This window comes from Podarcis filfolensis, assembly GCF_964270895.1.
Source record: "Podarcis filfolensis genome assembly, chromosome: 13".
Lineage (NCBI taxonomy): Eukaryota > Metazoa > Chordata > Lepidosauria > Squamata > Lacertidae > Podarcis > Podarcis filfolensis.
This window is the reverse complement of record NC_139615.1, coordinates 1,098,959-1,153,630: the sequence shown is the minus strand read 5'-3', so window position 1 is coordinate 1,153,630 and position 54,672 is coordinate 1,098,959. Positions and strand designations below refer to the sequence as shown.

Here is a 54,672-nt window from a genome sequence, read left to right as displayed (position 1 = left end):
CCTGGGATGGAGCCTGACAAGGAGGCACACAAGGTGTATGTATGTTATCTCAGGAGAGATAAAACAAAGTCCTTCTTCACGCAGCGCATAGTTAAACTGTGGAACTCCCTCCTGCAGGAGGAAGAAGGGATGGCTACCAACTTGGATGGCTTTAAAAGAGGACCGGGCAAATTCATGGAGGAGGAGCGAGCCGCTGATGGCTACTAGCCATGCCAGCTGTTCTCTGCCTCCACTGTCAGAGACAGAGTGCGCCTCTCTGAATACGACTTGTTGGGAATCACAAGTGGGGAGGGCGCTGCCGTTGTGCTGAGATTTTGCTTGTGGCCACTGTGAGAACAGGATGTTGGAATAGACGGTGTTTGATCCAGCAGGGATATTCTTATGTTTCCACAGTGGGAAAAACATGGGATCAGCTGAGGCGAGGGAGGGCCGTGCTCCCCGTCTGTCAGGACACGGCTTGTGCAACCTCCCTGAGGTGATGATTCCAGATACTGAGAGGCTCCCTCCCTGAATGAAAGGGAAAGGCAGGCTGCATTCCAAAGGGCTCCCTCGGCTCCCGATTCTGCTGACAGCGCACAGATGAAAGCAGCCCATCCTGCTACAGAAATGACGCATGCGTGCGAGCCTGCGAGGAAAACAACTTGGGAGGAGGCAACAGGTGAAAAACTCCACCTCGTAAACCCCACAGTGGCAAATCTCGCCACAACAATCCAGCCCTGCACATCACCAACCATGACTCACCAAGTTCCCTTTTAACTGCAAGAAGGGAGCCACAAGCACACTCACGCACGCAAAGGAAAAAGCCCACTGCTACACTCGGCAAGAGGGCAAGCAGGCCTCAGACAGGCACCCCCCCCAGGTGCCACCTGCAAAGGGGGGCATTTTAGGCAAACCCATCAGCTGCAGCAGGCGCAGCATGAAGGTTAAAAGGAAAGGAGGAAAGGAAAGTTACTTCTCCCATCGCTGTATCCCCAGAGCCACCTTGCAAGAAACGACAGTAAAATCTTCCTCTTTAAAAGGGTCATTTGGCAAAGCATTACAAAGAGCCTGCTGATCAGGTTATTGGTATTTATAAGCAGTTATGCCTGGTACTAAATGGGGCTTCGTAAGCAAGAGGCAGGTAGGTCCCTGCAGCAAGGAGCTTCCAATATCAATCATTTTCACTGCTGTGGGAGGCAACAGAGGAAGGAAAGGGAGAGGTGATCCCAGTCTCTCCTGTCCCCTCCAGTTTCTGAGCAAGGAACCCACAGAGAAAAGCATGAAGACCCCAACTGAGCTGTGGGGACCCCAAGGGCTCCGGAACACCAAAAGGCACACTTTTAAAAGAGGGCCTGAAATACAGCAAGGCAACAATTATCCAGAAACTCTCAGGACTCTTCCTGGTAACAGTGACACTGAATAACCAGGGCGATACTCTACCGGGGTAAAGCGAATTCAGCAAATTCAGGTGGCAAGAGTTATTACAGATGATGAATATTCATAGAGCAAGTTAGGTGGCGCAGGCTAGCTAACAACCACGGAACCAGCCCAGTCGAAGGTGGGGAGCTGCCTGCCAGTTTAAGGGTTAAACAAGCCTTTTAAAAACCAGCAGGAAGGAGATTGCAGGGCCCAGAAAGAAGGCTTTATAAACACAGAACCTTGAAAGGAAACGGTGGGGGGGGGGAGGTGGAGGGGGGGAGATCTGCCCATCCATTAGCACAATCCGGCTTTTTAAAGCACACCCTTGTGCCCCCCCCCGCCCTAAAATATGTGCGTGTTCCGATTGGGAGACAGAAAGCAACACAGGCAGGGAGAAGGCGGGTGTCTCTCTCCACCCCCTGCTTGGCTCACCCCACCATCCCTTTGCTGGGGGGCTGGCTCTCCCTAATCTCCCCCCCACGCCAAGCAGCTGATTTAGAGAGGGCAACCCCCACCCACAAAACACGACTGCAGCAACCAGGAGGGAAGAAGGAGGGCTGCGTCGTGGGGGCGGGGGGGGCGGCAGAAGGAGAGAGGAGGAAGAGGCGAGCCCGCCCGTCCCCTCCCCCCCCCCCGGTGCTGCAGGTTGCCAGAGGGGGGGGGATGACACGGCACGGCTCGCCCCTGCAGCAGAGGCGCGGGGGGGGGGGCGGGCGGGAGGCTCCTCGCCGACGCCTTCCGACCCAGGGGCACCTTCCTGGCGCCCCCCCGACCCCCAGACTCCACCGGGGGGGCGTCACAGCTGCAGCCCCCTCCTCACCCCTCCCAGCCCCACGGAAGAAATTTTTTTTTGGGGGGGGTTAGTCTGTGTCATTCCTGTTCCCTCCCCTCCCCTGACCTTTGACCCCCCTCCCTGCCCCCCCCCGCTCACCCTGAGGGCGGAGAGGTCGATGTCGTCGAGGCTGCGGGCGGGGGCCGGGTCGGCCATGGCGGGCGGCGGCTGCTCGTCCCCCCCCCTCAGTGCTGCTGCTGCCGCGGCCCCATCTTCTTCCTCCTCTTCTTCTTCCTCTTCCTCCCTGGCCGCCTCGCTCTTCTTCCCCCTCACAGAGCGAGCGACGGACGGACTGACAGGCGCCAGGAGGGAAAAGCAGCGCCGCACTGCGCAGGCGCCGGGGGCCGAGTGGGCGGAGGCTCTCCCGCTCCGCGCAGGCGCGGCGGCGGGGAGAGGCGGCTCCCGCGCAGGCGCCTGGAGGGCCCGGAAGAGGCGGGGAGCGGCGGAAGTCACGACGCGGAGAGGCCCCGGGCGGCGCAGGCGCGGAGGGGGTTCCGCCCCGCCCTCCCGAGCGTGCGCGGAAGGCGAAGGGTGGCGGAAGGGACGTGCAAGCGCGCACGGGAGGCGGGGACTGGCACGTAGTCGAATAGTGTAGTGCATGCTCGAGGGAAGTGTGGCGGAAGTCGGAGGGGCGACGCTAGTGCTCCGAGGCGCATGCTCCGTGGAGCGGCGCGGGGAGCCGCCTTTTCCCGCCTTTTTCGTGAGGTGAAAAAGCCCCACAGATTCGTCGTGTGAAGAAACTCAAGGGCCAAAAGCACCTCACGCGCCCGGACATTGTCCCTGTCGAGATCTCCATTTCCACAGAAAACACCTTCTAATGCTGCCTAAAACAATTAAAACGGCCGCTCTCGTTTTAATGCATCAATTGGATTACTTCGTGTAATCTTAACCCTCCTGCTTCACGGGCAGCTTCTTAGCGCTTCAGAAATAACCACAGCGCCATCGCAAACAACGCGGCCCAAAATAAAGATTGTATTTACTGTTATTTTACTTCGTAAAATGAATACGCCGCTTTGTTATTACTATTTATTAAATTGGATTGTTTTTTCAAAAACAAACCCGAAAGAGGTTTGCCAAAAGAAGAGGACAATAAAATCATTAATAAAAGCAAAAAATAAAGGTGCAGCAGCATTTTAGATATCTGGCCAGGCTTCTTTAAATTTTAAATAAAGATGGGCCCCTGTTACTGCTCTGAGGGAGACGGAGCAGATTCAGCGCCTGGACATATTTTTGTTTTAAATATCAGGCAGTTTGTCCATGCTTTTAAATCTAGAGTGCCAAACGAAGACCTGGGAGAGATCAGGGTTCAAATTCTCCCATGAAGGACCCATGAAGCTCCTCTCAGGTCTGAGAGCGGCAACAGGACATTGTTTTGTGTTGTTGTGTTGTTTGTTTAGAGGCAAAATTTGCTACGGATCCTCTCCCTCCTCAAATGTAGGCGATGCAAACGATCTGGATCAGCCCTGTCACCGGTCTTAGAGGGTTGCCATATTGTGAAGAGCAAAGACGGCGACGCGACGGCAGCCGTTCCAAGCAAATAAATGCAATTTGTCTCCAATTTCACCCCTGAAAATGAGGACCTGTCCTGGGAAAAGAGGACACATGGCCACCCTGCCACTGGACTATGGGGCAAAGAGCCCCCCATCTGCCTTCTTGTCAAAGGAACAGCCAGAGCCGTTTCCCCTCCTTCCCCCCAATATGATTTTTTATTCGATTTCCTTTTTTTTTTAACAAACTGACTTCCAGTTCAACAGTTCCACCTCCACCGTGTTTTCCTTCAAAGCTTTTCCTATATGCCAATTTCTCACCTTTACAGAGCGCAGTTGCTCCAGATTTGAAACGGGCCAAGATGTTGGCAGCCGTCTCCGGATCCCACTGGGAGAAATGGCGACAGAAAGTCTCAGGACTAATGGAATCTTTATTATTGCTTTAAAATGGAGTTTCTTCTTAAGGCACTGAGGAAGCAGCATTGTTCGTTTCTTGCTGCAACCGAGTAATGTTTCGCATGGTTCCTGCTGTTTCCGCTGCAGCGGCGGCCGAACCGGTTTCACACCCAACTTACGGCGCCGGATTTAAACGGAAAGTGGTTCCGAAACAAGGGAGGTTGAGAGAAACTATGGGGTGCAAAAAATGGTGGGGTGCTCCGTTCCAACCTCCTGGAAGCTTTTGGGTTTTTGGAAACTGAGACAGGACTTTCCTCGCTTAGGAATACAAAATTAGTGCCAGTGGAAGAGAAGCGTTTTGTGGCTTTAAACCAGGTTGGCGAAAGCCCTTAAACTAATTTGCAATGGCGGAAGTTACCCCAGAGGGTGGTGTCCCGTCACCCAGCTCTGGCCAAAGACAAGAGTCGTTCCTTGCTGAAGAATCCAGACAAGCCAGAGCTGCAAATGGGGGAGAGAGGCTCACGGGTCGCGCACAGAGTGCAAATGCTCTCTGCATGCCTCCTCCTGTTTTCCCCTCGGGGCTCCCCCCGCCTGCTGCGTCAAGTCCACACCTCCACGGGGATCATGCCCTCCTTGCTGTTGCGAGGGGGCAGGAGATACTCCTCGGCCAGGAACTCCAGAGGAAACTGGACCAGGTGGCCTTGCACCTTCTGAAGGTGGTCCCGGGCCAGGATGGGGCTCTCGGAGGCCAGGCTCTTCTTGCTGATGTGATCTTGCAGGTCCCTCCGGGACTTGACGGCGTCGGTGGGGAGGCAGGAGAAGACCTGGCGGAGAGGAGGAATTGCGGGGAGAAAGAGAACAAAATGCCCAACGTTAATACTACTACTAATAATAATAATATTTTTATTTATACCCCGCCCTTCCCAGTTCAGAAAACCGGGCTCGGGGCGGCTAACAACAAATTCAAAACACTTAATTGATGCAACAAAAACACAGCATAAAATACAGTATAAAACGTGAATAACAATTCAGAATTCAAAAATCAATTAAGGGGGAAATCCATCCAATAAACATTAGATGATCACCAGGGCTAGCTGGCTAAATGAGTCCTATTTGGGCCAGTGAGGAGACCAGGGGAGAATTAGCTGTGGGATCCCAGAGCGGGTGATCTTCATAAAAAGGGGAGGAAGGGGAATAAAAGATCAGGCAGAATAGCTCTGTCTTACAGGCCCTGCGGAAGGAGGTTAAATCCTGCAGGGCCCTGGTCTCCTGGGACAGAGCATTCCACCAGGTTGGAGCCATCACTGAGAAGGCCCTGGCCCTGGTGGAGGATAATCTGACTTCCTTAGGGCCCGGGACCTCTAAACTATGCTTATTCGTGGACCTTAAGGTCCTCTGCGGGGCAGACCAGGAGAGGCAGTAAATAAGAGGACCCTAAGCCATTAAGGCGCAGCCCCTGTTGTTCAAGGAGGTACAAACACCTGTTGGAGTTGGGGTGCTGTCCCCAAGCAAGATCCTGCTCCAAGCGAAAGCTATGGGGCAGCAATGGGGACCTAAGACCCTCCTTCCCAGGAGGATTTTAAGCAGAGGTCGGGTGGCTGCCTCTCCAGGGCGCTTCCGTCGCGATTCCCACACTGCCGGGGGCTGGACTGGACGGCCCCTGGGGGTCCGCTACACACCTTGTCGTAGATGCTGGTGTTGGACGAAGCTGTGGCTTGCCAGATGTCCCAGAAGAAGCGGTCGCTGAGCGGGTCTTGAATGTCCAGGTCAGAGGCCACCCCCAAAACGCACCTGCCGGCGGGGTAGGAAAAAGGGGTTTTGCCCAGGTCAGCGACACACAAAGTCGCTTTAGCCCCAGGCAGACTATTTGTTCTGGAGGGTTTAATTTAGAGAAGAGGTGACACGATAGCTGCCAATAAAGAGAGGTCAGGCAGGGAGAAACTGGAGAGAGGACAGTTTTGCTCCCTCTGTCAAAATAGCAGAAGTTGTGGGCAACTAAAGAGAGTGAATGTTGGGAGATGCAGAAAGATAAAGCCCTTCACACAGCCCCTCGTTGAACTATGGAACTCACCGCTGCAGGAGGCAGCAAAGGCCACTGACCAGGATGGCTTTCAAAGAAGATTGGGACCCTGAGTTCCTTCTCACCTGCACTGCTGTCCAGCCAAACTCCCGCAGTGGGGTGGGGGGGTCTCTAGGCCCCATGGCCCTGATCCCTGACTCGGTTCCTCCCTTACCCCTAGAAGACAACCCTGTGCTAAAGAGTATATGAAAAAACATTGTTCTGGAGTAAGCCTATCGGTATGTAATGAATGAAGCTTTGCAGGGTTAAAGAAAGAGAAAAATGGTGTAAAAACTATAAAGATAGAGGTAATCTACATTAGACACAACAACTTTGAAAGAGTAAAAAAAGGTCTTAGAACAAAGGAAGGAAGTCAATATGTGTCTATGTATGTAATGACTAGATTAGAATGATGATATGGTTTGATTTGTAGGTGTGTGTTTTCATTTTTTGTTTTTTCTCTCTTGTGTTTTTATTTTTTTCTTGTTTGCACTGTTTTATTTTGGATTCAATGTTTCTAATTTTTGTTGTAATTTTGCATTCAAAACAAAAAATTAAAAAAGAAGAAGACGAAGACAACCCTGCCGGCACCCACCTGAAGCAGTCGAGGCGCAGGCTCAGGGCAAACTTGCCCGCCTGGTACTCTTGCCCACCCATGACGGACGGCACCAGATCCGTGTCCTCGACCAGGACGGCCAGCTCACTGTCCCTCTTCCCCAGGAGACTCCGGTCGTTGATGTTGGCTGAGCCTTGGGGCAGGAGACAGCAAGGAAGCCATTAAGGGAAACTGGGGGGGGGGCAGCCCACGCTGGATGCTGCAAGTGGCTTCCTGCGGGGAGAGGCGTTCCCAGGGCCCCCTCCTCACCGATGATGACTCGCCGGTCATCCGCAATGAGCAGCTTGCTGTGGATGTAGACCAGCTCCGTCAGGAGTTTCTCCCGCAGCTCCCCGTGGGTCCTCAGCCCGCAGAAGGAGATGTAGCTCTTCCAGTCGTCCCCCACTTTTCGAGGAAAGGGGGAGAGAGGTGGGTGTTAGCGGGACAGCGTTGCGCCCGGCCTGTGGGGGCTTCCCTTTCCAGTTCCAGGGGGTAAACTCTGGAGCTTGCAAAGAGCGCGGAAACAGGGGTGCTTCAGAGCATGTGTAAAGCGCCTTTCCCCTTGGCACTGTGGAAGCTGATTCTTGAATTGCAGGGGGCAGAAGAAGGCTTATCTTGCCACCACCACCACCCCACTTACTGACTGCCTTGAGCCGGCTGACGATGGATGCCTCCCCGCGGCAGAGCGTCCTGGGAAAGAGGACAGGGGGAAATTAGACAGTGGAGTCACAGGGTGTGTCCCCCCCAATGCACCTCCTTCCCCACCACCCTGTTGCCCCCCCCCAGCTCTAGATATCAGCCCCAAGCACCCTGCTGAGAATGGGGGATGTGGACAGACCCTCCCAGCCTGTCTTGGGGACCCTCCTTGACACCTTGGGATAGGGTGGGGTGCAAAGCAAAAACCTTGTGAAACAACATCTTAGGGGAAATGGGGAATGGCAGAGGCGGGGGGGATAATCTACAGTGCAATCGCATCTTGCACAGGGGTTTGCTTCCAAGGATTCCGAAAATCCTGGGCACCCACATCCTTGGAGCTGCCCCATGGCTAGGGGGTGAGAGAGGTTTGTGGGGGACCAGAGAGGTTTGTGGGGGACCCAATACTCTCCCAACCTAGTGTTGAGCGGGCCTTGCCCCCAAGCAAGGTGGAGAGAGAGCAGGAAAGCGCTTTTCAAGTAGCCCTGCTGAAAAAAAAGAGTTCTTAAGCTCTCTTCCTTTCTTGGGGGGCAGTGTGCTGGGTCTGGGAAGCTCTGAAAGATCTGGTGGGGATCTGTGATGCTTGCACGAAATCTCATGGGAATCTGAGAAGATGGTGTGAGATCCCACAGGGATCTGGGAAGCCTGCACAAGATCTCGGGGGGATCTTGCTCCTTGAGGAAAACCGACAGCTTAAAGACGCTTTATGTGCCAGGCACCCCCAAAGGGATGTGGTGCCCAAAGTGCTTTTTCAAGCCCTCCGTCTTGCTCTGGTTTATACTTGCAGGATGCAAAAATGCGGTTGTCAAAAAAGCACAAAATGCAAAACTGGTAAATTAGCACATGAGCCTGCACCCCTCGCAGCCAGCCTCCCTGCCTTTGCCCCCAGCCCCATTGCTGTGTCCTGCACCTGCTCCCACCTCCCCAGCCCCACTTTCCAAACTCACCTGTAGGTAAAGTGCAGAATGGCCTGGATGGAGTTTCCTCCGCCCTGGGCGATGTCTCCCTCAAACCCAGGCAGCAGCGGGAGCAGGACAAAGACCCGGAAGGGCTTCTTCTCACTGCAAGTGCGGGAGAAACCCCACCCGTGGTTAGTGGCTGTGGCCCCCGGAAGCACTTCCTGGCCCCCGTAAAGGTAAAGGGACCCCTGACCATTAGGTCCAGTCGTGACCGACTCTGGGGTTGCGGCTCTCATCTCGCTTTATTGGCCGAGGGAGCCGGCGTACAGCTTCTGGGTCACGTGGCCAGCAGGACTAAGCCGCTTCTGACGAACCAGAGCAGGGCATGGAAACGCCGTTTACCTTCCTGCCGGAGCAGTACCTATTTATCTACTTGCACTTTGACGTGCTTTCGAACTGCTAGGTTGGCAGGAGCAGGGACCGAGCAACAGGAGCTCACCCTGTCGCGGGGATTCGAACCGCCAACCTTCTGATTGGCAAGTCCTAGGCTCTGCGGTTTAACCCACAGCGCCACCTGCGTCCCTCCTGGCCCCCGAGTCCCCCACAAAAAAACACTTTGCGCCTGGCACCGTGGGAATGCCTCTGGGATTGCTTGGTTTTTTTGTTTCCCCCATTTCAAAAATTATTTCCCCCCCCATACCAAAACCATTATTCCAGAAGTAAATATCAATTAGGTAAAAAGAGGAAGCCATCAACAACAGTCCTTTTACAGAAAACAATAAAACCAGCAATACTTTAGAACATGCAAAGGTTCAAGTACTGAATGCTGGTTAAAATTCACACTGGTTTTCTAAGCATCCAGGACAGGTTTGTTGAAGCAAGAATGTTTTTACATTCCGTATACAGCTGAAGGCTGACATCAATTGGCAGGGAGTGTAAGGGCTGTCACACTATAAGTGCAAATTATACCTGCTCCCACCATGAACAGCATTTCAGGATTCAGGTGGCATTGCAGGGGGTTGGAATAGATTACCCTGGGGGGGGGTCCCTTCCAACTCTACAGTTATCTATACAGTGGTACCTTGGTACTCAAACGCCTTGGTACTCAAATGCTGAAAACCCGGAAGTGTTTCAGTTTTCGAACGTTTTTCAGAAGCCGAACATCCAATGCGGGTGTTGGCTATTGTTTCTGAGGCGCATGCACCAATCAGAAGCTTCGCCTTGGTTTTCAAACATTTCGGAAGAAAAACTAACTTCCGGAATGGATTAAGTTTGGCGCTTTTGTTTTTGCTATTTATTTTGCGTTTTTGAGGCTTTTTCGGTTAATTTGTTTTTGTGACTGTGTGGAACCCAGTTCAGCTACTGATTGATTGACTGATTGTGTGACTGCGGAAATGGATAAAAGCCCCCCCCCCCCCAATCCAAACAATGACTATCATCAGTGCAGATATGAAGAAAAATTTATTTTAATTTTTATCATCTACAATGCTGTCTTATTTATTTTATAGTACAGTAAGTTGATTATTGCTTTCATTTCATGGGTCAATTGTCTTGTTAGATAGTAAAATTCATGTTAAATTGCTGTTTTAGGGGTTGTTTTTAAAAGTCTGGAACAGATTAATCCGTTTTGCATTGCTTTCTATGGGAATGCACGCCTTGGTTTTCGAATGGACTTCCGGAAAGGATTAAGTTTGAGAGCCAAGGTACCACTGTAATCAAAACAAAGGGCTCCAATAATTAGATCCACATTTCATTTTTCTTAATTCATTTAACCCTTCTCCAGCTGATCCTATTTTTCCTTTTTTTTAAAAAGCCAAGCAATGTTATAGCTAGTTGGAATGTTATAGCCATCAGATCTCTAGCCATTTATAAAAGGAATAATCAATGCACATGTTTTTTTGCCTGCCAGGCCAGCATTCGTGTTTTGATTTTATGGGAGCGCCCCTGAGCCGAGTTAGGGAAGGGAGCAACTTGAACCCGGAGGCCTGGAGTGTGCCATGCAGCCCTGGAAAGGGAAGAGTTGTGCCCCACTGAGCATGTGCAGAGTGCTTACCCCGCCCCCTGCTAATGAGCCATTGCAGCCAATCTCAATTTGGGCCAAAACAGGGACAGACCTGTGGGCAAGCAGCACTCGGTCAACAATGGCGTCTCCCACGGTGTTGATCACCGAACGCCCGTCTGCGCAGCTTATGAAGAACTGGTTCTGGAGCAGGAATAAAAGAGGGTGCATTGGTGAGGGAGGAGAGAGAGAGAGAGGTGTCTGTGCTGCAAAAGACATAAACAGAAACCCCCTGCCTTTCCCTCCCAAAACGGGGGCTCCTCTTAGCTGCCTGGGGACATGTGTTGCATTAAAAAAAAGCTGCACTCTGCCCTTCCTCAGAGACCCTCTTGCTCATCTGTTATGTACTGAAGTTCTCACCCTGGGCCAGCAGGGGGATACTGTAGATAGTTTTCACTCTGGTCCACATATGCAAATAAGGAATTGAAAGTGACGTTCAGTGATTGGATAGTTACAGAAAGTTGTTACTGTTGAGTTGTAGTGGAGCTCTATATAAGCAGGCTGGCTGAACCCTTCAGCCCAGTTCTGGTCTGGGCCGGTGAATAAACTGTCTGAAGAATAGCTGTGTCGTCTGATAGGTTCACCCACAACTTAACATCATCTGCACTCTACTCTATGGTTCCAATGTGGGTTGCCACCTTAAAAGCAGTTCAAAGCGAAGAGAGTTCCTGGGTTGCGTGCAGAATGAACTAGGCAAGGCGATGTGCATGTCAAAATCACATCTCAGCAAGCAATATGGTTCCTTCGCCCTGCAAAGCTCCGTCAAATATACGAAACAGCCCACATGGTGCAAAATATGTGAAAATTAGCAAATCTGCACAATTTGGATTTGTCAGAGAGTTTTACTTTTCTGGGCTTCCCGCTATTTAGCGGGAAGAAATTCCAATGAAAATCCTCGTTATTGCATATTTTTGCATGGCTGTTTATTTGTATATATTTTATATGTAGATGTTTTATGACGGCCTATATTTGTAATGCCTGATAAAGGTTTGGCAAAGTAGAATAAAATAAAAGTTGCTCAAAGCAACTCACAAATTTGACTTTGTTCACCAACTCCCATTTTCCCCATCCTCCTCCTTTGGTCCCAAAGGAAGAGGAAGAGGAAGAGGAAGAGAAGTGTCTCCAAACAGCCTCAGGGTCTCAGTCTCACCCCCCACCCCATACAGTCCCCCCCTTCCCCTCACCTGTCCCAAGACCTACCTCAATGTACAGGTAATGCTGGCTCTCTTTGATAACGCTCAGGTAGGCGTTGTAGATCGAGTGTTCATGCAGGCCGGCCGACCAGCGGTCCACAGAGCGCAACACCTGCAGGAAATGGAGGGAGGCCAAAAAAGCTCTTTTTTTACCATTTCCTCTCCTACAGCCACAGAACGATAGCCCTGCGAGGCGGGGCAGGCCAAGCAGGAGAAGGTGCAAGAGAGAGCCCGGCCCGGCTGGCCTGCGACCCTTCCTGTTTGCCCTCACCTTTCCACGCACCCCTCACAATTCCCAGACATTCTGTGTCTGAAAACCCAAAAAAAGGTCTTGCCCGGGTTGGACTAAATGACCTGGGGGGGTCCCTTCCAACTCTGTGAAAAATCAAGCTCAAAATCCTATAGGGCTGCGAGAATATCTTGCTGGATCACGTCAAAGGGGCGCCCATCCGGTCTAGCATCCTGTCCCTGTGGTTACCAGGAGACAGGCAGGTGTGGAGGACTCCCTGGTCCTGAATGGGGCAACTGTGCCCCTGAAGGACCAGGTGTGCAGCCTGGGAGTCATTTTGGATGCACAGCTGTCCATGGAGGTGCAGGTCAATTCTGTATCCAGGGCAGCTGCCTACTAACTCCACCTGGTACGCAGGATGAGACCCTCCCTGCCCAGAGTGGTGCATGCTGTGGTTATCTCCTGCTTGGACTACTGCAATGCGCTCTATGTGGGGCTACCTTTGAAGGTGACCCGGAAACTGCAACTAATGCAGAATGCGGCAGCCAGACTGGTGACTGGGAGCGGCCGCCAGGACCACATAACACCAGTCTTGAAAGACCTACATTGGCTCCCAGGACGTTTCTGAGCACAATTCAAGTGTTGGTGTTGACCTTGAAAGCCCTAAACGGCCTCAAAGGCCCAGTATACCTGAAGGAGCGTCTCCACCCCCATCGTTCTGCTCGGACGCTGAGGTCCAGCTCTGAGGGCCTTCTGGCGGTTCCCTCATTGCGAGAAGCCAAGTTATAGGGAACCAGGCAGAGGGCCTTCTCAGTGGTGGCGCCTGCCCTGTGGAACGTTCTCCCATCAGATGGCAAAGAGAACAAAAACTACCAGACTTTTAGAAGACAGCTGAAGGCAGCCCTGCTTAGGGAAGCTTTTAATGTTTAATAGGTTATTGTATTTTAGTGTTTTGTTGGAAGCTGCCCAGAGTGGCTGGGGAAACCCAGCCAGCTGGGCAGGGTATAAATAATAAATTATTATTATTATTATTATTGTTGTTGTTGTTGTTGTTGTTGTTGTTGTTGTTGTTGTTGCCAACCAGGTGCCCATGATGGGAAATCTGCCAGCAGGATCAGAGCACCATCCAGCCTCTCACCTGAACGTTGGCGGTCTGAGCCCCGGGCACGACGAACGGGACCTGCAGGGGTGTCGCTCGATGGGACTTGGGGAGCAAGTAGGGGTAGTCCGGTCCTTTGTACTTGGGCTTCACAGTCTGGAGAGGGAGAAAAACAGAAGGAGGGTTTGCCACAACAGCTGCGAGAATATTACGAGCGAAGAATTGGAAGAAACAAGATCTACCAACTATAGAAGAATGGCAGATGAAGATTATGGACTATATGGAACTTGCCAAACTGACCGGGAGACTCTGAGACCAGAGAGAAGAGACAGTGGAAGAAGAAGTTTAAAGAATATTTTTTAAAAATATGTTAATATTTAAATCTTAGAACAGCTTTGGAAGCGGATATAGGCTGCAGGGTTAGAAGTAGAAGACAGTGTATTTTAAAAGCGTATTATTTGTAAGTGATAAAATGTGAAGATCTTTATGGTAAAAGTAAGCGTGATAAAAAAAATATGGTTAAAAAATATGATATATATAAACTGCTAAAGATGAGGTACCCCTTCATGGATCACTGCCTTGCCGTGGCGAAGGGGCTTGAAGAACTCAGAGAAGCTATGAACTACGCCGAGCAGGGCACACAAGATGAACAGGTCATAGTGGAGAGTTTTGACCAAACGTGATCCACCTGGAGGAGGAACCGGCAAGCCACTCCAGTATCCTTGCCAAGAAAACTCCATGGACAAAGACAACAGGCATATAAAAGTTATGACGCTGGAAGATGAGCCCCTCAGGTCGGAAGGCGTCCAACATGCTACTGGGGAAGAGCGGAGGGCAAGTACAAGTAGATCCAGAGCTGATGAAGCGGCTGGGCCAAAGCCGAAAGGACGCTCAGTTGCGGATATGCCTGGAAGCGAAAGGAAAGTCCAATGCTGTAAAGAAAAATATTGCATAGGAACCTGGAATGTAAGAACCATGAACCTGGGTAAGTTGGAGGTGGTCAAAAATGAGATGGCAAGAATAAATATTGACATCCTGGGCATCAGTGAACTAAAATGGACGGGAATGGGCGAATTCAGTTCGGATGACCATCACATCTACTACTGTGGGCAAAAATCCCGTAAAAGAAATGGAGTGGCCCTCATAGTCAACAAAAGAGTGGCGAAAGCTGTACTGGGATGCAATCTCAAAAATGATAGAATGATCTCGATACGAATCCAAGGCAGACCTTTTAACATCACAGTAATCCAAGTTTATGCACCAACCACTGGTGCTGAAGAAACTGAAATAGACCAATTCTATGAAGACTTACAAGACCTTATAGAAGTGACACCAAAGAAGGATGTTCTTCTCATTATAGGGGATTGGAATGCTAAAGTAGGGAATCAAGAGATAAAAGGAACAACTGGCAAGTTTGGCCTTGGAGTTCAAAACGAAGCAGGGCAAAGGCTAATAGAGTTCTGTCAAGAGAACAAGCTGGTCATCACAAACACGCTTTTCCAACAACACAAGAGACGACTCTACACATGGACATCACCAGATGGGCAGTATCGAAATCAGATTGATTATATTCTCTGCAGCCAAAGATGGAGAAGCTCTATACAGTCAGCAAAAACAAGACCTGGAGCTGACTGTGGCTCAGATCATCAGCTTCTTATAGCAAAATTCAAGCTTAAACTGAAGAAAGTAGGAAAAACCACTGGGCCGGTAAGATACAATCTAAGTCAAATCCCTTATGAGTACACAGTGGAAGTGACGAACAGGTTTAAGGATTTAGATTTGGTGGACAGAGTGCCTGAAGAACTATGGATGGAGGCTCGTAACATTGTACAGGAGGCAGCAACGAAAACCATCCCAATGAAAAGGAAATGCAAGAAAGCAAAGTGGCTGTCCAACGAGGCCTTACAAATAGCGGAGGAGAGAAGGCAAGCAAAATGCAAGGGAGATAGTGAAAGATACAGGAAATTGAATGCAGATTTCCAAAGAATAGCAAGGAGAGACAAGAAGGCCTTCTTAAACGAGCAATGCAAACAAATAGAGGAAAACAACAGAATAGGAAGAACCAGAGATCTGTTCAAGAAAATTGGAGATATGAAAGGAACATTTCGTACAAAGATTACCATAATAAAAGACAAAAGTGGTAAGGACCTAACAGAAGCAGAAGACATCAAGAAGAGGTGGCAAGAATACACAGAGGAATTATACCAGAAAGATATGGATGTCTCGTACACCCCAGGTAGTGTGGTTGCTGACCTTGAGCCAGACATCCTGGAAAGTGAAGTCAAATGGGCCTTAGAAAGCACTGCAAATAACAAGGCCAGTGGAAGTGATGGTATTCCAGCTGAACTATTTAAAATTTTAAAAGATGATGCTGTTAAGGTGCTACACTCAATATGCCAGCAAATTTGGAAAACTCAGCAGTGGCCAGAAGATTGGAGAAGATCAGTCTACATCCCAATCCCAAAGAAGGGCAGTGCCAAAGAATGCTCCAACTACCGCACAATTGCACTCATTTCACACGCTAGCAAGGTTATGCTTAAAATTCTCCAAGGAAGGCTCAAGCAGTATGTGGACCGAGAACTCCCAGAAGTGCAAGCTGGATTTAGAAGAGGCAGAGGAACCAGAGACCAAATTGCAAACATGCGCTGGATTATGGAGAAAGCTAGAGAGTTCCAGAAAGACATCTACTTCTGCTTCATTGACTATGCAAAAGCCTTTGACTGTGTCGACCACAGCAAACTATGGCAAGTTCTTAAAGAAATGGGAGTGCCTGATCACCTCATCTGTCTCCTGAGAAATCTCTATGTGGGACAAGAAGCTACAGTTAGAACTGGATATGGAACAACTGATTGGTTCAAAATTGGGAAAGGCGTACGACAAGGCTGTATTTTGTCTCCCTGCTTATTTAATTTATACGCAGAATACATCATGCGAAAGGCTGGGCTGGATGAATCCCAAGCTGGAATTAAGATTGCTGGAAGAAATATCAACAACCTCAGATATGCAGATGACACAACCTTGATGGCAGAAAGTGAGGAGGAATTAAAGAACCTTTTAATGAGGGTGAAAGAGGAGAGCGCAAAATATGGTCTGAGGCTCAACATCAAAAAAACGAAGATCATGGCCACTGGTCCCATCACCTCCTGGCAAATAGAAGGAGAAGAAATGGAGGCAGTGAGAGATTTTACTTTCTTGGGCTCCATGATCACTGCAGATGGTGACAGCAGCCACGAAATTAAAAGACGCCTGCTTCTTGGGAGAAGGGCAATGACAGGCCTAGACAGCATCTTGAGAAGTAGAGACATCACCTTGCCAACAAAGGTCCGTATAGTTAAAGCCATGGTTTTCCCAGTAGTGATGTATGGAAGTGAGAGCTGGACCATAAAGAAGGCTGATCGCCGAAGAATTGATGCTTTTGAATTATGGTGCTGGAGAAGACTCTTGAGAGTCCCATGGACTGCAAGAAGATCAAACGCATCCATTCTTAATGAAATCAGCCCTGAGTGCTCACTGGAAGGACAGATCGTGAAGCTGAGGCTCCAGTACTTTGGCCACCTCATGAGAAGAGAAGACTCCCTGGAGAAGACACTGATGCTGGGAAAGATGGAGGGCACAAGGAGAAGGGGGCGACAGAGGATGAGATGGTTGGATAGTGTTCTCGAAGCCACAAACATGAGTCTGACCAAACTGCGGGAGGTAGTGGAGGACAGAGGTGCCTGGCGTGCTCTGGTCCATGGGGTCACGAAGAGTCGGACACGACTAAACGACTAAACAACAACAACAACAACAAAAGATGAGGTAAAGTGAAAATCAGATAGGGGGGACTTGGGAAGCCCACCTAACAATGTTTAGAAAAAATAAGGATAAGAATTGGTTTGTATTGTTTGTTTTTCTGTTTGTGTTGCTTAGTTGTGTTATAAAATGAATAAATAAAATTGAAAAAAGAAAGGAAAAGAAAGGAGAATCAGGAGGAGGGAGGGAGACACCCCCAGAAGCATCTTTGCCCAGCAGAGGCAGCTGTGGAGTCCCAGATCTGCTGCACTCAGACAGTCTTAACCCTGGAATTGTATTTATTTGCAAGGGGGGTTATTGGCTGGGGGGGGCAGAAGAGATATTTGTTGGCTCTGCTGGCAGATCTGGGGGTGGGGGTTCTGTTCAGCCCCACCATCTCTACACCCCCTTCCTCTCAACATGCACCTGCAAACATGCACCTGAAGGGCTGCCCCACGGAAGACAGAGCAAGCTACCGTATTTTTCGCTCCATAAGACACACTTTTTTCCTCCTAAAAAGTAAGGGGAGATGTCTGTACGTCTTATGGAGCAAATGTGTGGTCGGTTGCTGGCTCCCTTTCTGGCCCCTTGCCCAGGCCTCCATTGTTGAATGTTCTGCAGACGGAGGCTGTTTGTTTCCCCAGCGATATGTGACTATTATCTGTCTGGAAATTGTAGAAACAGCTCCCTTTTCTTTCCTAAAGAAGCTGCAGAACTGTGAGTCGAACCCCATAAAAACAGGATTTTTTTCCCTTTGCAAAAGAAGCTGCACAACTTTGAGCTGATCCTCAAAAATGAGGGCTTTCCCCCTTTCCTCCTCTGAAAACTAGGTGCCTCTTATGGTCAGGTGCGTCTTATGGAGCGAAAAATACGATCATTTCAGAGGGCAGGAGCCAAACTGCAAGAAGGGAGATTCCAACTGAGCCGCAGGGGGGAATTTCGGAGAGGAAGAGCTGCTGCGCAGCAGAATGGGCTCCCTTGGAAGGGGAAGATGGACTCTCCTTCCCTGAATTAGATTTAGATTTGATACCCCGCTTTATCACTACCCGAAGGAGTCTCAAAGCGGCTAACATTCTCCTTTCCCTTCCTCCCCCCCAACAAACACTCTGTGAGGTGAGTGGGGCTGAGAGACTTCAGAGAAGTGTGACTAGCCCAAGGTCACCCAGCAGCTGCAGGTGGAGGAGCGGGGAAGCGAACCCGGTTCCCCAGATTACGAGTCTGCCGCTCTTAACCACTACACCACACTGGCTCTCGTTGGGAAACTGGAGGTTTCCCAACGGAGGCGGGACGTTCACCTGCCAGGAATTCTTACTTGTGATTCCTGCATCGTGGGGGGGGGGGGTTGGGCTGGATGACCCTGGGGGGCGTTGTGGGGGTCAGGTGAGATTACTATGAGGAATTACGAAAATGTGGAGCAAGCCATTGTGTCCGCGATGAACGCGTTGCGTTGACTGGGTTTGAGTCATTGATAATAATTTCTGATTAAATTATTGATAATAATTTCTGTTAATAAAAGGGACCTGGGCCAGGCTGGGACAGATTATTCCTGGCACTTCCTCCCAGAGTCTTGCTGGCCAAGCCTCCTGTTTATTTTATTAATCAATCCTTCCTTTGCCTTTGGAATGCAACAGGGGGTCATAGGTGTCAGCTTACAGATTTGAAAATAAGGGACCAGCAGCCTCGAAAATAAGGGATCAGCAGCCAAAATACGGGATTTTAGTCAACCAGCAGCCAAACGAAGCCTCAAGCAGTGGTTCCCACAGCGCAGCAACCCGGCAAAGGGGATGCAGCAAGGAAAACCACCGTCACCTCTCCGCTGGGAAGCGCTGAGCAAAGGCGAGTCCCCAGGCAACGCGGCCGATTTGATTGGCACAAGGCAGGCAAGCTCCACCCCCCAGTCGTTCTTAGACTCCTTATTGGGTGAGCAACGCAGCCAAGCAACACAGCTGGAGCCTCCCTCCTCCCTGGCCAGCAGGGAGGGAGAGGAGCTGCTTCCTTTGAAACCCGGGAAATTTAAGGGACATCATCAATAAGGGACAGCAGCGGGACACGGCGCTGGGATAAGGGACTTTCCCGCCAAATAAGGGACGGTTGACAGCTATGCAGGGGGTCCCTCCCCGCCCGACAATTCTGCGATTCTCTGCCGTTCTGCGATTCCGCGACTCACCTTGGTGAAGTTCCATCGCTGGATGAAGTGCCGCGCAACGTCCCGTGCGGCCAGGCCGTGAATGGCCACCCCAACGTCCCTCCATGGCATCCGCGGAGTCTGGCACCTGTCAATGAAATCTGACCCACACCTGCCGTTAGCCCCCCAGGCAGCAGGATCGGGGAGGGGCTGGGGCCCTGGAAGCCCCCACCATCAGGCCCCTTTGGGCCCGATCCAGCAGCCAGGCTTAAGGGGAATTGCAAAGTGGAGACATTGCAGAGGCTGGCAGAATCACCTCCTCCATCCTTACACCTGCCTCTGGGGGCTTCCCCACACACCAGACCCAGTGATGGACCATGGGACTTTGTTTTGGGGAGACGGGAATATGCACGGCGTAGTAGGATAGAGACAAAGTTTTCTTCCCTCTCTCCTAACACTGTCCTTGAGTTTGTTTAAAATCATTTAAGGTTTATGATTTCTCTTATTTCCTTCTGCGGAAGCTGAACAGTTCACTGAAATGAGGTTTGTAGCTGGCATCCCGTTAAGGCTTTGTTCGATTCTAGGTTTTCCTTAAACCTGTTGATTTTTGTTATTTGGTTGAATTCTACAAGATAATATTTCCAGCCGATTCCTTCTCGTTTCGGGGATTTCCCACGGTATTTCATATGTTTTGTGTAAGTTCTCGGTTCCGCGACTGTCTTTTTTCTACTGCAACGGACCGCCGTGGCAGCTCCCAGTTTGGGGTGGGGTGGGAAGGGAAATGTGGTTTTGGGGCACCCCCCCCCCGCTTTACCCGGGTTCGACCCCCTCCCCCCCAGCCCCTCACCCACCTTCGAAGGGTCTGTCCAGCTGCACCCAGTCCTTGGCAATGAGGTTGCTGTAGTCCTTGCCCAGCCAGAGGCGCTGGTTGGTGGCCAGGTCAACGGGGGCTTCGTCCCCCCCTGGAAGGGCAGCCCCTCCGCCCTGAGAGAGAGAGGGGGTCAGCGGGAGGAGAAGGCGGCTACCAGCGTCCCTGTGGGGAGGGAGGGGGAGAAAGAGGGAGAGGGAAAGCAAGAGGAGGAGGAGGAGAAGAGGAGAGGAGAGGAGGAACGAGTCAGAAACAGATGAGAAGGAGAAAGAGAAAAGCAAAAAGAGGGCGTTCCTGGGCTTGGCGGCCACTAGGTGGCGCTCATGTGCCTGCTCTGAACCTGCTTGCAGCCATTGGCTGAGTGTAGCTGTGATGTCACGGAATGTAGACGAATCAGAACAGCCGTTGCAGAGGAAAAAGAGCGGCAGAACTCGCACCCAGCTCATGAGCCAAGGCCATAATCCTTATGGCACACAGGGAGGACTGCAGACAATTTGGTGCTTGGCCAACGCATTTGTGGGCTCAGGGAGAGCTAAGAGTGGAGAGGAAGCCATTGAGAGGGGGGAAACAGACTGGGGGTCTGCGGAAAAAAGGGGACAGCAGGGAGAGGGACCCCCCAACCCCCCCAATGCTACCTTGGGGGCCCGGCAGTCGTCGCCCTCCAGGTCCGCCAGGCGGTACTCGTGCGTGTCCCAGCGCCCATAGGCCAGATCCAGGCCGCCCAGAAAGGCCACGGACTGGTCCACCACCACCAGTTTCTCATGGTGGGCCCACAGGAAGATGATGGAGGAGACGTGGTCGGGGTGGCGCATCACCTGCGGTGGGGGGCAGAGAGATATTTTGGGGTGGCTCAGTCCTGTGTGGGGTCTGGGATGCCCACCCAGCCACCCTCTTGCCCTGAGGCAGTATGGTGTAGTGGTTAGAGGGTTGGACCTGGGAGACACCAGGGTTCAAATCCCACCCCCTGGGCTGCGAAGCTTTCTGGGGGTGGCCAGTCCCTGCCTCTCAGGCTTCACAGGGTTAGAATAATAGAATAATTTGGTAACATACAGACAGGTAATTTAAGGATCTTTACAATTTTATAATATGGGGAGAATGACATGTGCTGAAAAACCAGAGAGAGGAGCTGAGGGAAGTCTGGGCGGGGGTGCAAGGGTGGGCTTTTCTTGGGGAGGGGGAGAGGGAAAAATAGGGGGTGGGGGAATGAGGATGATATAATAATAATAATAATAATAATAATAATAATAATAATAATAATAATTTATTATTTATACCCCGCCCATCTGGCTGAGTTTCCCCAGCCACTCTTTGATATGTCTTTGATAAATTGCTATGCTGAAATTCTTAATAAAAGAATTAATCAAAATAAATAAATAAACATCAATAAAATTAACTCTTAAGTTACAAACTGAATGATCCCTGCTGTTGCACTTCCGGCAATTAAAAGATTTGCCATTGTGGTGTCATGCAAAAATAAAAAGAATAATAGAATAATAGGATTGTAGAGTTGGAAGGGACCCAAGGGTCATCTCGTCCAACCCCCTGCAGTGCAGGAATCTCAGCCTGACTTCTGCTTAAAAATCTCCAAGTTGTAACTTGAAGCCACGGGTTCAAGTCCTGCCCTCTGGAGCAGCAGGAAACAAGCTTGCTCCATTTTCCATGCCCTTGAGATACCTGAAGATGGCTCTCATATCTGAAGACATCTGAAGGCAGCCCTGTTTAGGGAAGCTTTTAATGTTTGATGTGTTATGGTATTTTAATATTTTGTTGGAAGCTGCCCAGAGTGGCTGGGGAAGCCCAGCCAGATGGGTGGGGTATAAATATATTATTATTATTATTATTATTATTATTATTATTATTATTATTATTACTCCTCTCAGTCTCCTCTTCTCCAGGCTAAACATACCCAGCTCCTTCAACCGCTCCTCATCAGGCTTGGTTCCCAGATCATCTTCACTGTTGTGTTGAGGACTAGGAACTTGCAGCGACCAGGGTTCAAGTCTGACCTTGGAGGCCTGCCAGTTTGGCACAAATGGGTCTGTGGGGCGACGGCCATTTGGGAGACACAGAGAGACAACAGCGGGAAGAGGGCAAAACCCTGGGTGCGAATTTGCACCGGCCGGTTGTGCAAAAGTGGGGGGTCCCCTTACCTTGATGTTGGGGTGCAGCAGCATGAGGGCCCGTTTGCTGTAGTCGCTGTTGATGCCCAAGGCCAAGCCCACCTCCTTGAAGAGCAGCACACAGATGCGCACCCCTTGCTCCTGAAAGGATGGCAGAAGGGCAGAGTTGAGAGGGGTACACCCAGAGGTCATCCAGCCCAACCCCACGAAAAAGCAGGACGCACAGCTCAAGAGGCAAGGGGGAAAAGATGGAGGGGGTGCAGGCAGACATCAGGCAGTCGCGATGTGGGGGGGGGGAGGAAGGAATAAAGGCACCCCCACCCAACCCCAAACCTCAGGCGGGGGGGGGGGCTGCTCACCGCTTTGTGTTTCAAAAGGAGGTCCAGCCTCCACTCGTCCGACTGCGCTGGGCGCTTCATGTAGATCTCCGGGCTGAGCCTGGGAATCACAGAATAATCGTGGCGTTGGAAGGGACCCCCGGAGCTCATCTAGTCCAGCCCACTGCAAGGCAGGGAGCAAAAAGAGTGGGGCTGGGGGGGCTCCGTCCCGCATTTAGCATGTCCGCACTGGCTGCATTTAAAAGGAAGAGCCCCCCCCGGATCATTTGAACTGATTTTATAACGAATTGATTTTAGAATGCTGTTATTGTTTTACTGTTGTTAGCCGCTCTGAGCCCGGCTTTGGCTGGGGAGGGCGGGATATAAATAAAATTTTATGATGATGATGATGATGATGATGATGATGATGATGATTGGCCCCCATTGCCCATTCAATTGGGATTAGCCTAGAAGCTGAGTTGCGAGCTGAAGGGTAGAATATAAATTTAATAAATAATATTAGATGCTGCCCTCTGGCTGGGCACAGAAACCTCGCACTCAGGTCTCCCACAGGCCAGCCTTGTGGAGAGAAGAGCAGGGAGGGGATCACGGCGTCCATTTGTGGCCCCCCTATTTTGGGACCAGGAATATCTTTTTTCCAAAAAAGGAGAGAACCTATTTATTCTGATGATTAATTACATTTGTATAGCACCCATAGATCTCCGTTGGCAGTTGCACAACTTCAAAAATATGGAGATTGAGGAGGGGACACTTTGGGAAGCTAGGCACCTCCCCTGCCCACTGCCGAGGCCGGGCGGCCCCCAACCCAAGAACCCCCCCCCCGGCACTGACCACCAGTCCGTGATGAAGATCTCCTCTTTCGCCTGCGCCACGGCCTCCGCCACCGCCGCAAAATACCCAGCACCGTTCACAAACCTAAAAGTGGAGAAAAAGAGAAAAGAGAGGGTGTTGAAAAGCTTCTGGGAATTGATATATAATGAGATGAAAAAAATGTTGAAATATACATTCATAAAGAAACCAGAAGCATTTTTACTGGGCATTGTGGGGAGTGATATAAATAGAAAAGAATGTAAACTGTTTTTATATGCAACATCGGCAGCAAGAATATTACCGGCCCAAAAATGGAAGCAAGAATTATCGACGAAAGAAGAATGGAGGATGAAATTGATGGACTACGCAGAATTAGATAAACTAACAGGAAGGATTCGAAATCTGCGGGACCAGAAATTCACAGAAGACTGGTGTAAATTTACAGGCTATTTGAAAAGTAATAGTGATGATCAAACTACGTTTGTAGGTTTGCAAGAAGTTTTGTGAGGTGAATTATTGGAATTATTGCAAAAATGGATAAAGGGGAGGATGGTTAGTTAAGATAATTAAAGGCAATATGAATTTAAGAAATGCATAAGAAGTGGTCGAAACGGGGTGGATCACCAGAGGTGCTGATGGGAGTTCCATAAAAAGATTGTACAAGTGGTGAGGTTTTGGGGTATGTATTATAGTTCATATGTTAAAATTAATAAAAATTATTGTTTTAAAAAAAGAGAAAGACAGGGTGATGGGGGAGAGAGAGACCTTGGGGGGCTGAGGACCCACCCGCCCAGCCCAGGACCCCCAGGGCTCACCAGCGGGCAGGGGTCTCCTTGCGAGGGGGCACAAAGCCCTGGTGCCGATGGAGCCGCAGGAAATCTCTGCCCTTGCCCTCGGCCAGTTCGGTGATCTCCTGGCACCACCAGCAGGCCTGGCGGTAGCTGCTGCACTTCAGGATGAGAGACCTGGGTTGGGGATAAAAATAATAATAATAATTTAATATTTATACCCAGCCCATCTGGCTGGGTTTCCCCAACTGCTCTGGGGAGGGCAGCGTATGAGTCCGGCGGCCGGTCAGGCCAAAGGGGGCCCAGGAAGACCAGCGTCCGGTCCCCACAGGGACCCCTGATCTCAGAATTGAGATAGACTGCTCTGGACATGGAGGTTCCACAAGAGGACACTGGGAGAGATAGGAGAGCCATCTTCAAATAGCTCAAGGGCTGCCACATGGAAGAGGGAGCAAGCAAGGTAGGACTCGAATCCACGGCTTCAAGTTGCGAGAAAGGAGATCCCGGCTAAATATTATAAAGAACTTTCTGAGAGTAAGAGCTGCTCAGCTGTGGAACAGACTCCCTCAAAAGGTGATAGATAAGACTCCCCTTCCTTGGAGTTTTTAAAGCTATTATTATTATTATTCTGTTAGGAGCAACCCAGAGTGGCTTGGGAAACCCAGCCAGATGGGAGGGGTATATACAATATATTATTATTATTATTATTATTATTATTATTATTATTCCTGCATTGCAGGGGGTTGGGCTAGATGACCCATGGGACCCCTTCAAACTATGATTCTGAGATTCTCCCATTCTCCTTCTGCTCATTCCTGGGATGGGCAGGGCAGGAAACGCTCTTCCCCTTGGAGACTCTTGAGCCAAGAGGCAGGTAAACAGCCAAGCCCTTCTGCTCCCTTGAGCGATTTCTTCATCTTGGCTCGGATCCTGCCTCTCTCGGACGGGACTCTTGCTTAAGGCACCCCCCCCCCCGATCTGCCCCAGCCACGGGGACCCAGGCGTCCTGACCTGCAGGTGTTGTCAATGCGCACGCCGTGCTTGGTCTCGGTGGGCTTCTTGCCCACCTGGATGTTGAAGCCGGTGTCGAAGAGAAGCACGAAGGAGATGACGCCCGACTCGGGCTTCAGGTAGAGCAGGAAGGAGTCTTTCACCACCAGCCACCTGGAAAGGGGTCCCACAGGTATAAAGGGGGACGAGAGAGAAGCACCCACCCCTCTCCCCACAGCAGCACCCTTGGGAGGCTCACCTCTTCGACCAGCGGTAGCAGAACTGATGGCGCCCCGCGCAGTTGAGGCCCTGCAAGCGGTGGCCTCCAGACCGTTTCAGGATCATGCCCTCCCTGGAGAAAGAGGGGGGGGGACACAGCGAGAGTTACGGAGCCGGCGTTTGCCCACAGACAGATTTCCAGGTCAGGTGACCAGCATGACCAAACCACTACTGGCGCACGGAGGACCGTGGCGAGTGCCAGAGCGCATGGAAACACCGTTTACCTTCCCGCTGCAGTGGTACCTATTTATCTACTTGCGCTGGTGTGCTTTCGAACTGCTAGGTTGGCAGAAGCTGGGACTGAGCAATGGGAGCTCACCCCATTGTGGGGATTTGAACTGCCAACCTTCTGATCAGCAAGACCAAGAGGCTCAGTGGTTTAGACCAGGGGTCAGCAAACTTTTTCAGCAGGGGGCCAGTCTATTGTCCCTGAGACTTTGTGGGGGGCCAGACTTTGTGGGGGTGGGGGAATGAACAAATTCCTATGCCCCACAAATAACCCAGAGATGCATTTTAAATAAAAGCACACATTCTACTCATGTAAAAACATACTGATTCCCGGACCGTCCGCGGGCCGGACTGAGAAGGCGATTGGGCCGGATCAGGCCCCCGGGCCTTAGTTTGCCTACCCATGGTTTAGACCACAGCGCCACCCGTTCACAAACAGCTGGGCTGAATGCCAGAGGTGCCCCCAAACTTCTCCCCTGCCAGGGGTCCTTGCAGGCACTGGAGGAAAGCTCTCTGCCCCTCGCAGGATCATGCCCAGGCGGCAGGCAGGAAAACACCCAGACCCATAACCAGGACCCCACTTCACTCACAGGCCTTTCGGTCCCAGGTCCGGGATGAAGGAGAGCGAACTCACATCCAGGAACTCTGCCTGCCCGAGAGAAGGAAATTGAAAAAAGCATCTGTCAGCGCCAGGAATCACATTTCAGGGGGTTGGGCTGGATGACCTGCCGGAGCCCTTCCGCCTGCGCATTTCTAGGAAGATGGCGACTGGCGTATCGGGGGAGAGCCCAGGGGAAGGGCCCCTCTGCCCCCCAAGAGAAAACAGGGCACCCTCCCTCCTGGCACGGGCGGGTGGCAGAGAAAAGGGGCATCACCATGGCATGATAGTCGCGGTAGACGCTCATCTCCAGCAAAGTGTTGAGGTAATTCTCCAGCTGCTTCTGCAAGGGACAAGCGAAAAGAGACATTGCCTTGGGTTGTTTGGGATATCGCAACCCCAGCTCACCCCCTTTGCAGCCACGGCGACACTTTCTGCCACTTCCTTTCCGCTGTTTGCAAACTAAGGGCCCTGGAGTTAATTGGAAAGCTCTCAAGCGCATTGAAGGGCATTGTGCGGCGATTCCCGGAGCTGCCCAGCAGGTGGCGCTGCTGCTTTGCTTTCCTGCTCCACCCAACACGCTTCTTTCTCTCCGCTCCTTTTTAATACGATACGATGCTCTTTATTGTCATTGTCCCATACAGAACAATGAAATTGAAAAAAATCTATTTCAGACATTCAAAACCAACAAGCCAGCTATCCCAGCCTGGTTAGCCCCCTAAAAACCCTGATACCCCATAATTAAATACAATATACTCCCATAGACACTACCTTAAAGGTAAAGGGACCCCTGACCATTAGGTCCAGTCGTGGCCGACTCTGGGGTTGCAGCGCTCATCTCGCTTTACTGGCCGAGGGAGCCGGCATTCAGCTTCTGGGTCATGTGGCCAGCAGGACTAAGCCGCTTCTGGAGAACCAGAGCAGCGCATGGAAAAGCCGTTTACCTTCCCGCCAGAGTGGTACCTATTTATCTACTTGCACTTTGACGCGCTTTCGAACTGCTAGGTTGGCAGGAGCAGGGACCGAGCAACAGGAGCTCACCCCGTTGTGGGGATTCGAACTGCTGACCTACTGATCGGCAAGTCCTAGGCTCTGTGGTTTAACCCACAGCGCCACCCATGTCCCTAGAGACTACCTTACACTGCGTTTAAAACCAAAAATCGCATTTGGGTAGAAACTGTTTCTCAGGCGGCTAGTCCTGGTCTTTATAACCCTGGACCTTCTTCCAGAAGGCAGAAGGTGAAAGAGATCATTTCCGGGGTGCGCACTATCCTGCGCTATCTCTGCCGCTTTGTTATGGCACCTGGAAGCGTAGATTTGATCCAAGGTGGGAAGAGTGCACCCAATTATTCTCTCCGCAGTCTTTACAACCCTGGACAGCATTGTTTTTCCCCTGACCGTGCAGCTCCCAAACCACACACACAGACCATAAGTTTGCTGTTTTCTCCCCAGGTTCGGTCATCTCTCAACTCCATTCCCAGAAATCAAAACACTGGGACCTGTTCCACGCACTTCCCTTCAATAAGTGGCTGAATATTCAATTTACATTTCCTAAAATCCACAATAATCTCTTTTGCTTTCTTTAGGTTAAGGAGTAAGTTGTTTTTCCTGCACCACTTCCCCAACTGCTCAACTTCCTTCCTATCGGCCGCCTCCCCCTCTCCAGCCCCACATGCACACAGACCCACGGCGTGGCCACAAACCTGCTTGCTGGACGGGCGCCGGGACACCTCCCCGCCGTGGGGCAGAGACGGCAGCCCCAGCACTGTTCCGTCAGACCGAGAACCCAGGGCGGCAAACCTGGGAGGGAGAGAGAGAGGAGACAAATGATGCTCTAGAACATCGGCTGGATGAGGCCAGCATCCTGTTCTCATAGGGGTCAACTAAGTGCCTATTGTGGGAAACCAGCAGGATTCGAACACAAGACCTGCTCTCCAGCAGTTGGGATTCAGCAGCATTTGCTGCTGGGGCAGAGCGTGGCCCCGGGGGCTGACAGCCATTGCTAGCCTTCTCCTCTTCCTCCTCCTCCTCCCGGAATCTGTCTCAAATCTTGGAAGCCATCCGAGCTGGAGGCTTCCTGTGGCAGGGAGTTCCACAGTCTAACTCAGCTCAACTTCCTCAGCTGCCCGACGAAGGATTCTGGGGCTGGCGGAGGGAGGTGGCCACTGCTCAGCGTCCCCTCGGTTCTCCTTGGAAGAAGGAAAGCCCCTCTGGGAAGGGGGAATTTTGCTTACCGTAGAATAATAATAATAATTAATAATAATGATTTATTATTTATACCCTGCCCAACTGGCTGGGTTTCCCCAGCCACTCTGGGCGGCTTCCAACAGAATATTAAAAACAATACAGCATCAGACATTAAAAAACTTCCCTAAACAGTTGTCTTTTAAAAGTAAATAATAATAATAATAGTATTATTATTAATAATAATAATGAGGTCCAGTTCTTTTTGAAAGCCATCCTGTTTGAGGGCCAACTCTGGCTCCTGCACTATTCCTTCCTTCCTTCCTTCCTTCCTTCCTTCCTTCCTTCCTTCCTTCCTTCCTGTTATGTTTGCACTTTGGTTTGCTAATTAATAGCAATAAAAAATATTTATGCGTGCAATTAAACAACCACAACTGTGGAATCCACCGCAGGTTAAAACCGTTTTGACACACCCATCACCCGAGGCAAATCCTGATCTCGAGTCTCTCACATCCTTCTCCTGCGACGGAATATCCCTGCTGAAAAAACACCCGTGGCAGTTTTGGCCCCACCTGGTTACTCAGCTTGGGCTACTGGGAAAGATCACTTGGCTACCAAGTCCAGCCACAGTGGGCTTGGACACACAAAGAGAGATAGCAGATCCACTAAGAGAGGGACAAAGCCTGTTACCAACTGCGATTCCTGGACAGGGAAAGCTTGGTTCCTAAAAACCAAGAATTGTAGAGTTAAGGGACCCAAGGGTCATCTAGTCCAACCCCCTGAAATGCGTCAGTGACTTCAAGGCTGCACCACTGCAATGCACTCTCTGTGGGGCTTCCCTCGCTCTTGCTGACCCCACCGGTCAGAATTGGCACTATATAAATTCAATAAATAAATATACAGGCACCACACAAGACCCGTTCCGCCTTTCTAAGAACTTGTGTTTTAGCGCCTGACCTTTGGAACTCCCTGCCACTTGAGACCCAGCCCTGTTCTGTTTTCCCCGCGCCTGCTACAAACATCCCTTGTTGACACAACGCCTGCCCAGACACGCAGGCTGCCAGGGTACATTTTAATCTGCTTTTTCCTTTATTGCTGATTTTATCTTTTGAATGCTGCTGTTACTGATAACATTATCGTTTTGTAAACTGTTCTGATGGTTTGGGGCAGGGAAACAACGAGTGAGCGAGCGAGCGCAGTGTGTGATTTATGGAATAAGTAGATAAATAAAATTAAAAACCCCTCGACTGTGCAGGTTCTCTCCTCACCGTGTCAGAGGCAGGAAACTCATCAGGATCCGGTGCCTCATGAGATCCCTGTGTAATTCCTGGAAGTGCTTGAATTTCTTCTTCATCGTCCAGGTGAACTCGCCGTGCGTCAGGCGCAAGGAGTACACGGTGTTTGGCCGCACCTGCCCAGGTGAGAGAGGCCAGTAGAAAAAAGGCACTCACTGAGAAATTGCACAAAATAAATGAAATACCATGAAAATCCCTGAAACGAGAAGGAATCGACTAGAAATATTATCTTGTGTAAATCAACTAAATCAGAAAAATCAAAAAGCTTAAGGAAAAGAATTAGAAAAACCAAAAATAGAACAAAGCCTTAATGGGATGCCGGCTACAAACCTCGTTTATTGAACTATTCAGTTTCCTCAGAAGGAAATAGAAAAATCATAAACTTTAAATGACCCAAATTCAAACAAGAGTAGAACCCTAAAAATTCTGACGTATTATGATCGACCGAGGTAAAGCAAAGTTTAAAAACTTCCTATTTAGGTTTTCCAACCTTTTCTTTGTAAAATCAGTATTAGAAACTGTACTTTTGAGTCCTCAGTCCTTTATTACTGCGCTTTGCTTTGTGCAATTTTTTAGGAGAAGCCGGCAGCTGAAATCACCTCAATGAGCCCTTTGCGGGGGCCAGACAAACTCTTCTCCTCACCCTCCAACCCTGCATTGAAGGGGGTTGGACTAGATGGCCGCTGGAGGGCCCATTCCAGCTCTGCACTTCTATGATTCCACCGGGAATTGGGGCAATTGTGATATGAAAGTCCCCCTTTGCAGGGTGGCTGTGCATCTGATATCAGGTGAGAAGCTGTCTTGGAAAAGGAACAGATCATAAAATTACGGTGGTCATAACATTATGGTGGAAGATTGGAAAAGGTTAAAGAAAATTGATTTAAAATTTACAGATTGTTCTTTGCTGAAATAAAATTATATGAAGATGATGTATAGATGGTATATGACTCCAGTGCAGTTAGGAAAAATGTATAAAACCAGTTCAAATATGTGTTGGAAGTGTAAGGAAAAGGAGGGGACATTCTCCCCTATGTGGTGGGAATGTAATGAAATTAAAAAGTTTTGGGAGATGATATACAATGAATTGAAGAAAATGTTCCATCTAACATTTGTTAAAAACCTGAAGCTTTCTTGTTAGGGATCGTAGGAAAAGACCAGCCAAGGAAGTTCAAAAATATCTTCATGTCTGCGATAACGGCGGCAAGAGTCTTAATAGCACAACGATGGAAGAACGAGGAAATGCCGACTAAAGAACTGTGGCAAGAGAAATTGATGGACTATGCAGAACTGGCAAAACTGACACATAAACTACGGGGCAAGGATAACTGCGATTTTAAAGATGAATGGGAACCTTTTACAAAGTATTTAAAGAAACAACAAAGTGAACTGGACTCCTTGGCAGGTTTTGACTAAACACTCACAAACTCTTTATTGACAATAATCAGTCAGATAAATTAAGGATCTAAACAGCTTTGTAACATGCAGAGAATAGCATTTGTAGAGAAACCAGAGGTTGGAACTGAGGGAAGTCGGGGGGGGAGGGGGTTATTTTATGGGGAGGAGGAAAAATGGGGGGGGGGAATCAAAGATGATATGTTTTAAGATAATATGCTTTGTTTAAATTCTTAATAATTTTTTTTTTTAAAGGAAAAGGAACAGACTGGAAGAAAATGTTTAAAATGACATTTGTGGGGGGAAAACACCATAAGCAACAAAGAAAGATGTTAAGTGACTAAGTTAATTTTATGAGAAAATTGGTTTTGGAAAACTGTTACAATGATATACACTGAAAATCAGCCAGGGGGATTTGAGGAAGACACTTAACGATGTTACTAAGATTGGATCAAGTACAGTTAAGATGTATGTTTGTTTAAAAATTTTGGAAAATCAATAAAAAAATTGAGAATAAAGAGAGAGATGGATGGCTGCTGTAAGGTTACGGAGGAATTGCGAAACGCCAGAGAGGATGCCTTGGCCAATGGGCTCAGGGCACCTTGAGAAAAGCGGATATTGAGCTGCAAGACTTCTTATGAAATCAGGGGATTATAGTCTTCAGGGACGCAGAAAAGGCCAAAGAATAAAAAGGAGAAGACAAAATGCAAAAGAAAACGGCAATTCTCTCTCACGAACCATCACCCAATGAAGCTGAACAGTGGGATATTCAGGACAGGCAAAAATAAAACCTTTCTCTCGGATAACCTGTGGAACTCCCTGCCACAGGAGGCCAACTTGGGGAGCTTGAGAAATGGATGGAGGAGGGAAGGGCTCTCCACAGACGGAGGCAGCGATGCTTCTGAATGCCAGGTTGCAGGAAACCACGGGAAGGGAGAGCGTTCCTCTCGCACTCGGGTCCCGGGATGGCCATCCGGCTGGACCCGTGAGAACAGCAGGCGGCTGGACTAGGGGGGTCCCCATTGGCCTCATGCAGCAGCCTGGCTCTCCTGGGGGCTTCGCCGGGGGCAAAAAACTGGCTAGCCCACCCCCCAACTATGGCACTTGGGACCCTTCCCATGCCTGCCCCCAATTCCGAGACATTCTGTGTTCGGAAACCAAAAACAGGTGGGGGTGGCTGGGTTGGACTAAATGACCTTTGGAGGGCCCCTCTGGCACCACGATTGTACGAAAAACCAAGCTTGAAGGCGTACGAGAATATCTTGCCAAGGAGGCGAACCTGCAAGGGGGACACAAGCCCCATAGCCGCTCTCCCCTCCTGCAACGGGTCAGATCCTCACGGAGCAGAAAGGGGGCTTCCGTCTCATCCGCCACCCACCCCTAAAAAGGTTCAGTTTCTCCTTCCTCTTCCCTTTGCAATCCCCTTTATTTCGTGGTGCATTCAGAGCCGGCCGGTTTGTTGTCTGCAAAACAAGTTGCCTCTGCTCAGTGTCACGAGGAGCCAGAAAAGGAGGAAGAGGAAGAGAAGGAAGAAGAGGAGGTTTTAAATTAAGTGTTTTAAATTTGTTGCTAGCTGCCCTGAGCCCGGTTTTCTGAACCCGGAAGGGTGGGGTATAAATAAATTTTATTATTATTATTATTGGCCTCCCTTGCCCTCCTCAAAGGGGACCCAGAGGCCTGGCGGAGGGCAGAGCCCGCTTGCAAAGGGCACCCGCGGAACTCCCTGCCACTTGAGGAGCCGGAGAGCGGCTTGAGCTCAGGAAGGGAGAAGCAACAGCAATCAATATCGGGGCTTAGGTAATTAAAACATACATGATATGAAACAGCTAAGGAAAAAGGAGGAAACAAACAAACATTCGGAAAGGGTGGGTGGGAAGTCCAGAAGAAACTATGTATACAGTATATAGTTTATATACTATATATATAAAAAACCATGTGTGTGTGTGTGTGTGTGTGTGTGTGACACATAAATAAAATTTATACTGCACCCTCCCCAGCCAAGACTGGGCTCACGGAGGCTGATACCAGGTATAAAAACATTTGATTAAAATACAACTTAAAAACAGGATTAAAATACAACATTAAAATGCAGCCTCATTTTGGTAGATACAATGACAAACGCAATAAAAATCACATTTTGAAAAATAATAATGGGAGAAGCAACGGCTGGTGGCAGCGGGAGCAGAAGGGGAGGCGTTGGGGGAAAGGTTTGGGTGCAGGATCAGGCTAGAGATCTGGGCAAAGCACCCCACAATGGCCCAGATCCACGGCAGGCAAAGGATTTTGAGACGGTAGGTTTTTGGGGGAGGGAATCTGCATGGCTGTTTCTGTTTGGCCGAGAGACAACCGATTTGCAAGCATCCGAAGAGCCTTGCAGGGTCCGGCCCCGTGGCCCCTCTTGGCCAGCACTCTCACAGGGGCCAGCCAAGGGCCCATGATGGGGAACCGGCAAGCAGACCTGGGGTTTCCAGAAACTGGCGCTGAGAAGCCTCTCTGCCTCCAGTGGGAGAGAGTTCCACAGTCTAACTGCGCACCGAAGAAGTCCTTTAATTTCTCCCTCTGCCCCAAATCCCTCCAACATTCAACAGAGTCTCTCGGTGTTAACTGATTAAGAAATCCGTGCAGCGCTTTCGGTTTTGTTGAGAAACAGCTTGTCAACAAAAGCCACACCTCATTTGCGTAACGGACGTGGAGGGGGAATCTATTTGCATACTATTTGCATACTGTTGCCAGACAAGAGGAGATGCCCACGGCTCAGCCTGGCATAGGCAAACTCTGCCCGCCAGATGTTTTGGGACTACAACTCCCATCATCCCTGACCGCTGGCCCTGTTAGCTAGGGATGATGGGAGTTGTAGTCCCAAAACAGCTGGAGGGCTGGAGTTTGCCTATGCCCGGCTCAGCCACACAACACCTGCTTTGGAAACATAGCATTGTACAGTTGGAAGGTACCCCCAGAGGTCATCCATACCAACCCCTGCGACAAAGGAATCTCAGCTAAAGCATCCATGACCGAGGATCACCCAAACTCTGCTTAAAAACCTCCAAGGAAGGGGAGTTTGCCACCACCGTTTACGCAGAGGGGAGTGTAATTTGAGGACCTGGGAGAGAGCCGGGTTCAGATCCCGCGACTTGACCACAAAGCTCTCACTGGAGTCACCTCTCAGCCTGGCCCACCTCACAGGGGGGTTGCTAGGATTCCTTGAGGACTAGGACCTTGGAGTGAGGTCCCACTGGGTGTGAGTTTGGGGGGCCAGTCCCTGCCTCTCAGCCTAAGCTAATTGGGAGTTAAAGAGCTCACGGATTCCTAAAAAGGATTGGGGGCTGGAGCAACAGTGTGGGGTAGTGGTTAGAGTGTCGGATGAGTTCCTGGGAGAGAACAGGGTTTGAATCCCTGCACTCAGCCATGAAGCCTCCTGGGTCCCTGCCGCTCAGCCTGGCCCACCTCGCAGGGGGGTTGCAGGCATTAAACGAGGAATGGGGAATTAAACTGGGTATAGACCACCATGAGCTCCTGGTAGAAAAATTTGGGATATCAATGCCATAAGCAAGCAAAGAGATAAAATAAAACCACCTGGCCAACTCCTGGCTCAGTGGCCAGGGAGCATTTCACAGAACCGTATAAATGTAGAGTTGGACCAGGGACCCCAAGGGGTCATCCATACCAACCCGCTGCAACGCAGGAATCCTGTTTGCGCTCAAATCCTGTTCACGGGTTTCCCACTGAGGCACCTGTGAGGACAGGGTGAGGGGCTAGCTGGGCACCCCACCCTTGGGCCTGATCCTGCTGCTGCTGCTCTCTCAGTGCTTGAGAAAGGTTGTGGGTTTTTTTGCTAACTGGGAATTTGCAAAGAGAGTTCCTTCCCTCCCTTCTCCCGTTCTCTTTGTCTCTTTGTAACCTGAGACTCTGAGGACAGCAAAGCCCAGCTCTGACTTGTCTGCTCAGGGCTGCAGGATCCTCCCCGGAGCAGAACCGGGAGGGGGAGGGGAGGCAGCGGCGCCCCCCCCTTCCCAAAAAGCAAAGGTTGCCCGGTTGGCAAAACCCGTACCTACTGTCCTGTTTTCCATTCCCAAGGGAAAAAATTAAAATAAAAGGTATATGCAACTCTGCAGCGGATGCGCTGAATGAGGAAGTCCAGCTTGCCTACGGAAAATAATATATCTCGTTTGACTCTGTGAATTTAATTGCTGTGATTCCCGCGTCGCTTGGGGTCGGGCTAGATGAGCCTTGGGTGCGCCTCGATTTCCGCCCCCACTTCTCCCTTGGGCGCCCCCTTACCTTGGAACCGCTGGCATATCTCTCTGCGCTCTCCACGCGCGCAGTGACGGGGACCCCCCTAAGAAAAAGGGGTCCCTGCGACCGGAGGGGCTTCCGCTCGTAGACGGCCAGGAAGGGGCTGAGGTCACCTGGGGAGGGAGGGAGGCAGGACCGGTTAGGGGACCCCCAACTCCTGCCCCTAATTAACCCAGAACCTACAAAAAAGTGGGGTGTCCCTGCGTCAACTGACCTGGCGCCTCGTCCCGGCGGAGACCATCTCTCTCGTCCTCCGCTTCCAGGTCCGAGTCGTCCAGGGTCTCCCCGCCGGGGTGGGGTCTCTCCAAGCTCAGCATGGGGCCGTCCTGCTGGGGTGCGGGAGGAGGAGCAAAGAGAACCCAGGAGTCCGAGCCCGCATGCCAGGGCCGGAGAGCTCCAAAAACTTCGGCACAGGAAATTCTTTCTCTCTCTCTTTCCCCGATTCCGCTGGAAATTTTTACGCGCAGGCAGCAGCCGGTCTCTCCAGGCAGCCAGTTCCTGCCCCACCCTGCCTGGTCCGCCTGACTCACGCTCCGGGAAAGGGGGGGCATCCCTCCCTCCCCCCCCCCCGCTGGTCCCAGGCGGGTCTGGATGCCGGACAGACGTGTTGGGCAGGAAGGGCAAGCTGGCCTCGCCCAGGGCGTCCGAGGATCCCCGCGGGGCGAGGCCAAAGGGGGTCTCCATCTCTTGGAATTAAGATCGTCGGAAGAAATATCAACAACCTCAGATATGCAGATGACACAACCTTGATGGCAGAAAGTGAGGAGGAATTAAAGAACCTTTTATTGAGGGTGAAAGAGGAGAGCGCAAAATATGGTTTGAAGCTCAACATCAAAAAAACAAAGATCATGGCCACTGGTCCCATCACCTTCTGGCAAATAGAAGGGGAAGAAATGGAGGCAGTGAGAGATTTTACTTTCTTGGCTCATGATCACTGCAGATGGTGACAGCAGTCACGAAATTAAAAGACGCCTGTTTCTTGGGAGAAAAGCAATGACAAACCTAGACAGCATCTCAAAAGGCAGAGACATCACCTTGCAACAAAGGTCTGTATAGTTAAAGCTATAGTTTCCCCAGTAGTGAAGTATGGAAGTGGGAGCTGGACCATAAAGAAGGCTGATCACCGAAGAATTGATGCTTTTGAATTATGGTGCTGGAGGAGACTCTTGAGAGAACCATGGACTGCAAGAAGATCAAACCTCTCCATTCTGAAGGAAATCAGCCCTGAGTGCTCACTGGAAGGACAGATCCTGAAGCTGAGACTCCAAGACTTTGGCCACCTCCTGAGAAGAGAAGACTCCCTGGAAAAGACCCTGATGTTGGGAAAGATGGAGGGCCCAAGGAGAAGGGGACGACGGAGGACGAGATGGTGGGACAGTGTTGTCGAAGCTGCCAGCATGAATCTGACCAAACTGCGGGAGGCAGTGGAAGACAGGAGGGCCTGGCGTGCTCTGGTCCAGGGGGTCACGAAGAGGCGGAGACGACTGAACGACTAAACAATAACAACATCTCTTGGGCCAGCCTCCTGCCCCCCCAGCGGCTAAATGTCCCCAAGGACCTAGCGAGCAAGGTAGACTGCCCCTGCGCCAGGAGGCTCGATTAAGGACGGCAGAAGGGTCCACATGTTCCAAGATTAAAGCCTTTTGGGATACCATATAGAATGAATTGAAAAAGACTGTGGAAGAAAGGGGTCAGGTTCACTGCATGTACTGTTTTAAAGGGAAATATTACGAAAATAATGTCTAATGTTAACCCCAGTCAAATTAGCAAATCTCTTCTGGAAATGCAAAGAAAAAGAAGGTACTTTTCATCATATGTGGTGGACCTGCCCCAAGGTGAAAGATTTCTGGGAGAAGATTTAGAATGAATTGAAAGAAATGTTGAAATATACATTTATTAAGAAACTAGAGGCCTTTCTTCTTGGAATAACAGGTTTGGAATTGCCCAAGAAATATGTTAAATTATTTTTGTATGCCACAACTGCAGCTAGAATTTTGCTAGCTAAGAATTGGAAAACACAAGAAGTCCCAACAGTGGAGGAATGGCAGATGAAGATGATGGACTTTTTGGAGCTAGCCGACCTGACCGGAAGAGTCCGCGACCAGAAGGAGGAGGAGTACCAGGAAGAATGGACGAAATTTAAAGACTATTTAGTTAAATATGTTAAATTAAATTAATTGGACTGCCTGCAAGTACCAGATAGGCTTAGGGTTTAAATGTGTAATGTGAGGAATTAATATGTTTAAAGTTGAAATGTAAAGAAAGAAAGATGTTAAGTGAGTAGGTCAATTTTTTAAGAACGTAGGTTTTGGAAAACCGTTAAAATGATATACAGTGAAATCCAACCAGAGGGATACAAGGAAGTCACTTAACAATGCTACGAAGTTTGGTTTAAATACAGTTGAGGTGTATGTCTGCTTGTTTGTTTTTATGTTTGTTTGCTTGTTTAAATTTTTTTGGGGGGAAACTAATGATTTTTTTTGAAGAAATAAAAAAGGAGGGCAGAAGGGACGGCCGCTGGAAGAGGCCAAAGGGGGTCCTCACCTTAGCCTGGCATCCTGGAATACCCCCAAGGGAAGCCCCCCAGGCAGAATCCGGGCGCAAGAGGAACGCTCTCGCCTCTGGCGTTCAGAAGCATTCCCTGCTTCCAACATAGCCCCCTTCCTGCTCCAGGAATTTGTCATCCAGGTGGGTGGCTGGGAGTTCCGCAGGTTAACGCTGTGCCAGGGACCCCGGAGTGCTGCTGCCTGCCTGTGCAGACATTATGGGGCGAAATGGGCCTGGTGCAACAAGGCGGCTCTCTCCGATGCAAGAGGACTCTGCAAATCGGTGGGTGGGATACTAGAGGAAGAGGCACCATATCTGCATAATATTTGGACAGCCTTTTCTCTGTGGGGCTGCCCTATGCCTGGACGAGGGGCACATGTGGGGCTGCCTGGGGGCAGTGGGGGGTGAGCTCCAGTGGTTTGCCAGCTCCTAGACAAGGTTCACCAAGTCATGTCCTGCTAACCTTCTGGCTAGACTACTGCAATGCACTGTGCATGGGGCTACCCTTGAAGATGGTCCCGTGAGAGTGCAAGGAAATTGAACACCAACATTTCAGGATTTGCATTGGCTGCCTAAGACAAGGCGCTGGTGTGAGTTCGTAAACCTCTATATGACAGAGGCAGAGCGGTGTAGTGGTTAGTGTCAGGCTAGGACCGGGGAGAGATGAGGGTTCAAATCCCCCCCCTCAGCAGCCATGAAGCTCCCTCCCTGGCTGTGAGTTTGGGGGCAAGTCCCTGTTGTAGGGGATCACCTGAGATGGGGGGCGGAGAAGGAAGGTGGGATAATGCAATTAAATGAATGAACGAAGGACTTGGAACCCAAATCTACAATCTCCCAATGATCAGCCCACTTGCCCCCCCCCCAATCCTCTTGGAGAAGGCCAAATAATATGCCCCAAATCCTTTCGCTGCAGTAAAGTGGTTTGCTTTAAGAGCAACCCGATGGTTTGGGTCTTTTGCAGGAAGATTTTGGGGCTTGGTTTTGCTGCCGTGCTAAACACCCACTGGCCAGGAATTCTATGGGGTGAAGGGCAACCGGGAGGGGCAGCCCCTCGGAGGGGGAAAGAGGAAGGCCAGGGGAGAGGGTCTCAACTCAGCATGGCGTCTGCTCTCACCCTCTCTATAAGGGTTGCAGAATTTTGCGTTGGGACCCCGCAGGGTCATCTAGTCCAACCCCCTTTAATGCATTGCACCCAGCTTGATCTTCTGCCCCACCTCCACCCCCAAATTGGGAGCTCAGCCGGGCAACCTCGGGAGCACGCAAGCCCAGCCGAATCGCCACTTGCCTGCACCCTGGGTTGGCACTGCGCCCTCCAAGCGACGCATCCCCACATCGGAAGGTTAAAAGAGGATTTCCTCCCTCTTGACCTGAACTGAAACTGGGAATCCCAGAATTACAACAGCCCCAGGCAGGGCTTCCTCTTTTGCAGGGGTCAGCAAACTTTTCAGCAGGGGGCCGGTCCACTGTCCCTCAGACCTTGTGGGGGCCGGACTATATTTTGGAAAAAAATAATGAACAAATTCCTATGGCCCACAAATAACCCAGAGATGCATTTTAAATAAAAGAGCACATTCTACTCATGTAAAAACATGCTGATTCCCGGACCGGATTGAGAAGCCGATTGGGCCAGATCTGGCCCCCGGGCCTTAGGTTGCCTATCCATGCTGTTTTGCCTCTGGGCCTTGCCTAGAGGATGTGGGTCTCTTCCAGGCCCAGAAAAGGGGGGGACTGGAGATTCCTGCATTTCAGGGAGGGTTGGACTAGATGACCGCTAGGGGTCCCCCTTCCAGCTCTACCATTCAAAGACTCTGTGGCCTCGGAAGGGGATGGGCTTTCTCTTTCGCTGGAGGTTTTTTAAAGAGAGTTTTGGTGGGATTCTTTTGCTGAGATCATCCAGTGATCTGTTGGTAGATCACTGGACGCTGTGGTAGATCACTGGCAGATCACTGCACCCCCCCCAAAGAAGCTCAACAAGTTTGGCTCCCCTAAAAAAAGCCCTGCACCCCAAAAAATGTGGCTTTCCCCCTCCCTAAAAAACTCAACAACTTTGACCTGAACCCCAAAAAAGGGGAGTTTTAACTCTGTGAGTGGATCACAGTCTCTTGGGAGTTGGCCACCCCTAGATGATCATCTAGGGGTCCCTGCCAGAGAGCGCAAAGCCACCTGCCTCTCAAGAAAAGAGAAAAATCTGACTTGAACCACTCAGGATCACAGGCCCCAAATGCAGGAAACCGAAAGGGATCTCCTAGCCTCCTTGGGGGATCCCCAAGCCCTGACTCTGCAAGTCCTGACTCTTCAACTTCATTAAGGTCCAACAGAACTGCTGAGAGCCAAAAGGAGCCCAGGACTTCCAAAACCTCAGCTGCTTCTGTCCTATTTGCAGGCGGGTTGGGCTAGATGACCGCTGGAGGGTCCCTTCTGACTCTACAGTTCCACGATTCCTGCAAGGACTCAGAGCTATGCTCTCGGTCTACTCGGAAGTAGGTAGAAAGGATTGATCCTTTCTACCTACTTCCAGCTCCAAGAGCAGCTCAGGTAGCTGCCCTGGGGCCCTGACTAGAGAGGCAGCATGGCGCAGTGGTTAGAGCTAGCCTCTGAGAGAGTCCAGGGTTCAAATCCCCACTCGGCGGCCATGATGTTCCCTGGAGGGGGGAGTTTGGGGGCCAGTCCCTGCCTCTTTCAGGGAAGTTTTTAATGTGTGACATCTTAGTGTATTTTTGGTCTGTGTAGAAGCCGCCCAGAGTGGCTGGGGAAACCCTGTCAGATGGGCAGGATACAAATAAATAATAATAATAATAATAATAATTATATAACCCACCACACAGGGTTGTGGTTCCGAGGATCAAACAAGGGGAGGGGGCAACATGGATGCTTCCTTGAGATATAAATGCAATAGATCCGGGGTCAGCAACCTTTTTCAGCAGGGGGCCGGTCCACTGTCCCTCAGACCTTGTGGGGGCCGGACTGTATTTTTGGTGGGGAAATGAATGAATTCCTCTGCCCCACAAATAACCCAGAGATGCATTTTAAATACAAAGCACACATTCTACTCCTGTAAAAACGCGCTGATTTGATTTAGAAGGTGATTGGGCCGCACCCGGCCCCCCCCCGGGCCTTAGGTTGCCGACCCCCCCAATAAATCAATAAATGAATAGCGCTTTCCGGAGCTAACAGAGACTCCAGCCCAGGAGTCCAGGGATGGATCAAAACTCAGGACCCCCCCTAAAAAAACCAGAAGCTTTGGCCCTCGGTCAGGGGGTCGACACGTGTCTCTGAGCGGCGTGGGGACGCCCCAAAGCCCTGCAAAGGGGGCGAAACCAAACCCGTCCCGTCCCTTCCTCCCCACCTCGCTGGAGCCCCCCCGGCACCTGTCCGCTCGCCCACATTCCTGGGGCGCAGAGAGAGAGAGAGAGGACGCCCCCACCTCGCTCCTCCCCAGAAAAAGAACCCAGGCGTCCGGGCCCCTGCCCCACCATGCACGGTGCTTCCCCCCCCCCAAACCCGGCCCCAGTTTCCGAGGAGGAGGAGAAGGAAGTACCGCCCCCCCCAGCTTGCCAAATTCCTCTCCGAGTAGCGGAGATTTTGAGTCATAAGGACGGGGGGGGGGGGCGAGAGAAAGGGGCGGGGCCTCGGGATTTTCCTGGGTGGGGAAGGGGGTCTTTCCGAAGCTGGAGCCCTTCTGATCTGCAAGGGGGGGGGGGATCCTGGGATTTTCCGTGGGGAGGGAGGGAGGCGCGCAGGACCGGGTGGAAATTTACAGATGGGGAGGGAGGCCAGTTGGGGGGGGGGTCTCACCTGCAGGGTCCGGAGGGGGCGAGCAGGGCGCCGTCGCTGCTGCTGCAGCTGCTGGGGAACCGGGGGGCGGGGAGGAAGGAGGGCCGGCTCCGCCCAGAGGGCCCCGAGCCATGTGCAGAGGGCCGCCGGCGCCGCCCCTGCCCTTCCGCCCAATCCCCAGCTGAGGCGAGGCAGGATCAGGCCCCCCCACTTCCCTCGCCAAAAAAAGGGGTGCTGGTGCCGAGGCATCTCTCGAGCATGCACAGAGCGCCTTCGCTTCCCGGAACCCGAGACGCGCTTTTCTGCTCTGGGGACCCCGCAGGGTCATCTAGCGCAACCCCGGCCAGCGGGGGTTCAAGGGGCCACTTTTGATTTGGGAATCCCTCCCACCCCCATCAAAAAAGGGGCCCCCGATTTGTTTTAGGCGCTTACCAAGGTCCCTTCCTGCTTGCGCACTCGCGCACACCCCCCACGCCTGTTTCCCCCGTTTGTGGCAGGACTGGAGAGTTGGAAGGGACCCCCCGAGGCCATCCAGCCCGACCCCGCGCAATGCAACGGGCGGCGGTCCACGTTTTGCCCAGATGGTGGATCCTCTGCCCCCCCGAAAAACACTGCTTAGAAGGGGGTGTCTCGCGCCTTGGGGGGGCTCCCAGGTGCGTGGGGGTGCTGGAGACGAGCAGGTACATTTGGGGTGCTCCCCCCCCGCAGGCTCCAGCTGGCCGGAGGGAGGGAGGGATCAGTTCGGGAGGCGGGCCGGGCGCTGTTTGCCAGAGGAGGCGGGAGGGGGGCGTCTCCCCTGGCCTGGCCCACCCAGGGCGTGGGGGGGGGGCGGGGAACTCCCCGTCTTGACACTCCGGGAGCCCCGGGAGACGGAGAGAGGCGCGGGCAGGTGAGCAGGGACCCGGGGCAGACCCCACCCCGGGGCCAAAGGGAAGGAAACGGGGGGGTGGTCTCTACTTTGGGGTGGGGGAGTGGGGAGAAAGAGGCCAGCAAGGGGGGGGGCAGAGCCCTGAAGGCAGAACCCCGCCCTATGCGAATGTGAAAGGGGTTTTGTAAATTTTGGGGGGGGGAGACAAGAGATCAGGCATGCTTTGAGGTTCTCTCTGTGCTCCCCAGGCAAAGCCCCCTACCTGATTCTCCTCTGTTTGCAGGGGGGTGACAATGGGGGGCAGGGAGAGACCCCCCATTCCACATGTTCCCCCCCTCACATCTCTATTTCTGCCTCAGGATCTGACAAGATGGGGTCAAAGTTTCCCAGCTGCTTCCCCCGGGGAAGGCGCTCCCGGCGCCACAGCAAGACGGAGCAGAAGGAGCCCCCCGCAGGTAAGGAGAGCCCCCAAGTCCCTTGCACTCTCCTTGGGTGACTTCTTCCTGCCCTAGATGCAGCCCACCCCCCAGGGCAGGGTTGTGGAGATCCCTTGCCCCCTTACCAGAGAGCTGACCCGGCCCCTCCATCTCAGGTTCCCTCCCTTGGGTGCCTTTTGGGAGAATCACCAAATTGTAGAGTTGGGACCCCAGGCGGTCATCCAGACCAACCCCCTGGAGAGCAGGGGTTGCAAACTCTGTTTGAGCCTCTCCTCTTCCTTCTCCACCTGCAGCAGCCGCTTCCTCCTCCTCCTCGGGCGCCCCCGAAGCCGCAGCGCCGCGGACACGCTCCACGCCGTCCACCAGCAGCGAGACGGACTCCCAGAGTGGAAGGGCTTACTTCAGCGGAAAGGCCAGGGTCTCCTTCCGCCACCAGTTGGACTCCGAGAGGGAAGTAACCAGCTGAGCTCCCCCAGAGGAACACACCTCGCCCCCCCCCAGCAGGTGCCCCTGGAGCAGGAAGACTGAGCTTGGGCCCCACAGGAGACTCCTGGCAATATAGGGTGGGGGGTCAGTTCAAGCCCCCCACTCCCCCCCCCAGCAAACTCGTTGACAGCGAGCGCAGCCTGCGTGTTGGAAGCTCCTGGGATGAGAAGAGGGGCTTGGCTGCTTCCCAGCCCCCACCCCCCAAAATGATCCGAGGTCAAATAAGCAAGGGGTCAGACCCAAGCAGAGCTGTGTGAAAAGCCAGGATTTGGGCAGCAACCCCAAACTGGAGCGGACTAGTTGTGGGGCCCAGGTGGGTGTAACCTGAAGCAGATAGGTTTGCAGGGCTTGGGTCCCGATCCCAGAGCCCCAGCAGCAGATATGGAGCAATAAAAGGTGTTACTCCCCCATCCTCGTTTCAGATGTGTGTTTTTTTGCGTCGGGGTTGGGCTGGATGACCTTTGGTGGACCCTTCCAAGACCCCAGCGCTTCTCAAACCAGGCCCAGCTCACAAGGGGCAGGTGGGTCTCCAAAGAGAAGGGACGGGGGCAGGCCCCAATCCTTTTTGCCACGTTGAGCTGCTGGGCAGGGGGCCCAGCCACTGTTGTGTGCTGCTTGCGTGTCAACGCCTCTCCTCCGGCGCTGGCGCTGGGCCCAATCCGCCCGCCTGGCCCAAGCAGAAGGCAGGCTGGAGCAGGAAAGAGGGAAGGGCCGAGTGCGAAACCAAACACCCCACCCACCAAAGCAGGCAGGCGGAGGAGAAGGAAACACGTCGGGCCGTTAAAAGTGAAAATTAAAGGACGGCAGGCTTCAAAATTGTGGTTCGAGGGTCCTTGTTTTCTGCACTGCGCCTCCTCCGCCCCCCCCAAAAAAGTGGAGTTTGGGAGAGGGCGGCCAGGGCAGGCCTGCGGCACCTTCTTCCTCCTCGGCTGGGCGTAACCCCTTATCTCACCAGGGTAATCACAGCCTGGGAACAATTGTGGCAGGATGGAGAAACCTCAATCGGGATTACAGGGAGGGAGGGAGGCAGCAATGCGGAGTCAGCCACCCTCGCAGGGGAAGGGGGCACCAGCGCCCCCTGCTGGCACCTGGGGGGCACAGGGAGAAGAGCAGGGCGCTGGGCTCTTAAGCGGTTCCTGCGCCAGGAGCCTCAAAGGGACAGAGAAAGGTCACCCCCTCCCTTTCCAGGAAGCCGTGAGACAGGGATCAGGCCCATCAAGTCCAACACCCTGTTCTCACAAAGCCGTCCTGTGGGAGGGAGTTCCGCAGATTAACTGTGTCACAAAACTACGAGTCCCGGAATGCCAAGCCAGGGCAGATCAAACCTGAGAGTCAAGTGTGGTGCGGTAGGTAGGGCTGGACGAGGTCCAGGGTTCATATCTGGCACCCCAGCCAGATGGACGGGGCATAAATAATAAAATTATTATTATTAATCCTCCCCAAGGGGACCCTGAAGTGCCTGGGTCACAAGGCCTCTCAGCCTAACCTACCTCGCAGGCTCGTCGTGGGGGTGGTTATATATTCCTTGCTACCCTGCCTTTCCCCCTGACAAGACTCGAGGCGGCTTGCAGAGGAAAAAGCTGAAAATACAGAAGATGTGTGAGTTATTGAAGGAGCAGAGAGAGAACCACGTATGCTACCTTGAAATGAAATACCGTGAAAATCCCTGGAACGAGAAGGAATCGACTAGAAATATTATCTTATGGAAATAAACTAAATAATAAAAATCAAAAAGCTTAAGGGAAAAAATTAGAAAAACCTAAAATTGAACAAGGCCTTAACGGGATGCCGGCTACAAACCTCGCATCACTGAACTATTCAGTTTCCTCAGAAGGAAATAGAAAAATCATAAATCTTAAATGACCAAAATTCAAAAAAAAGGGGGGTAAAACTCCCAAAAATTCTGAAGTATTGTAATCCTTCACCTAGGTCGAGCTATAAAACTTTTTGATTTTTATTATTTAGTTTATTTCTATAAGATAATACTTCTAGTCGATCACTTCTCATTTCAGGGATTTTCACGGCATTTCATTTGTTTTGTGCAATTTCTCACTTCCGTCTTTTTTCTACTGCGTTCGCTACCTTGAGCTCCTTGCAGGGAAAAAGGGGGGATAAAAACGCAACGGTAATTCTGACCCCCCCATTTCGTCCCAACAAAACCCGGGCGTTTGAGAGGAACCGTCAAAGGCGCTTTGTTTCCAACTCCCACATTTTAATGCAGCATCAAACCAATCTGACGGCAGAACAAAAATATGGACTCCCCGAACCCCTCCGCTTCCTGCCTGAGCCCCCCCCCCAACCCGCCGCTTTTCAGAGGGTGGAGAAGCGGGGCAGGTCGTTTCCCAGGATGACCTTGCGCTCCACGCCGTCCTTGGTGATGGCCGCCAGGCGGATGACCCCCCCGCTGGAGCCGTCCCGGTCCATGGCCAGGGCGAGGGCTGGAAGAGAGGAGAGTGAATGAGATGAAAAAAATGTCGAAATATACATTTATAAAGAAACCAGAAGCATTTTTACTGGGCATTGTTGGGAGTGATATAAACAGAAAGGAATGTAAGCTCTTTTTATACGCGATAACAGCAGCAGGAATATTACCGGCCCAAAAATGGAAGCAAGAAGAATTAACGACGATCGAAGAATGGAGGATGAAGTTAATGGACTATGCAGAACTAGATAAACTAACAGGAAGGATTCGAAACCGGCGGGACCGGAAATTCACAGAAGACTGGAGTAAATTTACAGGCTATTTGAAAAGTATTTGTGAAGATCAGACAACGTTTGTAGGTTTGCAAGAAGTTTTGTGAGGAGTATTATTGGAATTATTGCAAAAATGGATAAGGGGAAGGATGATTTGTTAAGAGATGTAAAGGCAATACAAAGTTAATAAATGCGTAAGAAGTGGTTAAAACGGTGGATCATCAGAGGTGCTGGTGGAAGTCTAAAAAGACTGTGTAAGTGCTAAGTTTTGTGGTACATTTTATAATTTATATGTTAAAATCAATAAAAATTATTTTTTAAAAAAAAAAGAAAAAAAGGGAGTGATGCAGGACACCCTCAGGAGGACTGGGAGACACCCCCCACCCCAATTTGAGGGGCCCCCGTTCTGCATCCTTACCGTTGGCCGTGAAGCTGAGACACTCCTCCTTGCTCATCCCCGGCTTGTAAGTGGCGTCAACGAAGCCGTAGATGTAGGAGCTGCCCGAGCCCCCGATGGAGAAGGGCTGGCGGACCATCATGCCCCCCATGGGGACAGAGTACACCTGGGAAGGGGGGTGGGAGACACAGTTATGAGCCAGTCCAGAGGATGCAGCCCCCGCCTCCCATCAGGGCTCAGAGAGTCAAGCATAGGCTACCCGTGCCGGGGATCCAGGCCTGGCCCTGTGGGTGGGTAGCTGCCTGGCCTGCTTGCTTGCTTGGGGGGCAGCCCCCCCATCTCACCTGTCCCCCTTTGCGCTTGTCCCAGCCGGCCACCAGGATCCCAGCCGTGAGGTCCTCTCGGTAGCGGTAGCACATCTCCTTGAAGAGGCTGGCGGCTGTGTGCACCAATGGGCGCTCGTCCAGTTCAATGCTGCGCAGTATTTTTTGGGTGGGGGGGGGAGAGAAGAGAAACGGGTCACGCACAGAGCAAGCAGGGCGGAGACTGGCAGCCACAGGGGGCCGCGGACATCCATGCAGGCCCCACACCACCAACTCTAGGGTGTAGAAAAGGCTTCTTCTGAGTTCTCCAGAAATCTTCCTCGTATTTACAGGACTGCCTCTCCTGGTCTGCCCCGCAGAGGACCTTAAGGTCCATGAATAATCATAGTTTAGAGGTCCCGGGCCCTAAGGAAGTCAGACTGTCCTCCACCAGGGCCAGGGCCTTCTCAGTGGTGGCTCCGACCTGGTGGAATGCTCTGTCCCAGGAGACCAGGGCCCTGCAGGATTTAACTTCCTTCCGCAGGGCCTGTAAGACAGAGCTATTCCGCCTGGCTTTCAACTTGAGCTTAGCCTGATCTTAGCCCTCCCACTCCCCTTTTTATGAAGATTCCCCGCTCTGGGATCCCACAGCTAATTCTCCCCTGGCCTCCTCACTGGCCCAAATAGGACTCATTTAGCCAGCTAGCCCTGGTTATCATCTAATGTTTATTGGATGGATTTCCCCCCTAAATTGATTTTTGAATTCTGAATTTATTGTTATTCACGTTTTATACTGTATTTTATGCTGTTTTTTTGTTGCATCAATTAAGTGTCTTAAATTTGTTGTTAGCCGCCCTTAGCCTGGTTTTTGAACCGGGAAGGGCAGGGTATAAATAAAAATTTATTATTATTCTCCTGCAGCCTTCGTGTGTAAGCACAGCCCTCCTGGCAATACCTGCGTTGCCAGGGGCTGGACTAGAGGGCCCTTGGGGGTCCCTTCCCGCTCTACGGTTCTATGATTCCCCAAAGTTAAATCGTTAGATCCATGTCTCTGGATTCTTCAAGCCCTGCCCCATGTGGACTCCTGACTTGGCAGAATCTCCAGCTAGGAAGAACATTCCCCAAGAACAGCAAGGGGATATGTTAACAGGCCTCTCCTTCTTCCAGAGCCGAGTTCTGTCACCAGGTGGAAAAGAGTGTGGTTCTGTGGAGCCCCAGCAGGCCTGCAGGCTCAGGGGGGACAAGAAATGCGCCGCCACCACCACCTACCTCCCCTGCCCCCAGCGCCCCCACCCTCCGTACCTGTGGAAGCCCAGCTGGTACGTAACGGCGTCCGCGATGGCCTGGGTGTCGGCAGCGGAGCCCGAACGGCAGCAGAAAATGTGGTCGTGGATCTGCGTCAGCTTGTCCGTGACGCGGTTGGCGATGTACGAACTGCAAGAGGGAGGCGGGGGGGGGGATCAGCATTGGGAGTTCACGGCCCACAAAGGATTTCAGGGCGGCTGCTTCCGAGGGGCCCAGAAGCTGCCTTATTACAGTGTCTCACGCCCCTCCTCATGACGCCCCTCACTCAGCCAGCGTCCCCCCTGACCTGGCTCTTAAGGGTCTCAAGCAAGGGGTCTCCCTCCCAGCCCTGCATGCAATCAAGGGGCTCTGATGCCCCCTCCCTCCAATTCAGAGCAAGATTCTGGTCCTCATGGCTCTGGAGAAAGGGCAGAAGTGAAAAGGGCTCAAGGAAGCAGCTTCACGTTAACCCAGACCTCACTGCCCGGCACCAATGGCTCACCGCATTGCTGATTTGTTTAAGAGCAATGAGTTGCTTTGTATTTTGCAGTGCTTACTATGTAACTAGGCTAAGGCTAAAAGGGATGCGGGTGGCACTGTGGGTTAAAGCACAGAGCCTAGGACTTGCCGATCAGAAGGTCGACAGTTCGAATCCCCGCAATGACAGGGTGAGCTCCCGTTGCTCGGTCCCTGCTCCTGCCAACCTAGCAGTTCGAAAGCCCGTCAAAGTGTAAGTAGATAAATAGGTACCGCTCTGGTGGGAAGGTAAACGGTGTTTCCATACACTGCTCTGGTTTGCCAGACCCGGAAGCTGTACGCCAGCTCCCTCGGCCAATAAAGCGAGATGAGTGCCGCAACCCCAGAGTCGGCCATGACTGGACCTAATGGTCAGGGGTCCCTTTACCTTTAGGCTATGGCTGCTTGCAGTAAAGCTTTGAAACTCTCTTTTTTTTATTTAAGCAATGGCTTTCCAGGGTTTCAGGCAAGGTGACATTCCCAGCCCTACCCATGAAACTAAGGCCTTCTGCATGCAGGACAGGTGCTCGACTGCTGAGCTACGGCCCTTCACAAAATAGCGCCAGCTTCCTGCTATTGCAATTCCTCTTATTATTCTTCCCGGGATGACATTCTGCTCCAAGCCACCTGAGAATAGAGGGGAATGCCTCCCAGGAAAAGCAATGTGGAGTTGGGTCTCTGAGAGGGAGCTGGGAGTCCCTTCACACAGACACCCCCTGTCCCCACTCACCCCGTGGTGGTCCTGGAGTCAGCACCGATGACGACCCCACCGTCAAACTCCACAGCCATGATGGTTGTCTGAGGAAGGGGAGGAAGAGGGTGAGGAACAAGCAAGGACCGTGGGGCCAAGCCCAGATCTCAAGGGCTTTCTGGAATCATAGATTTGCAGAGCTGCAAGGGCTCTAGAGGGTCATCCAGCCCAACCCCCTGCAATGCACGAAGGGAGGAGGAAATCCCACCAGCTGCAGCTTCTTCCATTGCTGCCGTCTGGGTTGGGAAAAGGAAGGGTGATGTCACGCATAGCTTTAAAAAAGGATTGGGTGAATTAATGGTGGAAAAGAGGGCTCTTTAGGTGGGAGGCCTCAATGCTTCTGAATTGTTGTGAATAACACAGTTATTGTGCTCAGATTCTGCTTGCTGCTTTTTTATGTGGCAGAGTGCAAAGCTCTGATTATTATTTTCACAGTGTGATTTATTTTATTTTGCTTTACAATGGCTTCGGGTATACACAAACCAATCAACACTATTCTCCCCCCCCCAATTGTGACAGTATTTAGTTGCAAATATGTTCGGCTGTTAAGCTGCTTCGGGCTGCTCTGGGCAAGGAAACGCGGCTAACAAATTCAACAGGTAAACGATGACAGCCACAGGGGCAGTGATGGAGCAGGGCCTCTGGAAGAGACCAGGGTTCGACTCCTGCACCCTGCCATGAATCTCGCTTGTGGGGGGTCTCCTGGGGCCAGTCGCTGCCTCTCTCTCAGCCCAACCCACACAGCAAAACTGTTGTGAGGATAAAATAGAAAATGGCGGCAGTGAGAACCATGTGCATATGCTGCTTTGAGGTCTTTGGAGAAAAAAATGGCAGGATATAAAACGCAGCGAAGGGGCCTTCCTTACATACCTTTAGGGCAGGCACCCCCAAACTTGGTCCTCCAGATGCTTTGAGACTACAACTCCCATCATCCCTAGCTAACAGGACCAGCGGTCATGGATGATGGGAATTGTAGTCCCAAAACAATTGGAGGGCCAAGTTTGGGGGTGCCTGTTTTAGGGGGCGAAAACATTCCTCTTCCACCAGGCCTTGGGCTGACTACCATCCTATGTATTTTTAAATGTGCTTTTTGGGGGGAGCATTGTTTTGTTTTGTTCTTATTTTTATTATGTATTTTACATTCTCATCTTGTACACTCACGCAGCATACAAATTTAATAAATAACAATAGGACAGTAATAATAAATAACTGGTAAGTTGTCCTCTGCGTGTCTACCAGGGAGCAAGCCTGCCTGTGCGGGGTGGAGAGAGAGGGTTGCCACCTTTGTTCTGGCAAAATACAGTGTGTGCGCGTGTGTGTGTGTGTGTGCTTTTTATTCTTAATCTAGTTCTGAAGGGACTTCAAAGCAATCCATTACAATCTACTGCAGCCTCTGGGATATGTCTCCCTCCATCACACATGCAGGCACAAGAATTTGTGAATCTGTCTGTGCTTGGCTACGCAGAGCTCAAACACATGACCATCGAGAGGGAGATTAGAGACCGGGAAATGCGGGACGAAGCTGCTCCAAGGCAGCATGACGAAGCCTTTTAATAATAATAATAATAATAATACAGTGGTACCTCAGGTTAAGTACTTAATTCGTTCCGGAGGTCCGTTCTTAACCTGAAACTGTTCTTAACCTGAAGCACCACTTTAGCTAATGGGGCCTCCTGCCACTGTGCCGCCACCGCACGATTTCTGTTCTTATCCTGAAGCAAAGTTCTCAACCCGAGGTAATATTTCTGGGTTAGCGGAGTCTGAAACCTGAAGCGTATGTAACCCGAGGTACCACTGTAATAAATTTTACTTATACCCCGTCCTCCCCGGGCTCAGGGCAGCTAACACCAGTAAAATTACAGTAAAAACATGATGGGGGGGGGGAATAATTTAAAGTACAGGTTAAAATGCAATTTATTTTAGCCTCATTTTAAAAGTAGCCCACAGATCAAAACCGTAAGGGGAGGGAAACATCAGGGTCAGACCGAGTCCAAACCAAAGGCCTCTTCTGCATCGAAAGGGGGGGGGCCTATCCTGCGTTACACAGGGCAGGGGGCCACCCTGGTGGGGGGGGGACACACACACACGAGGATCTGACTCCCAGGCCAGCCAGGCGACACAGAGGGGGGGCAGCCTCTTCGGGGAAGGGCCCTGAGCCCCTGAGCCCCTCCTTCTGCCCCCCCCCACGAGAAAGGGAGGTAGGACCTCTTTTGCCCCCCCCCCCCGCCCCCAGGCCTGGGCCTCCCTGGCGGGGTTGTTGTGGGGCGGGGGGGGGCGGAGGCGGCGAGGGGAGCCCCCCTGTCCCCCCCAGTTCCCCCCCCTCCCTGACTCACCCCGGTGGTGACGGCCTGCTGGGTCCAGTCCGGACACCGCGCCTCCATCCCGACGCTCGGCCTCAGCATCGCCGGCGCCGCCATCTTGGATCTGAGCGACGGCACTGTCGCGAAACTGCCCCGCCATGCCGCGCGGCGCGCTTTGCGGCGCAGGAGGGAGAGCCAAGCCCCTAGAGCTGCGAGCGCGAGAAAGAGGGGCGGCATCTGCGGCCAGTTTCCGGGTCCCGGAGGATGGGGAGTTGTCACGCCGCAGAGCTATAAATACAGAAGGAACGCCTGCGCCGATTTTCCGGGTTTTATTTCTTCTCTCGCTTTATTTTAATTTTTACAAAAAGTTTCTAAAGAACATCACATTTTCTTATCTTATACAGTATTTTGGGCTTCCATCAACCACATCTGAAGATCACATAACACCGGTCTTGAAAGACCTACATTGGCTCCCAGGACGTTTCCGAGCACAATTCAAAGTTTTGGTGCCGACCTTGAAAGCCCTAAATGGCCTCAAAGGCCCAGTATCCCTGAAGGAGCGTCTCCACCCCCATTGTCCAGCCCGGACACTGAGGTCCAGCGTCGAGGGCCTTCTGGCGGTTCCTTCATTGCGAGAAGTGAGGTGACAGGGAACCAGGCAGAGGGCCTTCTCGGTGGTGGCACCCGCCCTGTGGAACGCCCTCCCACCAGATGTCAAAGAGAAAAATAACTACCTGACATTCAGAAGACATCTTAAGGCAGCCCTGTTCAGGGAAGCTTTTAATGTGTGACATTTTAGTGTATTTTTGGTCTCTGTGGAAGCCGCCCAGAGTGGCTGGGGAAACCCAGCCAGATGGGCGGGGTACAAATAATAAATTATTATTATTATTATTATTATTATTATTATTATTATTTAATCTTTAACACTTAATCTGCATTTCATTAATTTCACTATTGCTTTTAACAGTCCTTCACTAATAATTCCCCTTATTCTTTTCTCTGCCATATTTCGCATAGTCCTCAGGAACTAAGTATTTGTCATTACAAAAGGCTGGCCAGGCTCCCCAGGGTATCCAATCAAGTGAGCATTAACAGGTAACCTGCCAGACAGGAGATAAACAACGCATTCAGATTTCTGCTGTAGAACACCTTTTCTGTGATGTAGGTATGATGTTTCTGGGGGTGGTCTTGGACTCCAGGGCAGGGAATTTAAAATGTCTATATAAGGGTGGGCACACCTTGGTTCGGGGTCCTCCTCCATCCTCCTGCATGTGAGGGGAGCACCCTGTTGCAACAGTTCAGTAAAGATCAGACTAGCTGCTTTGCTTTTCAATATTCTCTGCTTGGCCTCTGTTCTTTTCTCCTCCCGATGGAGAACCTGCAAAGGACTCTCTAAGGGCTCTTGTGTCCCCCATAAGGGAAGAAGGGCAGATTTTCGTTTATTACACTGCTTAGCTCTGCAAATGTGCCAGCAGTTTTATTCCTCTGTTGGGGGTGGAGGTGCAGGACCATTAAGCCTTTGATTTTAAACCCTGCTTTAAAATGGAGGGGTGGGATTCATCCTTGCACCCCTGTCCCTTGCCCTTTTCGCCAGGGGCTGCAGACCCTCCAACATCCTGGAGACCAAAATCCCCTGAGTTTTTGTGTGAAGGGGGGGGGGGAGATGCTCGTTTTTCCGGCACTCTGAAGCAACCCACCAAACTCCCGCCAGAGCACTAGACTGAAAAAGGAGTGTTTCGGTCCAGCGTTCTGGCATAAGCCAGAGTGCCAGACCAAGAACGCGGGACGTTCTGGCATCGCTTCAGAAGCCGGGTTTGGCTTCTCTAATTCCAGAATGTCCCACTTAAAACGGGGCAGTTGAGCGGTAGTCAGAATCTCCTTTCTTGCAATTTGAAGCCGTGTGAGTCCTGCTCTCCACAGCAGGGGGAAACAAGCCTGTTCCTGTAGTGATCAGGTGGGATTACTTAGAGCAGGGGTCTGCAACCCGCGGCTCCGGAGCCGCATGTGGCTCTTTTACACCTTTGCCATGGCTCCGGGGCGGATACTAGCGAGGGGAGAAGGCGCATTGTGCACCCCGACACTCCCCACTGTGGCGGGCGCTGTACTGGCTGTGACGTCGCATGGGGGCGGTGCGTGCGTTAGTCACGCACCGTCCCGACATCACCTTCCCGCTACATTGTAAGGGGCATGTACGCTGGTCACTGCATTGAAAGGGGGCATGTACGCCGGTCACTGTTTTGAAGGGGAGTGAAGAACACACACACACAAAGAAAGGTAACTTGCTAATTTAACGTTTATTTCTATGAGGAGGAGTAATTCTGAGGGGTCAAACAAAGAAATAATAAGAAAGTGACAAAAAAGTTATTTTTATAATGACGAGTTTTGCGGCTCCCAGTTTTTTTTTCTTCGGAAACGGGTCCAAGTGGCTCTTTTTGTCTTAAAGGTTGCAGATCCCTGACTTAGAGGAATTATGAAAATATGGAGCAAGCCATTTGTGTCAGCATCGAAAGCATTGTGTTGACTGGGTTTGATTCATTGACCATAATTTCTGATCAAATCCCACCATCCTCTGCACCTCTGCCATTTGCTATTTGTCTGCCTGACAGGCACGTATCAGCATTCTGAAACACAGGCCAGTTGTCCACCAGGCATCCCGGACCATAAGGATAGTAGGTAGCTTCTCTGATGTACCTTTTCTTGGTTTTGTTAATCTTAGGGCCAGGAAATAGGTATCTTTATCACCTCCTATGTGAAGCTATGGTTTTCCCAGTAGTGATGTATGGAAGTGAGAGCTGGACCATAAAGAAGGCTGATCGCCAAAGAATGGATGCTTTTGAATTATGGTGCTGGAGGAGACTCTTGAGAGTCCCATGGACTGCAAGAAGATCCAACCTCTCCATTCTGAAGGAAATCAGCCCTGAGTGCTCACTGGAAGGACAGATCCTGAAGCTGAGGCTCCTGTACTTTGGCCACCTGATGAGAAGAGAAGACTCCCTGGAAAAGACCTGATGTTGGGAAAGATGGAGGGCACAAGGAGAAGGGGACGACAGAGGACGAGATGGTTGGATAGTGTCTTTGAAGCTACAAACATGAGTCTGACCAAACTGCGGGAGGCAGTGGAAGACAGAAGTGCCTGGCGTGCTCTGGTCCAGGGGGTCATGAAGAGTCGGACACGCCTAAACAACTAAACAACAACAATGTGAAACTATCTTTCCTTGTCACCCTTCCTCTCATGTTTACTGCTTGTTTATGACCTCCAGGTTTGCTGAATGCATTCCTCCTTTTAGTCCTGTTTTAT

General features: G+C 51.3%; 4 protein-coding genes across 13 annotated transcripts in view; 1 reads left to right on the top strand and 3 right to left on the bottom strand.

Moving 5' to 3' along the window:
• MINK1 (misshapen like kinase 1) overlaps nucleotides 1-2,550 on the bottom strand; it is a 54,789-nt gene extending 52,239 nt beyond the window's left edge. For all 10 annotated transcript variants that reach the window (XM_083580771.1, XM_083580773.1, XM_083580775.1 and 7 more), the window contains exon 1: nucleotides 2,330-2,550. In XM_083580771.1, the coding sequence (XP_083436897.1) occupies nucleotides 2,330-2,386 (57 nt within the window). In that variant the 5' untranslated portion in view covers nucleotides 2,387-2,550. The remainder of the gene's footprint in view (nucleotides 1-2,329) is intronic.
• A 1,580-nt stretch (nucleotides 2,551-4,130) lies between these two features.
• PLD2 (phospholipase D2) lies at nucleotides 4,131-41,603 on the bottom strand. The gene is made up of 25 exons (XM_083580849.1): nucleotides 41,361-41,603; nucleotides 35,233-35,344; nucleotides 35,004-35,131; nucleotides 29,307-29,449; nucleotides 27,558-27,654; nucleotides 26,132-26,197; nucleotides 25,847-25,905; nucleotides 25,009-25,101; nucleotides 24,771-24,923; nucleotides 23,787-23,936; nucleotides 22,993-23,076; nucleotides 22,183-22,261; nucleotides 21,854-21,964; nucleotides 20,339-20,518; nucleotides 19,687-19,819; nucleotides 18,878-18,996; nucleotides 12,979-13,095; nucleotides 11,619-11,723; nucleotides 10,474-10,562; nucleotides 8,408-8,521; nucleotides 7,408-7,457; nucleotides 7,038-7,172; nucleotides 6,768-6,921; nucleotides 5,793-5,904; nucleotides 4,131-4,937 (listed from the first exon to the last, which is right to left on the bottom strand). The coding sequence occupies exons 1-25, from the start codon at nucleotides 41,586-41,588 to the stop codon at nucleotides 4,713-4,715; spliced, it is 3,036 nt and encodes a 1,011-aa protein (XP_083436975.1). The 5' UTR covers nucleotides 41,589-41,603; the 3' UTR covers nucleotides 4,131-4,712.
• A 488-nt stretch (nucleotides 41,604-42,091) lies between these two features.
• LOC310747008 (uncharacterized protein) lies at nucleotides 42,092-43,540 on the top strand. The gene is made up of 3 exons (XM_083581300.1): nucleotides 42,092-42,228; nucleotides 42,567-42,662; nucleotides 42,938-43,540. Exons 2-3 carry the CDS (start codon nucleotides 42,578-42,580, stop codon nucleotides 43,108-43,110), a joined length of 258 nt encoding a protein of 85 aa, XP_083437426.1. The 5' UTR covers nucleotides 42,092-42,228; nucleotides 42,567-42,577; the 3' UTR covers nucleotides 43,111-43,540.
• Nucleotides 43,541-45,321: 1,781 nt separating this feature from the next.
• PSMB6 (proteasome 20S subunit beta 6) lies at nucleotides 45,322-51,555 on the bottom strand. The gene is made up of 6 exons (XM_083581205.1): nucleotides 51,408-51,555; nucleotides 49,054-49,121; nucleotides 47,826-47,957; nucleotides 46,566-46,695; nucleotides 46,243-46,387; nucleotides 45,322-45,568 (listed from the first exon to the last, which is right to left on the bottom strand). The coding sequence occupies exons 1-6, from the start codon at nucleotides 51,489-51,491 to the stop codon at nucleotides 45,441-45,443; spliced, it is 687 nt and encodes a 228-aa protein (XP_083437331.1). The 5' UTR covers nucleotides 51,492-51,555; the 3' UTR covers nucleotides 45,322-45,440.
• Between the last annotated feature and the right edge of the window lie 3,117 nt (nucleotides 51,556-54,672).

Excerpts from the sequence above, each read along its gene's own strand:
- PLD2 (XM_083580849.1), bottom strand. The coding sequence starts at position 41,588 with ATGCCTCGGCACCAGCACCCCTTTTTTTGGCGAGGGAAGTGGGGGGGC. Across the intron at positions 25,102-25,846 it reads GACCTGGGACCGAAAGGCCT|GGAGGGCATGATCCTGAAAC; the intron begins GTGAGTGAAGTG and ends CTCTTTCTCCAG. Across the intron at positions 10,563-11,618 it reads AGCATTACCTGTACATTGAG|AACCAGTTCTTCATAAGCTG; the intron begins GTAGGTCTTGGG and ends TTCCTGCTCCAG.
- LOC310747008 (XM_083581300.1), top strand. The coding sequence starts at position 42,578 with ATGGGGTCAAAGTTTCCCAGCTGCTTCCCCCGGGGAAGGCGCTCCCGG. Across the intron at positions 42,663-42,937 it reads GCAGAAGGAGCCCCCCGCAG|CAGCCGCTTCCTCCTCCTCC; the intron begins GTAAGGAGAGCC and ends CTCCACCTGCAG.
- PSMB6 (XM_083581205.1), bottom strand. The coding sequence starts at position 51,491 with ATGGCGGCGCCGGCGATGCTGAGGCCGAGCGTCGGGATGGAGGCGCGG. Across the intron at positions 49,122-51,407 it reads AGCAGGCCGTCACCACCGGG|ACAACCATCATGGCTGTGGA; the intron begins GTGAGTCAGGGA and ends CCCCTTCCTCAG. Across the intron at positions 45,569-46,242 it reads TCTCAGCTTCACGGCCAACG|CCCTCGCCCTGGCCATGGAC; the intron begins GTAAGGATGCAG and ends CCTCTCTTCCAG.